The sequence below is a fragment of the Pinus tabuliformis genome, chromosome 2_2 (genome assembly GCF_031772625.1).
Source record: "Pinus tabuliformis cultivar Carrire ecotype Pingquan chromosome 2_2, CPIR1, whole genome shotgun sequence".
Classification (NCBI taxonomy): domain Eukaryota; kingdom Viridiplantae; phylum Streptophyta; class Pinopsida; order Pinales; family Pinaceae; genus Pinus; species Pinus tabuliformis.
The window spans coordinates 11,437,060-11,509,148 of record NC_142300.1 but is presented as its reverse complement, the minus strand read 5'-3'; the positions used below and the strand labels follow the sequence as shown (position 1 = coordinate 11,509,148).

General features: G+C 38.7%; 1 protein-coding gene across 1 annotated transcript; it reads right to left on the bottom strand.

Moving 5' to 3' along the window:
* Positions 1 to 46,913: 46,913 nt before the first annotated feature.
* LOC149191295 (uncharacterized) lies at positions 46,914 to 48,330 on the bottom strand. Its single transcript, XM_089404153.1, has one exon. It carries the CDS (start codon positions 48,177 to 48,179, stop codon positions 47,112 to 47,114), a length of 1,068 nt encoding a protein of 355 aa, XP_089260279.1. The 5' UTR covers positions 48,180 to 48,330; the 3' UTR covers positions 46,914 to 47,111.
* Positions 48,331 to 72,089: the final 23,759 nt, after the last annotated feature.

Sequence of the window (72,089 nt, the reverse complement as noted above, 5' to 3'; positions counted from 1 at the left end):
GGGGATGACAGGAAGGCTAGAATCATTGGTCGTGGAAAAGTAAAGTTGAAGCTGCAAGGTGGAAGGGTTAGAACACTTTCGAGTGTTCTGCATATTCCTGCATTAGCCAGAAATCTGATTTCTGTTAGTAAGTTGGATGATGCAAGTGTAAAAACAGTGTTCAAGAAGGATGCCTGCAAGATGGTTCGGGGAGCATTGGTATTGATGCAGGGAGTTCGGATTGGAACTCTATACAAGCTGCAAGGTAGCACTGTTGTTGATGAGTGCAACAATTCCGTGGTTCCTAAAAGTGAAGTATAAAATCTAGTGGTCTTTGGAGAAAATACCATGCTATGGCATCAAAGGCTTGGACATATTGGAGAGAAGGGCCTTCGAATACTTCATATTAAAGGTATGAGTAATAGCACTCTAGATTTTGATTTCTTTGAAAATTGTGTATACGGGAAGCAGAATTGGGTGAGTTTCCCCTCTGGTGGTAAGAGGGTGAAACATATATTAGAGCTTGTGCACAGTGATGTGTTTGGACCTGTGAAGGTTCCATCACTTGGTAAGTCTGTGTACTATGTATCATATATAGATGACTTCTGAAGGAATACATGGATATATTTCCTTAAGAAAAAATTTAAAGTCTTTGATAGGTTTAAATAATTTAATGCTCTAGCGGAAAACCAGATAGAGAAAAAGATAAAGGTGCTGAGGACAGATAATGGTGGAGAGTTTTGCAGTAAGGAATTTGAATAATTCTGCAAGAAGTGTGGTATATCACGGCAGATGACTACTCCATATACACCTCAGCAAAATGGAGTTGCAAAAAGAATGAACAAGACGTTGATGGAAAGGGCGAGAAGCATGCTCAGTGGTGCCGGGTTAGGATAGGAATTCCAAGCAGAGGTGGTGGATACTGCATGTTACGTGGTCAATAGGTCGCCTTCATCAGTGTTGGAGGATAATACTCCACAAGAGGTATGGATTGGTAAGAAACCCTCTCTTTCACATCTAAGGGTATTTGGATGTGATGCATATGTACATGTTCCAAAGGAGAAAAGAACAAAGATGGATAGTAAATATGAAAAGTGCATCTTTATTAGGTATAAGGATGGTTTAAAGGGTTATAAGCTTTGGAACCCAGTAACAAGGAAGACCAAGATTGGATAGAGTGTTGCATATTCATGGCTTTGTTGATGCAGACTGGGCTGGAGATCTAGATCAGAGAAGATCTACAAGTGGGTATGTGTTTAACCTATTTGGAGGTGCAGTCAGTTGGATGAGTAAGAAACAATCTATAGTGGCACTGTCAACTACAGAGGTAGAATACATGGCAACCACTCATGCAAGCAAGGAATCAGTTTGGTTGTAGAGATTGTGTTCAAGTATGGGGTTAGTATAGGAAGCTATAAGGATAGACTGTGACAGCCAAAGTGCAATTTTCTTGGCAAAGAACCCCACATATCATTCAAAGACAAAGCATATTGATGTTCAGTATCACTTTGTGAGGGATATGATAGAAGACAAAAAGGTGTTGCTGGTAAAGGTGGACAATTTAAAGAATACTGCAGATGCATTAACAAAATCTGTGAGCTCTGAGAAGTTCTCTTGGTGTAGAGAGACAATGGGCATTTCAGGGCTGGAAAAATTATTAAGGTCTCTTGTGGCCCATTATGGAAAGAAAACAACAAGTGGGAGAATGTTGGGTTGTGTTATATTCTTTCCACGTAGTTAACAAGGGGTTTGAGGGGCACCCGTAACCCCATTTTATGGGGTCCGGGGCAGTGCCCCAGAAAATTTTGGTTTTGGACGCGATGGTTTTTGGTCTATGGTATTAGATGATTTGGCATGTAAAAATATGTATTACAACATTGAAAGGAACATAATGAAAAATCAAGTTGGTAGTCCCGGTTTTGGGATCCAGTGGGAAAATCTTTGTGTATATGTGTTTTATGTGCTATGCTCTCGCATTGTTTATTTTTATGTGTTTTAAAATTTGTATGCAGGTAATTTCTGTACGGGGTTAAAACCTACAATCCCTCCAACTGTTCTCAAATTGTGTAGAGGTTAGCAGCACATTGAGCTGTTGTTTGTTGGATCTATTGCATACGTTGTTCCGAGACCTCTGTGTCTGAGGTGCTCCTCTACATCAATGTGTGCATCCCCTATATGTGCACGATCTTGCCTTCGATGTCTACTGTGATGGTGAAGGCCTCGTCAATCCAAGGCTAGAGGCACTCTTTGAGAACTGCCTCCTTATGTTGTGCCGTGTCCACTTGCTCCTTCGGTGCTTTAGCTTACTGCATCCTCACAAGCCACTGGGTGAGGACCATTTTCTGCACAGTTCCTCGGACACTGTCATACTGCTATTGGAGTTCTCATGCCTCTGTCTCTAAGCGCTGGAGGTTGGGGTCCTCCTGAAGAGTTGTGAGGACCTCAAGTGATTCTTCCAACATACTGGTGAAGTCTCACACTGCACCTTCGATTTCCTCCAATATCGCAGTGATAGTGCTAGTTTGCTATTCTCTGACTTCTAGCGGAGTGGATGGTTGTGCCTTTAACTACAGCTCGACGATTTGAAGATTCAGCTCCAGCTAAACCTTGGTCATTTCCTCCCTGGCCTCGTGGACTCCTGCTGCTAACCTGTGGATCCACACCTCTGTTGGTAGATCTACTAGGATGGCCAGCTCCGGGATGCTTCGGAAACCGTCACCTATCATCTGCACCAGCTGTTGATTTTGCGACACCAATTTGTCGCACTACAAGCTAAGTTGTTCCATATTTATCTTCTGCTCACTGAGGACTTGGAGCACGTGGCTCTCCCTAGCGCACATCTCTACTGTTATCCCATCCTATAATAGATATAATGTCTCACGCAGAAGCGCAGCTAGATTAACACTGAGACCTTTCATTGTGCTAACTGAAAACTTGTCGGCCTCATTCAATGTCACCAGAGCCCCTTCTGGCAAGACTATTGTGTTCGTCATCTGCACCTACAACATTTGCTCTACTGTTGTGGATCCAACTGCGAGGTTGGTTGAAAGGGTAACAACCTGAGGGGGGGCATGCTTGTAAATCATACAACTACGCTCTGAGGGCCCCCAACACAATCTGGTTCTCCTGAATGAGATCTTGGAGAGCCTCATTTGTGACATAGTGCACTGTCTCACCGATGTCATGCAGATCACCCTCAGTTAGGGTGATGAGATCAATGCACAATTTCAAAGCGTTGACCTTCTTCCGCGATCCTGCCTGTTCTGCTAGGTGTTGGTGCTTCAGCTGTGTGGACGCGGTTTGTGGGTCCGTGCCTCGTCCTTCTGTTTTTTCTTTCTCTGTTGCTTACCATTGCGAAGGCATTGTTTGGCCCTTGGTTGCCTTCACAGCTATTTCCTGTGCTGCTACTGCTACTACGGCCTTTTCCTACTCGGCTGCTTTTTGTGCCACATCTCGTGCTACCCGCACTTCTACTGTTACTATTTCCTTTCTTCGTTTTTCAGCCAACTAGGCAATGCGCAGCTTGACATCATCTTTCTTCTTTTGCGTTACCGACTTCTTGAGTTTTGCAATGCTGGGGCATGCCATTCCAGCGGCCATGCCTCCAAGACATTGAAAATTGTGTCGTAAGTGGCTACAAAAGGTAGCTTTGTCCACTACTTCGTCGGATCCTTGCACGCCTTGATATATATGTTGTGCATGTCTGCCTTAAATTCTGCAAAACTCGGTGGACTATTGTAAACCATGGATGAAAACCGTGGCTTACGGTTGATCCACATTCAGATGTTCATCTCCATGAGTACGCAGAAGATCTTACTATCGCATATCCTTGTAGCATCCTTCATGGCCCAAAGCGAAGCATACTTCGTGGCCTCCCGTAAATCTCTGTCAATTATGGGGAATTGACTGTCCTTCAGCAATTCTCCTGCTACAAGCACTATGGACAACAACAACCATGCATAGTGGAAGGTTTTACCCTACTCCCGGGCTTCGCAAAAATTCTCTAAAAATTCCGTGCAAAGGAATTCGAACCAGTTAAACTAGACCCCCTCTGTGCACTGCTCAACCAATGCAACCACCGGTGCAGGTACCTCGTCTGCGCGGCACTTGCGCATAACTTTTCCTGTGAGGATTTGGGTTGCCATGCGTACTACTTTGTCCTTGATGTTGGAGATGGCATAACCCCTCTTCTTATTTTCCAACTTGTACTTCTTCTTCATGGCCTCCGCAATGGAAAAATCACTGCCCTTTCCTTCTGATATCGTCACAAGGTCCTCTCCTTTGTATGGAAGCCGGGAGACCCAATGAATTAAGTCCATCGTGATGGGGATGGGCTCCTCCAACCATAAACACTCATCATGCACTAGGCAGAGCATTTTTCTGATGACGAAAATGGTTATTGGGGCGCGGTGGAAATGCGACACCCAGAGTAGGTTTAGCAGCCCGACCTTTTCTACTTCGCGCAACCACTTTCGCAGCTCTAATGTTGTCACCACCCTCACGGTGTTCTACTTCATGAGGTTTCTGGTATCTAGGTGAGGGAACTTCTCGTGGTCAGCGAGGTCCCAATCTTTGAATTTCATGCTCGGCACTCGGCCTAGGTGTGTGCCTTCAAACATAATGCCATTTCGGAGGAGTGGGGTTTGGAGTGAGTTCTTGTTCTCGTCCAGGTCCTTGGGAACTTTGGCCTTCCCTTTTCACAGGGGGACATAGGCAGATAGTTTTGTCACAGAGTGCCTAGGCTAAGTATCCACCTCCATGCCTCCATCTTCTTCTTCTATGATGGTAAGATCATGCAAATCTTCCTCTTCTTCATATATTTCTATAGTGACAGCTTTCCCTTTCTCCTCCATCGACAATTTGCTGCACAGCGGGTTCCGCAGGGACATGTGTACGGGAGCCATTGCTTGTTTATCCTTCTTAGGTCTTTGCATGCGTGGTGATTTTGGGATCTCTTCCACAATCTCGACACCTTTTGGAACATCCCCCACAGTTAGGGCCTGCACAGCCTCGCCGATGGTTACTTTTGCTATCCCCATACCATCCTTAGTTTCCGTCATTGTATTTGTGTTGTAATCGATCACTCGCAAACTCAGGGGCTCAATAAATTCTTGGCTCACAACACTCATCGTCCTGCTCAATCGCTCAATTTACAAATGACCAAGTGTTGTTTGCTAGGTAGCCCTTTGTATTTTATAGCACTTTTTGAATTTGAATTCGACCGTTCCCCCCAAATCCGGTTCATTAATTCTCCCTTGGTGGCATATTTTCCCAAATCTTGCCCATAAATCACGTCTTAAATGCCTGGCGCCCACTCCATTTGGCCTCAAGCTAAGCATCCCATCATCAATAGTGACTTCAATGATCACTTTTTGGCCAACCCGCGCCGCAACGCAACCCCTCATGCGTGGTCCCAGACCTTGTGACTCTTTGCTTCCACACACATCTCTAAAATCGCACAACTCTTGGGCAGAATAGTTTATAGTCCCGTGCTCCCTTCCAACTTCTTGGAGCACTAAGATTGTTCTTCCCTCAGCTGGTCAGGTGGTCACACCACCCGTATAGAGTTCCATCTTGTCCTCTATCATGGCTCCTAGAGAATCCCCACCTTTTATTGTTATTGTCTGCATCTTGCACTTCACCATTTGCAACGAGCTACCCTGGTCACTATGCTTAGCAATATGCGGTCCAAGCCAAGGCATCATACTGATCAATTCACAATAATAGGCCTTAACCCTGTCATCATGATCGCATGCCTCCTGCCTTACCACTCTGGTCTTTTTCTCGAGAGAATGTTTCTTTATTTCGTCCTCCATCATCTTGACTTTCGTGTCCATCAAAGCACTTTTCTTCCTTCACCGTACCCTTTCCTCTTCAAGTTTGTGGAGTCTAAGGTTTCCCTGTTGGATTTCTTCCTCAAGTCCCATGCGTTTTGTTTCTTGCGGTTGTGTGATCCCTCCTTTTAGGACTTTGCAAGCCATTGTATCTACGAGTACTACTCTGTGCGGACTAGGCTTTGCATGCTCCATAGGGATTACAGCATCTGTGTCATACTTCAACTTTGGAAGTGCCCACACAGTCAAGGTTTTTCACATGGCCCTATAAGCCCTTAGAACTGCTGGTACGCACAGGTCCCAGTCAGTGTGTTTCACAAGGTGGACCACATTCAGTAGATCACATACTTTGTCAAAGGCTTCCATGCATATAATATTTGGCATGCTTGGTCTTATCATACTTCTTGGTCGTCATTTGCGCCATTGTCTTTCCCACTCCTGTTTGTCATTCGTGTTTCCTATCATGAGGATGGTGTGCGTTCGTGCAAGTTGCACACCATATGCCTATACCCATCTGGACAGGTGGGAACGTGGGCTATTTCATTCATCATATCTGGCTTTCATCCACATCTGAGGTTTTCCAAACTATATGCACATCATCCTTTTGCATTTGCACCAGTCCTCAAAATTCTACTAGTGCGTACCCCACCACCTTGTAGGCATAGCACACAGTACCCATTTCAAAGCATCAAACCGTTGTTTTTCTAGAAATTATTTTTCAAATTTGTTCAGGAAATCATCCACCTCGCTCAACCCATCATACATAGGCAGATCTCTTACCTCTATTTCCATGCAGTGCAGTGACCTTGTCATCGTGTTATAGTTGAGCGTGGTTACCTCGTGTAACAAGTTCTACCATCACTCTATTTCCTCATGTGAATTTGAAGTGTAGGAGCTTTCACACTCCCACGAGATTCTGTCATCCACTGTTGGATTTACCCAGTCCTGCTCCTGCATAGTTATATTGTAGATACAGTCTAGATCATCATCACTATTGTAGTCGCACATCAACTCTGTGTAACGCAATCCTTCTGTAGGGTCTAAAGGTACCACTATGCACAATGACTTTTTCTCAAAAATCATCTTGCTCTTATTTAGATTTATCACTCCATTCATGTCAGTGGCCCAATCTATTCCCAGTAGCGCGAGATAGGGATTGCTGTCATCAACAATCTCTATCACTTCAAAATCTGCAAGTGCGCTCGCACCTTCGATATCTACCGTTATTCCCTGCAACCTTCCGATAGGTGGGATCTTTTACTGGTTCACCATTCACAATTGAATAGGAGACCATTGTAGCATAGGCCTACCCATGTGCTCCCATGTCTGCTTTGGCAGGACGTTCACATCCGATCTTAGATCCAAAATCACTTGATCCATTTCATATTCCCCGATCTGTGCGGTCAATCTCATCTCTCTTCATATTCGCATTGTGTGCTTCCCAAGCTTCCAGACTACCCACGATTCTCCTGACATGGTCCCAGCACATCTAGTGATGAGTTCTTGCAGTCCCTTTATAGCTTTGCTATTGCGCAGCAGCTTCATGCATGTCTCCAAAAGGGTAGTGAGCATTGATGGGTCCATTTCCAGTTCCAATTTGTCTTTACTACCTGAAGTGGATGCCTTCGCGAAGCTCTTCTTAGCTTCCATGAATGTTTCCTTAGCGCGCTCTAAATCAAATTCTGGTTCCTTTGTTGGAGCCTTACAAACCTAGGCACTCTCTTCGGGATGCTTGCCTTTGTCATCTGCTATCGTAATACCATTTTGAAGCATGATATTTACATTTGGGTCTTCCTCTCATGGCTAAGACCTTATCATTTGCAGGTTATGAGCTGGGGGAGGTTGGAGTGCTCCTTTATCGCACAAGCTTGCTATCAGCATAGGACAGTCCTCTGTCTCATGATCAAATTGGGAACAATATAAGCATGATGGTCTCATCAGATTTGTACAATCGCGGGCATAATACCCCAGTCCTCCGCAATTGTAGCATATCAGTTGTCCGCGGCCTCTTCCTGGTCCCATTCCACCTTGACCTCGTCTGCACCCCTGAAATCTAGTGCGCGCTATCCCTGCATTTTGATAGAGGGCTTGTGTTTTGGTCTAAACTCTATAGGTAGGAGTATGATCCATCATCAGTTCATAACTTCTACAAGTGTGCTCATCGTGGCCTACTGACCTACAAAAATTATAGAACAACTGTTGGGAAGTCTACGTATACTTCTGTAATAGATGGCAGTTATTTGTAGCATGCTTTCCTCTTATCTAACAAATCATGCACCATAATGTAGGCACCACGCTTAGTCGTTCTTGTGCCTCCAGTCTTAATGGAATTGGTCCTCCTCTCACCAGGTAGTTCGTGAATACTAGACAATGGTCCTTGTCATGTCCCTGGCCTTTGTACTTTACACACCATACCTCCTCGCACGCTTCTAGATGAGCTGTCCTCTCTTGTTTCAAACTCTGCATCTCAAGGCACAAGTTTTCCAACTGTCCGTGGATCTATTGGACTCCCAAGTTAGGATCTTGTATCAAGTTCTCATGCAGTCTCATTGTGACATGCAAGGCCTCGGCCTGAGTGGATAGCTTTTGTTGTGATAGTGCATTCCTTAGATGCGGTGCTAGCGATGCTACAAACCATGTGCGGTGTTGCCCATTTGTCAAGATCATGTTGGCTTCACGAATCATACACTTCAGTATCTGATCCAACTCCCATGGGGTCTTGCCTGGAAGCATCATGCTTTCCTTAAATCTGATGATCGACTATGTCTCTGATTTTGGCCTACTAAATTCCTTGTTTAGCGCAGCTTGGATATCCGTGATACCTGCATTCGGATTACCATTGGAGTGCTTAATGTACCACGTTAGTGCATGATCTTGCAGAGTGCTCACCAACATTGCTTTCTTTATATTGTCATCCGTGACTCCCTGTGCTTCCCATACAGCCTTTACCACGAACCAAAACTTGTCTGAATCTTCATTCCCTACTCCTTTGAAAACTGACAATTTTATCACGCTTGCCATTTTGAATTGTGGTGGTGGTGGAGGTGGGGTGGGAAAAAACGAGGGTGAAGATGGTGAAATTGGCGGTGGTGTAGGTGGAAGTGGTATGCGCAGAATTCGTTGCTTTATCAAACTGATTGCACTTCTTGGTGACACTTTCACGAGATCTTCCTCGCTTTCTCGCGGAGGTGAAATCAAAGGGCTAGTTTCTAGTTCTGCGCTACCTTCGTTTCTGTAGATCCTCCCACTTCGCGTAGCCCCAAACATCAATTTATTCTCATAACCCACTTTTCACACAATAGCATTTTAATCCAAGTGTTCAAAGATTTAACATAATTACCTTGCGGTCCTTTGAGGAAGCGTCATTTTGCCTTGCTATAGCTGACTAAAGTATCTACCACAAACTCGGTGATAAATCCTCCTATAATTCGATCAAGCCAGTGATCCACAGTGCATGCGACCTTATCTTCTGATGCTTCCAGTCTACGCACCAACTCTAGAGTCCACATAATAGGTTTGTCGAGCCTACACCTTCCTTGACTATCTGCTAGCTTCGCGATCCACTCATACAACTCAGAGGGGAAGGATGCAAAGAAAATTTCATGGATTTCCGTATATAAGTAGCAATCTAACCACTCTTCCTTTGATAATCACAGATTCATGTTTTCCTGCACTGCAAACTTGTGAATCTTTCTTTCCAACCACTCTTCAATTCCTTTCTTTTTCAGATTCCAGTGATATGACATCAAACATATCTATGCAGATCCTAGTCCCGGTAAAGGAAACATTTGTTGGCTTATTGGGGCCTGACCCAGGTTCAAAGTTAATTTAGCCAAACAAATCTCGGTACTACTGGCCCTTTCAGAAACAGTCCATGGAGCACAGACTGAGGTCTCACCTAAAGTAGTATGGGAGGGTGGTAGAACAAGGTTTCCGCACCTTGGAGATGTCTGATGAGTTCAAGTGGTCCGCAGTTTGACCTTGCGCGTAGGTTGCTTCACGCACTTTCCCGTCCTTCGCCACCTGATATATTGCCTTCACGCAGCCCTACTCAGGGGCTGAGCATTGAACTCTGGATTATTACCCAAGATCTTACTGGTATTCCAATGTTAGTTGATTATTTTTGCCTACTTGTGTGTTTAAATTACACTTAACAACATAAATCATTCATACAGATGCACACAGTAAATAAATAGTATATTTGCAAATTATATCAATCATTCATTAACTCGAGAATAGATACACAAAATAATAACAAACTTCTTTTTATTAATTCCTTCCTTGGTTACAAACTCGACTCTGCCCTGCGCACTCAGCTGTAGGGGTCTTTGCACTTAGCTGCGGACTACTAGGCCTCTGCACACTCAGTTGCAGAGCCTTCTCCTACTCTACGACTCAAAGACACACTTCACTTAGTTACTTAGAATACTTCCTCTCTCTCTCCCTTTTTTCCACTATCTACTTAGAGCCTCACTCTATTTATACAATTCCATGGTTTACGAACCATGGGTAGGTCTATCAGCCAACAATACATTACAAAACTAGAGTGGACAACCCTGTGACTCTATCATACCTTCATGCTTCACACCTGAAATTCGCGAAGCTTTACAACAATATTGGGTCAAAAATTGGGCTTTGAGCCCCAAAACATGCCTTGGGGGGGATTCTATGCCCAACAACGACTGTAGAAATTATGATGTAGATTTACAACTTCTTGTGAAGTTTTAATCAAAATCACAATGCGCAAACCTACTCTAATACTTTGCGGACATTAATTCAAAATTTAGAAAAAATATATCAAACATGTAATAAGAAATCACACACATTCAAATAGTATTTTTCTTGAGGAAAGAAAACTGCTGGAAACCCCAATACCTACTTGCATTAATATGATGAATAGAGATGTATTGCAATTTCTTTTCTCAACTGAGCACAACCTACAAGTGCATAACCTATACCTCTGCTCACTGGGAAGCTCTAAACCATACTAAGTCAATTTCTACCTCTGCTTAAGCCCTATTTCCTTAAGCAATTCCTTGAGGAATTAGGCCCATATTATGTAGGAATTTCTCCAAAATGGATTTCACAATTCCTCAGGTTGATCACCAGGTTGCATGTAACTCTTGTACACTTTGGAATAGTCTACAATTGATGTTACATTTCCTTGGAATATCGACCTCAATTGGGTAACTCTAATTCTATACATTAACTAGATAGTTTGGGCTGATTGATCAATTAAATGGATGACCACTGAGTTTGACAAAAGTCCCACGACACAACTAACCTTCCACTAGTTACTCCAACAATTGGAACTAGTCTAACTGAAAACAACTTGAGATAATTGAATTTGATTGCTACAAATTAGAAATTAAACATGCTTAACTGAACTCTAACTCCTCCAACTCGAATTTACTAAGTAAACTAGGTGACACAAAGCATGTCACACAAGTTACCTGCATCCATGGTGTTTGTTGATGTGGACATTCAAATTTTCTCAATTTAATCAAGGGAAAATCAAATTAATAATTTTTTGCTGCATTTTTCAACACTCCCTCTCAGCAAGAAAGGGATTATCAATAACCCTTATCTTGCACCTATGGAAATCAAACTTCCCTCTTTACAAGGACTTTTTCAAAATGTCAGCATCTTTTTCCTTTGTTTGAATGTATTGCATCAACATTATCTGCCTCTACAAAGTCATTTAAATGGTGATAACATATATCTATATGCTTGGATCGGTTGTGAAAAATAAGATTCTTAGAGATCTTGATGCAACTCTGATTATCACAATAGATCACATTTGGATCCATCATCTCACCAAACAATCCAACAAGTATCTTTCTCATCGAGATCACCTCACATGTTGCTTGAAATACAACCATGTATTCTACTTATGCTGAGTTGAGCACCACATATATTTACTTCCTACTGTACCAGGAAAAAGATGTAGACCCAACAATAAAAATTCCACCTGATGTACTCTTTCAATCTGATGGACTCCCTGCTCAATCTGCATTTGTGAAGGCACACAAATTCAATCCCTTTTTCTGTCTGTACCATAGTACAAACTGGATAGTGCCTCTGAGGTATCATAAAACATGCTTAGCTGTCTTCCATAGCTTGCCTCAGCTAGTTTACTGCTTAGCTCATATCTGGTCATGTGTTCACAAGATACATGAGTGAACCCACTAGCTTCCGATAAATGGTAGCATCCACTTCTTCACCTAAAGTAGTATCCTCCTTCCTCCATTTGGTCACTAGAGGTGTCTCCATGTGTTTGCAAATCTCCATGAGGAAACTATGTAGTATCTTATTTGCATACTTTCCTTAAGAGACAAATAGTTCTACATTGCCTTTCCATACTTCCAACCTGAGGAGGTAGTCCATGAGACCTATGTTCTTCATTTCAAACTCCCTTGAAAGGTCCTCCTTGCAAGATCTGATCAGCTACTCATCACCATTCAAAATCAAATCATCAAAATATAAGACAATATTCAACAATTTACCTTCTACCAAGATATGATAGAGGTTTGCATCCACTTCATTCTTTGTGAAGCTCAAACTGGTGAGATAGCTATCGATTCTCATGTACCAAGCACGAGGTGCTTGTTTGAGACGGTACAATGCTTGCTTAAGTCTGCACACATGAGACTCCCAATTAACTATCTCAAAGCCTTCTGGTTGCTAGACGTAGACCTCCACCTCAATAACTCCATTGAGAAATGTTTTTTTTACATCCATCTGGTGGATCTTCCACCCCATCTATGCACCCAGATAAAGAATTGATCTAATGGATGAGTACATTGCTACAAGAGAAAAGGTCTACTCATAGTCAATCCCATAAAATTGAGAGTACATTTTGGACACAAATTTGGCCTTATAATTCTATATGCTTTTGTTTGCTTCCTCCTTCACCTTGAGGATCCATCTCGAACTCACAATTGATTTATCTGTTGGTCTTAAGACCACTTCCCAAACAATGTTATTTATAATGGATTCATATTCCTCCATGTTATAGACATTTTTGTGCCTAACAGCATGAAGCATGAAATGTCAATAATCTAAGGGATCCAAAGTCCCTAAACATGTTGTTCCTACCCCTAGAGGAACAAGGTCAGCAAACCACAGCACTGAAAATCAGTTCTCCACCTAAAAACACTCAAAAACAAGCTATTTCTGGATCATGTCAGCTGCTCCACTGAGCATCTGCGCTGAATGTCAACTGCTCCACTCTGTACCTGCGCTGAATGTCAAAAGAAATGAAGGCTACCTGCGCTGGGCGAGATTGGCCAAGTGGCACAGTCATTCTGCAAGGTGTCAAATGCCCAGGAAGCTTCCAAAATGACACTTGGATCAGGGAATTCGCCTTGTGATGAGTAAGAGGATCTAGATCTCCAAGTGGAAGCAAGAAACTCCAAGTGGACTCAAGAACTGAAGTATAACTGAAGTGGGAGAGGACACTAGTCAGCTTCATGCCAGCCTCAAGCTGACTCATCCTTTCTCCAAATCTCCTATATATAGAGCTCTCTCATGAGGTCTAGGGAGGCTGGAATCTTGTGAATGTAAGGAAGTGCTGTTGGTTTGTGGATAAAACTATTGGGTGATTGCTTTGAAGGAGGTGAAGAGGAGATTTCTTTCTGCTGGGAGGTGTTGCTGGATTGGGCCTATTATGGTTGTAACACTCTCAGAACTTTACTTCTTCTATTAATAAAGTATTTGAGGTTCTTCTATATGCATGTGTCTCTATGGTGAATTGATGCTTGTATATTTGATTTATTCTAATCCTTGAATCAGTTATGGATGTATGCTTCTTGTAGTTTCCTTTCTTTGTGCTTTTACAGGATCTTTGTGTAGCTGGGCCGGTGAAAGAGCAAGGAGCTAGGAGCAAGCAGCAAAGAGGGAAGATTGGATCAACCATTAGCGGAAGATAACGGTTAGTGGATCCCTTTTCTCTTCTCTCTCTCATCTCATAAAGAAGTAATCTTGAATAGCTTTGCTTTGATTGTTGCTGAGGTACTATCACCCTTAGAGTGGGATAGGGTCATTCCGTATTGGATACTTTTCCCAACAACAAATTGGCGACTCCACTGGGGATCGTATCTTGTTGGTTGTTTGTGTTTTTGCTATTCATTTCATAAACAAAGGGAGTACCGAATCGAACTGTGTTTGAATCATTCAAATGCAAAGTAGAGGGCAGCTACTCTAGCTCAGTTTCTGGGCAAGTTTATGATTTGAAGAGCTGATCCACAAGGACTCTAATAAGCTCTTAGTGATAGCTTTTCATCCTCCTTGTCATCCCTTAGTGTGTCCTTGACTGATAGCTTCTGATTTGAGCAAAAACTGTGAATTTTTGAGCAATCTGTGACCCGGAAACCACCAGAAACGAAAGTTTCGTTCTTCAGTGCAGGCTGTACAAAGGCTGTTTGCATTTCAGCGCAGTTCCCGAAGGGGCTACCTACGCTAAAGGTCAAACAGGCAGTGTCCCACCTGCGCTGGACCAGTCTTGCCTTGTGCTACTGGGGTTTCCTGCTGTTTCTTGCCTTGTTTTTGCTGTTTGTTACCAGTCAGTGGGCCTATCTGAAACCAACTTTCCTTGTCACTATTCCGCCTCAGTTGTATAAAGAAACTGTGTTTGTTCTTTGTGTATTTCTTGTACATTTACAGTTTCCCATAACGAAAGTGAACTAGTCTTGCTGTGGCCTCTTAGATCTAGACCTGTGATAAAGTGTCGTTTTGATCTTAAGAGTTAGTTTGTTTGCTGTTCATAGCTGATTGGGCTTTTGCTTTCGTCATTTGGTTTGAATTTATATATTTCTAGTGTCGAAACAAGTAAATCTTAAGGTGTCTTTTGATTTTGGACAAGCTTGTTTGCTTTCACTTGAAATTGAATTCAAAATTATACAACAGCTTTCTTTTTGCATTACACCAACATTAAGAAAGAGAAAAGAAATACTTGCATTTTTTGCATTTTGCATATAAGTTTGTATGTTGATTTAAGGAAAAAGTGCATTAGCGAGTGCTCTTTGATCTGTGTGAAAAGATTTTGTCTCTCTTTTCCCTCAGTAGTTAAGATTTTCATAAGTCGAAAAGATTGAAAAAGCTTGCTTCTCATCTTAGACTGCATTTAGGAATTTGTATCAATACATCTCGTGGTGAACCTTGAAAGGCAAACTTTAAAAAGATCAACTTAAAATATATTGAATGAACCTAACAACGCTTTGAAACATAACGCAAACATCTAGAGGTCTAAGCTAGAGACGTGTTCCGGCGTCGTTAAACGTAGTGACTGTCGATCTCGACGAAGGTGGGTGATTCCTCCTGAGAGTCGGTGGCACTAATACGGACTTGTGCTCCCACGTACCGTCGCGTATATATTGGGAGACCCCTATAGGAATAAAGCCTTTATCCATAGGAAACCATGTCGGCCGCTCTACTGATCGCAATGCAGTGAACACAGCATTCACGAAGATCGACCACTCGTACCGTAAAACGTATTCTGTGGTTTTGCGAAAGGTTTGGCACACCCTCTGCCTAGATCTCCAGAGCAGTTTCTTTTGGCCTTTTTCAAACTCTATAACTGAAAAAGTCCAACCGAGCATTTGTCACTTCGGGCTCGTTAATACATCGAAGGAGACTAGAGTCATCTTTAGCTTTTTCTCGACTCTTAAAAAGTGAAAAAGAAAGTTGTGTCTAAAAGCGTCTAATAAAATTCATTCAATTCGGAAACACGAATTTCCCCTTTTAATATTTTAGTTAATCGAGTAATCCGCAATCGTGGAAGAAAGTCAATTGAAACCCTGTCGTTCGCGGAGGCTTACGAGTCAACCGTCTTTGTCCCCGGAATCGAAAACAGTACGGGCAAAGCGAACTCGTTTAACCGGTTCAAAATCTCCTTTGAAAGTTAGAACAAGTGTTCCAACTACATCTGAGGTTCCGGTTACTCCTAAAATTTCTGGAAACCCTGCCTCTATAGAAGAAGTTCAACAGCCACAGAAGGACAGTAATAGTGATCCTAGTCTGGGGGCAAATACTTGTTTAACTGAACCAGTTCCATCTGTAACCGGTCCAGAAAGTTTTGTTCCCCAAACAACTGTCGCTGTCGAAACAACCACTTCTTCGGCACCAGAAATATTTTACGGACCTGACGGTCTTCCTCTTCCACCGGGTTTGATTGCGATAGAGGAAATTACAGAGGATCCGCAAGCTAGTACTCCAACTCATTTTGGAGTAGGGGTCACTCTCTTTCCTTCATCAGAGGTAAATTCACCACAAGTGGAAGTCCCTGTAGAATCGCTAGGCAATCTATTGGATAGACTTAAAATGTCTGAACAACCGTCATCATCTAGGACTGTGTCAAATGACACAGCGACAGCAGAAGCCCCTGCCGTCACTCCAACGATGTTTGCCGGCATACCAGCTGTCCCAACTAGCTCTCAACGGCTAGAAGGAGTCCACCAAGGGACTATTTCGACAGTATGGTCTGTTCCAGTTTGTTCATCCGGAGTAATACCCGGTAATTCTTATGTTGAAACTCGACAGATTGACCCTCATGGAGGTCAATTTGGGCCATCTAGTCCTCAAGGACTAACAATCCCTCTGAGTTCCGGATTGCTACCATATGGGGGGCAGTATGCCTTTTCATTACCTCCTCCGGGAGGATATCCATATGGCAGTTCTCAACAATATTCTGGTTATACTGGAATTGCATCAAGTAGTTGGGTACCTATGCTACCTCAACAACCAAGGATTGTATATTCTATGCAACAGTGTGTACCTGTGACGAACATCCCAACCACCCCGGCTATTGTAACCGTGTCGCAAGTTCAAGCGATACCTGTTACATGTCAACCTCAGATTTCTCAGGTTGTAATGCAATAGTCGCTTGACCATGGGTCACAACCACAATCGCCAACTGGTGGGACGACACAAGTACAAACGGGTACAATTACCCCACACCTTGGTCCAATGGTTAGCATGGCGCAACAGAACATGGCGTCACAACCATGGCTTGTACAATACCAACAACCGCAGTTCCAGCAAGTGTACCAAGGTTCTGAGCAACAGATCTTTGCGAACAGTGGACAACCGTATATCCAAAACGGTCAAAACCAACCACTTTACAGTGGTCAAGTCCACCAGCCGTATCAGTCATACCAACATCATTTACATTATGCTGGTATGCAAAGACCCACTGCTCAGGCGATTCCATCGTACCCTGGTTACGCTTCGCCTAACCTGAATCAACAGTTACCATTCGTGGCAACTTTAGAGTTACCCGATTTACACCGTTTAACCAACGATATGATTGCTTATGCCCCTTGGTGGCCAGTGATTCCTCATAAACTTCCATCTGACATTCCTAAATTCAATGGAAATCCAGGTGAAGACCCGTCGAATCACGTGATGACTTTTCATCTGTGGTGTTCGTCGAACACCCTTAACGACGATTCGATAAGACTTCGCCTTTTTCAGAGGACATTGACAGGTCCAGCGGCTAAATGGTATATTGAATTGCCAAGAGCCTCTTTCGACAATTTTAGTTCCCTAGCCACGACTTTCTTAACCCACTTTCAATTACCGATAAGGTATGAAACGGGAACAGAAATATTAACCAACTTCAAACAGAAAACTGCTACCCATATATCGGATCATATACATGAGTGGCGTCGTCGTCGTAGGATGGTGAAAACATATGTTCCCGATCAACTATTAGCTGAATGGTTTATAAAGTCGTTACTTCCGGCTATTACGGAAGATGTGGCCAAGGGGGGAGTCGTAACAGAGGAGCAAGTTATTGCTCGTGCACAATATTTGGACTTAGTTTATACTCAGTCCGGCACACTATATGACAAAATACCTGACGCCCCTAGACCAGATTTTTCAATTCCTCCCCCTCCTAAATCAAATAGTGACTCTCATGCCGGTGACGGCGTGATTGGCACGGCAAACGCGAAATCGATAAAGGCTTCGTCAAAGAAAGCCCGTAAGAATTCGGATCAAAATGCAAAAGAAGAAATTCTTGCTTCGGAAGTAAATGCCGTATCGGAAGATAAGGGCAAAGAAACCAATCAACCAGGAAGCAAGAAGAAACAAAACAAAGGGAAGAAGAAGAAACAGGGTGAGTCATCCCCTGGAAAAGATTCTTCAAACCCTCCTGGCAAAGGGAAACAAAATTATCCATGTCTAATATGCGATGATAAGGATCATACCACAAAGAATTGCCCATTCAAAGCTGAGTTAAAGAGGTTCTTTAAAAGTTCCCAAACCTCAGCTGTGTTAACTGATCCATTTCCCAACCCAGGTCAAAATCTGGTTGATAGTGGAAATGCTTCCCCATCACAAGTCCTAATGTTGTCGGTTTCGAAACAGCAGAATGATGCTTTGATTTCGACAAGGAACAAAGATTATGGGAATCCTCAGGTGTCGAACGAAAAAGGTAAAGATCAACCAAATAGTTCGACAACAACTTCGACAGAAGTTGTAACACCCACCATCCCTGAATTAACAATAAAACCGCCGAAGGGTGTAGTACACAAGTCGACATTTAATCCTCGTGCCAGAGCGGCGCAGCATTATAATATAGTGGAAGATTTGGCCCAATCGCCATCCGCTATGTCGACTCTTGAAGTGCTACAAAATTGTCCAACCCAAAGGCAGGCATTGTTATCGGCAATTGGTGGGGTTGATCCTAAGGATTCCAATCTAGTATCCTTTGATCACAAGGGATATGATCCTCAGTTACCAGCTCAGCTAGCTTTCCTTATTCAAGTGAAAGCACTCAACAAAACAGTTCACAGAACGATAATTGATGAGGGAGCCTCGACATGTATTATGTCAATGAGTTGCTGGAAAACTTTAGGATCTCCAACCTTGTCGCGATCTTCGACGACATTAAAAGCCTTCGACGGAAGGACTTATACCCCTTACGGTATCCTTAATAACTTGAAAGTCGAACTAGGAGGAAAGACAGTAGAAATTGATGTAGAAGTCATCGATGGAAATCTTGACTATAACATCCTACTGGGTAGACCATGGATTTATGCCATGGCAGCTGTCGTGTTGACTTATTTTAGGAAGATCGCATTCCCGTTTGAAGGAGGGATTACGATCGTCGACCAACAGAATTTCCTCCCTAATGGTTCACAAGTTACAGGAAGCATTCCCATGATCCATGAGAGCAACCATTCAATTCAAGATATCGGAGTAGGATTATTGAAAGACCCCATATTGATGGGAACTTTCGCGCTACCACCTCCTATTTATATAGGAAATGTACCGTTAGTAGCAACCTGCAACATGATATCTTCCACGAAGGTCAACATGGATCATTCAATGGTTTTGCCCCCAAGCCCTTTAGAAATATTGTAGCAATCAATGTTTCAAGCATCGGAGGCGAGCCCAAATCAACACTTGTCAAGCGTTTGGGTAGATAGATCCAGAGAATATGGAACCCCATTAGATCCTTGGTCGAAAGTACATGGGACTGACGAAGGAATCTTACAATCAATGATGATTGAGGGGGCACCATGGAATGATCACCACCATCGTTCCCTTCTTCCGGAATATGAAGAAGATACTCAAAGTGACCTTTATCACCCTTCAGTATTTGAGTTCCTAACGAATACTGTAAATACGGTGGATTCTGAGCGAAACCTATCCAATATTGAAGAGACTATAGCCATAAATATCTCGACCAAAACAGATGTTGTAGAGAATATTTATGTCGGCAAAGTTTGTTCCCCTTTAGAACTGGAAATATATAACGCTCTTTTTCACGAATTTAGAGATGTCTTTGCGTGGTCATATGATTAAATGCCATGCATTGACTCGAGTATCGTTGAACATGAAATTAAAATGTATCCTGATGTCAAACCAGTAAGGCAACGGCTTCGGCAGGTGCACCCGAAGAAAGCCGCTGCCATTAAGGCGGAAGTTGAAAAACTCCTCCATGCTGGGTTCATCTACCCGGTTCCTCTAACCGATTGGGTATCGAATATTGTCCCTGTTATGAAAAAACAAGGGACGATTAGAGTGTGTGTTGATTATAGGGATGTAAACCAAGCTTGTCCGAAGGACAACTACCCTACACCCTTCATCGACCAGATAATTGATGAATGCGCCGGATGTGAAATCTTTTCATTTATGGATGGATTTTCCGGGCATAATCAAATAAATATCCACCCACAGGACCAGTCAAAGACTGCATTTATTTGTCCGTGGGGCACATTCGCTTATCGAAAATTACCCTTTGGTTTAAAGAACGCAGGGGCGACGTTTCAGAGGGCGATGAATTATGCCTTCCATGACATCAAGAACATTGTTCAACCTTATCTCGATGATCTTCCGGCTCATTCGCGAAAGCGGACTGATCATCCGCAACATTTAAGAGCAATATTTCTACGTTGCCGACACTACAAGATAAGACTCAATCCGCACAAATGTGTGTTTTGCGTCGGTTCTGGTCGTTTACTTGGCTTTGTAGTCTCTAAGGATGGGATTCGTCTTGACCCCTGCAAGGTTCAGGCAATCATTAATTTGCCTCCACCTTCAAATTTGCTTCAGATTCAGAAAGTCCAAGGGAAAGCAAACTTTCTGAGGAGGTTCATTCCAAATTACGCAGAACTTGCTAAGGGTTATACTCGTCTATTGAAAAAGGATGTACCTTTTGTCTGGGACCAGGTGGCGCAAGCTTCTTTTGATGCTCTGAAAGATTGTCTAGTAAAAACATCATTAATGTACGCCCCGGACTATCAAAGAGATTTTAACCTGTATCTAGCTGCAGCGGATACGACCATTGCGATGGTTTTAGTTCAAGAAGTCGATGGAATAGAACATCCTATCTATTATTTAAGTAAAAACTTAAACGATACAGAAAGTAAATATTCTTATGTTGAAAAACTAGCGCTTGCAGCTGTTCAAGCGATTCAAAGGTTTCGACATTATGTCCTCTTTCAGAAAACTACCATCCTGTCAGATTGCAACCCCATGACTTATATACTGTCGCGACAGTTGCTGGGGGGGAAAATACTCAAAATGGATAGCGATCCTTCAAGAGTTTGATCTGGAATTTGTAAAATCCAAATCAAAGAAGGCCCTAGTTTTCGCAGAATTATTGTGCGATCTCCCATCATTGTCCAACGATGAAACATCGAAAGAGTCAATCGTGGAAGAAAGTTTGTTTCTGATATCTGTAAGCGATGAGTGGTATGGGGATATCATAGTTTATCTCCAAACCCAAAAGTTCAGGCCTAACACCTATCACTCCGAACAAAAACGTATAAGATACCAAGCAAAAGACTACATGATCGTCGGTGATACACTTTACCGTCGTGGTGTTGATACAGTTCTGAGGAGGTGCCTTACCCATGAGGAGGCTGAAAAAGCCCTGAATGATTGTCATTCAGGCGCGTGTGGGGGGCATCAGTGTGGATATGCAACAGCACAAAGAATCTTATGAGCAGGATACTTCTGGCCAACCATGTTCAAAGATTGCATAACCGCAGTCAGAAGTTGCCATGCTTGTCAAATCTTTGATAGCAAAACAAGACGACCACCCGCACCTTTACAGCCAATAGTTGCTGTTGGGCCCTTCGCCAAGTGGGGCATCGATTTCATGCAATGTAACCCCACCTCGACCGGGGGGCATGGGTATATTATAGTCGATGTTGAGTATTTTACCAAATGGGCCGAGGCGATGCCTACATTGGATAACACTGGTGAAACAGCCGCCCTTTTCTTTTTTAATCATGTAGTCGCCAGGTTCGGCGTACCACAGGCTATAGTTACAGATCATGGGTCGCATTTTCGCAATCACATGATGGTCGAATTAGCTGCCAAGCTAGGGCTATCTCACGACAGCTCTACCCCATATTATCCGCAAGCCAACGGACAAGTTGAGGCAATCAACAAGGTCCTGAAGCGTATGTTGCAAAGGATGATCGGGGTTCACAAAAGAAGGTGGCACCTAATCCTGTACTCAGCCTTGTGGGCCTACCGAACGTCGGTAAAGAACGCAACCGGGTTCACACCTTTTCAATTGGTGTATGACCTGGAAGCAGTCTTACCGATCTAGTGCGAAATTTCGTCGCTTAAACTCGCAATTGATCTTCTCCCCGGAACCTCAGAAGAAGAGGCTCGTTTCTTGGAATTAATCCAATTGGATGAAACCCGTCGTGACGCCGCTTTGGCTAACGAAGCTCATAAGAAATGAGTCAAGGCTCAGTTTGACAAAAATGTCAAACGCCGTGTCTTCTCAGAAGGTGATTTGGTCTTGCTTTATGACCAAGAATCCGATAAATTGGGAGCAGGTAAATTCAAGTCCTTATGGATGGGCCCCTATATTGTTAAAAGGGTGTTAGCAAAAGGAGCCTACAAGTTAATGGATTACGATGGAATTCCACTGGCGCAGCCCCGCAACGGGTTGTACCTCAAGCGTTACTATGCTTAAATAGTAACCTGCATGATTTTGTTGTATTTTGTTTTCGCTAAAGTGTTTGTTCTGGTCGAGTGATCCACCTTTTTTCCGTTGCAGATGTCGAACCTTTTGGAGACATGTGTTGGATATGCCGACGGAGCGAGTCGTAGTTCGCGGAACCTGTCCTCCGCAGCCTGGGCCATTTTTGATCCAAGCGGCGAGTTAGTAAGTTTCATAGGTGTATGTATTGGGCAATCAACGAATAACATCGTTGAGTATAGCGCGTTGATAGAACTACTCTCTGATGCCATCACACGTGGCATACGCCGACTAATTGTCAGGCTAGACTCACAGCTCGTAATACTGCAACTCAATGGTATATATTCTATTCGCAATCCAGCTATTTATCGCATGTTCCTAAGGGTTAAGACCTTGGAAAGACGATTTGATTCAATTCAATATCAACATATTTCAAGAAACTTAAACACATTAACTGACTCATTAGCGAGCTATGCGTTAGATAGACATTTGCAACATTTATAAAAAAAAGGGACACATCACCAAAAATTGTACATATGGATCACGTAAATCAACCAGAATAAAACCCGAAAATCAAAATATATAAGCTGTTTATATAAGTTCATACATAATGTTCTGTAACCAAGACAAAATTGGTCATATGACCTAAGAACTCAAAAAGATGCTAGGGGGCACCCTAGCCTAGTGGTGCTCATGATAGTACGTCACGGCCTGTGCAATCATGCGCAAGAGACGAGTCCATCGTCTAGGCACACCAATGGTATGTCGCTGCATCTGTAAAGGTAACTCGTCAATCTGTACATCCGGAAGGCCATGAGTAAGGCTCTCAACCTGCTCCTGCACAGTTGTAAGGGTCTCGGTGTCGTCAAGATCGCGAATAACAACTCTCCTAGCAGGCTCCCCTGCCGGGGCAGCAGCTGGCGATCTCGGACGAACTGCTGGACGAACAGGACCAATATCTGCATGCACCCAAGAGTACAATTAAAAGTCTTGATAGAATAAAGCACAGCAACATTATGAGTAAGAACAATAAACAGTAATATGGTCAAAGAGTTTACCAATGGCACCCCACTGCTCGCCATCCGGTAGCACCAAATCTGGATCACCTCGGAAATCCATACCCACATATGGATACTCAGAAAACGCCATCTCCTGACGCTCGAACCACCTAAAGAAGGCCTCAGTAAAAGTAATCTGAGGTTGACCTGCATGCCTAGACATGTGGTCAACCCACCTCTGCATGCGTGGCTCGGTCGGAGAAGGCAAGTCAAGTATGATGTACTGAGGCTACATCAGTGGGATTTTCTCCAAGGCAAAGGCAGTCAGAATAGAACCAAATCCAAAGTTCTTCAGCTTCCCGTCCTTTACCTTGGTCAATTGACTTTTTATCTGAACAAGTACCGCATCACACCAGTTGAATACTTTCGGTTGGAGACACTCCAAGGCGTGCTGCATATAAGACCTGTTGGATACATGTAAAGCTGCGCTGCTGGCCATCCTACCAATAGTGAACAGAATGGACCTGAGAGCCCGATCAGTAATCTCACGGATAACAATCTTGCCGTCTCTGCTCGGCTGAGAACCTTCCCTGCAATACTGGCGGAAATAATCTCTGGTGGAATCAGTCCCCCGGGCCGTACCTGATAAGGAAATGAGGGCACCTCGTCTTGACAACCCAGTCAAGAAGTACATGTCCTCTATAGTCAAGGGGATGGTCTTCCCCCTAATCTGGAACACTTGGTTAACAGGATCCCAAGCATCAAGCATATACTGCAGTAAAGAAATCTGTGCTCTCATGCTAGAGATACGGAAGAACTTCAGCAGGCCACAGTTCCGCAGCGCGTTCACCGTGACCGGGTCATGGAGGGCAATCATGTCCTCCTCTTCATGTTCTCGTTCTCACCATGTAAGGGACATTTTGTTCAAGGTTCCCTGCAAAGCAAACAAGAGAAAGAGTGAATTCCTGATTTGATGAAAAACTGGCGAAAAATTCATCAAAAATAACCTTAAAGCTCAGTCTTTTTGAGCCCAGCGCAGGCAGGAAGTCTCCCACTTGCGCTGAGGGTCAGGCTGCCTTAAGGCAGCTTGACCTTCAGCGCAGGTTTTGAAAGGGAAACCTGCGCTGATCCTATGGCGCCCTGGCAAAACCCCAGGGGCTCAGAAAGACCGGAAAACAGGCAAAAAACAGGAAAAGAAAACCATGAAAAGAAAGAGCTAGGGTTTAGCTCCTACCTGGTCCAGACGGCACCGAAAATCGTCCGCAGAATCTCTCGGAATCAGCTGGTGAAAATCAAGGGGGAAGAGGCACCTCCAGAGCTCCAACAAACCAAATGAAAATGAAATGGTAAATGAGAGGTAAAAACACCTTTTAATGGCTTTTTACACAGTTTAAAGTGAAATATTAGGGTTATAATCTCATTTTCATGCAAATATTATTCATTTCTAACAAAGTTTGTTGCAGCAATTGAAAATCAGTACTATATTTGAAAAGAGAAAAGCTAGTAATGGTAAAAAATCGAAATTTGACCATACAATCGAGCAGTTTTACCGCGGAATTTATGCTCGTTAAAAAATAGAAAAGCGAGATCCGAGCAGTTTTAGCGTCATAGTTCATGCTCGTTAAAAAATAAACATAAGCTTTTGAGCAGTGTTTTGGCGCATTCAAGCTCTTTAAAAAATGAACCCAGTACCGGTAAATAACCATTGTGATCGTAAATTTATTAGCCATAAAAGCCTTGGTCGTGTTTGCACCCGCCACCTCCATTTCATTTGGCCAATCGTTCACCTCCATATGATTGTTTACCCATTTTGAGGAACAACTGCGAAGAGTGATTTCACTTAGCCATCCTTGTGACACTGCCGTGACTGGAAAATTCCAACCTGTACCTGGAATCTGCTGCTATCCCTGTTTATCACTCGTTCCTCAAAAGACGAGTCTTCTTTGAGCTCTTTTCTCTTGACTCGTAAAATATGAAAAGTTTGCCGAGTTTTGGCCTTCCAGCTCGTTAAAATGACCAGAAGAGCTATCCCTCCTCTAGATTTTAATCTTTTTGGACCTGAGGGATTATTACACAAAAAGGTCGAGCGCTTGTTTTATTCGGCTCGTTAAAATTATCGAAAACTCATCCCTTCTGTATTGTTTTATACTTTTTCGGACTTAAGGGATTAGATGACGAAAAAGGAATTTTGGAGTTAACTTTCTGTACCTTTTCAGACTCTCTAAAATTGAAAAGGATAGAGTTTTCCTTGTCATTAGACTCGTTAAAATGATTAAATAGCGACAAACTTGTCTTTAGACGAGAACGAGTTTCCCTATCGCTAAGCTCGTTAAAACATAGCGATGGGCTTGCCCGAAGGGCAGGTTATAGAACAAGCATATGTTATCCTCCTCAAGCTTGACAAAAATAAAGAGGTACTGGTCAGAAATGACTGGGGAAAAAATTGGGAGAACCTCAAAGCTTTAATGGTAGCAAGTCGCTCTTGAACATGACACTTTGTCCTCCGTATCACATCGGGTTGGGTTGTTTCATTCACCGGTCTCATCACCATGGTCCTCGCCAAACCATCCACATTTGGGGTAATGCTACCGATCCATCACATCAGTGTCGTTATATGTTCAAGAGATGTGTTCAGAAAGAGTCAACCGTGTCCCATCCACTGCCATACATTATCCTTCATCCACCCATGATCGCCACCCTGAATCATATTTCACAGATTGTTTTCACCTCCACTAAAATCATTAGCTCCGTTCCATGTCACTGATGTGGGATTCATTAAGGCCCTCCTTTGACGGATCGCTTCTTGTCGACTTCAGCTCATTATCCAAGAAGTTGATCTAGGAATACCCCCCCCAGTACTTTGAAGCTTGCATGCCTCAATGGCAAGTTTCTCACTTCCGGTGACAGGTATACATCAATGACCTTCGACCGGAAGATTTTGCGTGGTGTTCGACGCCAAGTCCTTTATTCACACCACGTGGATTGTACTGCAGTACCTTGAGGGTCATTATCATTATCGGTGATTCCTCTCGCGCTTGTTAATGGTTTACATTATTGACCGGTAATCAAGCGATGTCTTTCCATGTTCGACTTCAGCGCAATTCTCACATGGATCGACTCGTACTTAGAGTGAAGATCGAACGAGTTTGAAGACCCCGGATCTAGTTTCATCCATCCGGGCTGCGATATATATATTCAGGATATAAAGACATTTGTTATGTACATCATTGCAGCAGATGATCATCCTACTCAAAGGATGATAATTTCAGCAGAGAATTATCAGTCTACCACCAGACGATCGTCTGTTCTATGTACCAAAATGAATTTATAAAGCTGAGCATGGGAATGCCCGCCTCAGCTAGATCATGAAAGCAGAATGAAAAATAATGTATTGTATTGTATTTTATTACAGGGCACCTCTCAGCGATTGAATGAACTTCAGATCCTCCTGATAAAGCATTTCACCCGATAAACGACCTCATACTTTAGGGGGCAACTGTTATAGACATTTTTGTGCCTAACAGCATGAAGCATGAAATGTCAATAATCTAAGGGATCCAAAGTCCCTAAACATGTTGTTCCTACCCCTAGAGGAACAAGGTCAGCAAACCACAGCACTGAAAATCAGTTCTCCACCTGAAAACACTCAAAAACAAGCTATTTCTGGATCATGTCAGCTGCTCCACTGAGCATCTGCGCTGAATGTCAACTGCTCCACTCTGTACCTGCGCTGAATGTCAAAAGCAATGAAGGATACCTGTGTTGGGCGAGATTGGCCAAGTGGCACAGTCATTCTGCAAGGTGTCAAATGCCCAGGAAGCTTCCAAAATGACACTTGGATCAGGGAATTCGCCTTGTGATGAGTAAGAGGATCTAGATCTCCAAGTGGACTCAAGAACTGAAGTATAACTGAAGTGGGAGAGGACACTAGTCAGCTTCATGCCAGCCTCAAGCTGACTCATCCTTTCTCCAAATCTCCTATATATAGAGCTCTCTCATGAGGTCTAGGGAGGCTGGAATCTTGTGAATGTAAGGAAGTGCTGTTGGTTTGTGCATAAAACTATTGGGTGATTGCTTTGAAGGAGGTGAAGAGGAGATTTCTTTCTGCTGGGAGGTGTTGCTGGATTGGGCCTATTATGGTTGTAACACTCTCAGAACTTTACTTCTTCTATTAATAAAGTATTTGAGGTTCTTCTATATGCATGTGTCTCTATGGTGAATTGATGCTTGTATATTTGATTTATTCTAATCCTTGAATCAGTTATGGATGTATGCTTCTTGTAGTTTCCTTTCTTTGTGCTTTTATAGGATCTTTGTGTAGCTGGGCCGGTGAAAGAGCAAGGAGCTAGGAGCAAGCAGCAAAGAGGGAAGATTGGATCAACCATTAGCGGAAGATAACGGTTAGTGGATCCCTTTTCTCTTCTCTCTCTCATCTCATAAAGAAGTAATCTTGAATAGCTTTGCTTTGATTGTTGCTGAGGTACTATCACCCTTAGAGTGGGATAGGGTCATTCCGTATTGGATACTTTTCCCAACAACACTCCACCATTGCATCAACCCATACAAGTTTCTCTACTACTTCCTAGAAATAGAATGGCTCAGTCTCTACAAGCTCAATCATTAGATCCATGTATCCAATGTACCAATCAGGAGACCTTCTCTACCTGCACTGATTTGAAGGAGCACCCACATTCTCCCTCGCATCCTGCATAAGTATCTCAGCTTCCCTAGTTATTTTTCTACCTTCTTTAAATAGTTCTTCTAGAGTGGCCATCTTCACTCTCTGATACTTAATTTTTTTCTACTCCACAACTTATTGAGGTTCCTCCTTTGGAGCTAAAATCTCCTCTTCTAGTGGTATATGGATCTCCCTCTCTAGTGAGCACTGCATCACTTTCTCCTAGTCAAATTTTACATCACTTCACACAACTGTCATCCTGAGGGATAACAAGTACACATGGTAGTTATGTGGAGTTTCTGTGTAACCCAAAAAATACCCCCAATTACGCTATCATCTCTAGCTTCTTCCTTGATTATTTGGAGACATGGAAGTAAACAAAGGCTCCAAAATCCCTGAAGTGTGACACACCTAACTTCCTCCTCGAGAAAGCCTCCTCTAGTGTAATCATGCCCAATATCCAATGAGGACTCCAGTTCTACAAATAGAATATTATGTTGCATTCCTTATCCCACAAATGCATAGGTATCCTTTAGTCATGCAACATCCCCCTCGTTGTTCCAACAATGCTACGGTTCTTTCTCACATACACCCCATTATGTTGTGGGTTGTGGGGCGCTGTCAACTCTCGTCAAATGCCTTCTTTTGCACATAAATTTTTAAATTGATTCGACATGTACTCACCCCCATTATCACTCCTGAGAGCCTTCACCTTTGTTGATTTCTTTCTCAACTAGTGCCTTGAATTCTACAAACTTGGAGAATGTCTCATCTTTCTTCCGCATGAAGAAGATCCAACACTTCTATGAGAAGTCATCAATAAAAATGACAAAATATTTGTGTCTGGCATTGGAGACTATCAAGAGAGGTCCATAGACATCAAAGTGGATCCTTTCAAGGACTGCATGTGCTTTGCTATCCTGATCATGGAAAGTGGATTTTATGTACTTCCCCAAAGTACATCCTTTGTATACATCTAGCTACTCAAGTTCTCTTTTGGGGAGGCATGTGGTTATTTGTTGCATAATCTTCAAGGCACCATGATGCAAATGTCCAAGTCTTCTATGCAAAATATCATCAACATCACAGATCTAAACCTTCTCTTCCTTTGTGCTCAATGTAACAGAATATCCCACATATAGCTTATATAGGTTCTTCACACAAACCTTGATTTGCTTCACTTGTCCTGTGGCTATGTTTCTCAAGAATGCCTTTCCTTTGTAAAAGATCGCATCATAACAACGGTCTTCCAAAACTGTGACAGACACGAGATTTTGTTTAGGCCTAGAACGAACATGACATCCTTGAGCCTGAATCCATCTAAAAGGTGACTATACCAATATTGGTCATGCTATACCTTCCTTCGTCCTCCATCTTGATGTGCATCTACAAATATTTCTCCTCTAGGTCATTGACAAAATTCTTTATACCTTATCATGTGGAACAATGCACCTAAGTCCAAGTACCACATGCTCCCCATTGCTATGCTAGATATGCATGTGATAAGGGTAAAGTGAAGCTTGAACTATGAATCCAAGGCTTCACTTGTTGCTCCTCCTAAGGTCTTCTAGCTTGCCTTTTTGTGTGGACACTTTATGTCCTAGACAAATATTTCTTCTAATTTTCCCCTTGACTGGATTCTGGTTTGGATTGAGATTTCTTCACATTTCCCTTATTTTCCTTTCTAGCCAATGCAAAGTTTCTTCATCCTCGCCCTTGGATGAAGTCCCATCTCTCGTATACTGTCTTATTTCCTCCTAGACCAAATTGGAGCATAAGCACTCCAAATTTGGTAGTTTCTCACTCCCATTCACCGAATCTTGATAAATATGCTAGCTCTTGGGAAGGGCCAGAAGGGCTAGGCTTACTTGGTCTTCTTAAGGAACATTAACACCGACCCCGCCAAGTTCATTAGGACATTGTGTGAACTTGCTTAGATATTGCAGAATAGTGTGATTCTTCTACATCTTGATACTTTGAGTTTTATCCTTGTGCGCCAGCTTCATGTGGTCACTATTATTCTCGAACAATTTATTCTTTGGTTTCCACATTAGAAACAAAGTTTTTTTTCCATGGAGATTTGATACAATGTGATGTTGTACTCCCTCCAAGATTATTCTCCTTTCCTTGGCTACATATTTCTTCAACTTAGCAAGGTTCTGGGCATCATAATCTGGTGGTTTTGCAACATTTTTCTTGTTGTATTCTAGCAATCCATTTTCATCCAATACCACCTCCATGCGATCCTTCCATGCAACAAAATTAGAGGTGCCTTCCAAGGCATAATCTAGCCTTAGTCCATTGAAGGCCATCTTCTCAACTTTAAATAGATCCCGTTGCATTGAACTACAAATTCGAACATCTTGAGAAACAACTTTGTAATCCTGCTCTAATGTGAATCGAGCTCTAAAACCATGTATAAATTACAATGTATATTTTCAAATACTTATGAAGTTAATCAAAATCACAAGACACAATCCTACTCTACTGCTCCACAGACATTAATTCACAATTTAGAACAAAAATATCAGACATGTAATAAGAAATCACACATGCAAATAGTATTTTTCTTGGGGAAAGAAAAATGCTAAAATCCCCAATGCCTACTTGCATTAATCTGATGAATAAAGATTTATTACAATTTATTTTCTCAACTGAGCATAACCTGCAAGTGCATAACCTATATCTCCACTCATAAAGAAGCTCTGACCTAAACTTAGTCAATATCTGCCTCTGCATGAGACCTTATTTCCTCGCGTAATTCCTTGAGAAATTATGCCCCTATTATTTAGGAATTTCTCCAAAATTATTTGTGCAATTCATTAGATTGCATGCAACACTTGTACACTCTGAAATAGTCTACAACTAATGTTACACTACCTTGGAATCTCCACCTCAACTGGGTAACTCGAATTCTCTACATGCACTAGCTATTTTGGGTTGATTGATCAGTTAACTAGATGATCACTAAGTTTGAATGAAGTCCCACAGCATAACTGACCTTCCACTAGTTTTCCACTAGTTCCTCCAACAATTGGAACTACTTTAACTCAAAAAACTTGAGATAACTGACTTATATTGCTACAAATTAGCAATCAAACATGCTTAACTTAATTCTAAGTCCTCAAACTCAAATTTACTAAGTAAACTAGGTGACACAAGCCATGTCATGCAAGTTAACTGTATCCAAGTTGTCTGTTGATGTGGAAATTCAAATTTTCTCAATTTAAACAAGACAAAATCAAAGTGAGAAGTTCTTGCTGCATTTTTCAATAACAGCTAGCTCGAGAGGGCATTGAGCCTTCTTGATGATTCTTTGATGAAGTTAAGGATATCATGATCATATATGTATTCATGACCTGTAGCTTCTATGTTTACCATATGTTTGACATAATGTCTATAATGTATTAGGTATGTCTTGTACATGATCTAGCCCTATTATTTATTGTTTAGACTTGTTATTATGTCAGACTTGATTCTGGAAAGTTCTAGGAAATTGTAGGCAGTGGCCTATAGGGCAGCCCTGAAAAAGTGGCATAGATCTCATGACAGTATTCAAAAAATAGAGAAATTTTAGTTATAACCACATGGAGGCAGGCTTATGCATGAAATCGGATCCTTTCAACCACATTCACACCTTGGAAAGGGTGTGGTTGGGGTGTTAATCCTATGAAAATAAGTTCTAGCTCAGGATCTGATGAGCAATGGTTGTTGGATGACTTTTGGGTGATTTGGTGTTTTTGAGAAGTGTCATTAAGATTCCGGTTTGTAGGCCACACTTCCATAACCGGAACTTGGAGGTCAGGTCATCTCATACTAACATTCAGCCTAGAGAGATTGTAAAAGAAGGTAAATGTGGGAGGAGGTGTTACACTTTACTTCTCGAACTACTTGATTGGGAGAAAATTCAATTGTTTTCCCATCACCAGAATGAAAAATATGACGGATAATAAGTTTGCAGAGATCTCAAGGAAAAGAAGTATATTGTTAGCTGAGTACATTCTCCAACTACAATTTAAGAATGTTGGTACGTGATGTAGAAGAAATAAAATCTTGAATTCATATGAAGTGAGACTCCTGAATCAACTATACAATGATCTGTAGATCTACCTCGAGCTTGGAAAAATAAATCATGTCCTTTACTTATTGAAATGTTGCGCTTCTTCATGGTATCATCTAATACTTTTGTTTTTTCTCAACATTTTTCTTTAGTATGTCCAGATTTACCACAAAAGGAGCATGTTTCATCTATTTTCTTCCTCTTCTTTTCCCTTGTCTTGGAGAAAGATCCATCGATCTCAGAAGTTGGAGGTGAAGACTTAGTGTTTTGCTAAGACTTGGAGGGAGACTCATGGGCTTGAGCAAAATTGTTCTTCTATTGGAACTAGGATTTGTGCTAGCCTTTGAAGGTATGAGCTATAAGATCCTAATTTGAATAACTAGAGAGAACATCTGCCTACTTAAGCTTAGATTGTTCTCACATGAGATGATCAAAAAATGTCTCCACGGGAATCTATACAATTGAATACAATGTAGATGAAAACACCTCAAAATAACCCTTTATCTTTGATAAGACAAAAAAAATACATTCCAGTTCTATTTTCTTCTTGCCACATTCTTTTAACTCAGCCACCTAAAGCCTGAATTTTGCAATGTGCTCCTCAATAAAGGCATGCTTGTTAGGTATCAAGGTTAATAGTTTTTCTTCTAATTCTAAAGCATGAAATTCATTGAACTTTCCAGATAGAGAGGCCAACTTATCTCAACAATAGATTATCTAATACATACAACCATCTCAAACCCATGGATTCATATTTCTTATTCCAATAAGCAATTTTTTTGACTTCATTTGTAAAAATCAATTGATTACCACTTAGCATTTGTCACAATCCTTTGGATTGCAAAAGTTGTTTCATTTTTATTTTCGAAGTATGATAAATATAGGGAGTAAGGAGTGTTGTGGTCCTTGACTCCATCATAGTTTAACAATCTTTATTACTTTTAACAACTATAATTTATCCAATAATTTTTTTGAATGACTTCAAAAATTGCCCCATGACTTGATATAATAAAAAAAAATATTTCTTTCTTAAACATTTTTCTCCCGACAAAAAAAAATCTCTTTTACCCCTGTGAAATATTGTTACCAATAGTTTGGAAGACTTTTTTTTTTGTAATTTGAAAAATTCCTCCCAAAAGAATATCTTTGTGGTTAAACTTTATCCTCAATGTTTAAAAAAATACCCTTGCCACTAAACTTTAATAGAAAAAAAATATCATTATGTGGAAAATTTTAGAAATGATAATCACACCTTCATTCACTACAAAGAAACTCTTTACTTCTATTTTTCCCGAGACAACAGAGAAACAAACTCTACAAATAACTCTAGACATAACCCTTTAAAAAGAAATGCAAATCTATCTTCCTTGAAACTCTATCTGTGGAACTGTGAACTAGAAGAACCCAAGATATGTGAGTTATAGAATCAATCTACACATGAAAATGATGGATTAGCACATATTAATACTCATCTGCGCCCCACACAATTCTACTTGCAAGAGATAGGTAGACAACGTGGTTCCTTGGATAGTCGTGCTTTTGGCAATGGGTATGTTCATGTGATTGGTGGCCATAGTTGCACGTTTTCCCTTTCCCGTCTTCCTTAATTTTTGGCAACCAAATCCATCCTTGTCAAATAAAACAATTTGATCATGGCAATAAAAAAAATATAGTTATGGGACAACATCTTATCTAGAACACTCTCATGTCCTCCTCCTCTACCGCGAAAAGGAAACTAAATACAAAAGAAGGAAATGGATCTAATATTTAATAACAACACATAGGAAGACCTCTTCCACCACAACCCCAAGGAAGTTGAATCCATACACAACACATTGGAAGCCTTAGTAGTCCACCTCATTTGTTTAGTTTGTAACATTTGGGCCTCTTTGCAAATCTAGATATGACTAAAGGATCACAAAGAAACCTCATCAAAAAATCAGATCTATTAAGGAAATGTGGTCTCCTACCTAGATCAAAAGTAAGTTGATCTTATCTTACAATAGATCTATCAAAACAAATGAGAAGGAGCTTGCAGCCAATGTTCTAGTACCATGTAAGTGTGCAAAAGCACCTAAGGACCAGATTGCAAAACCTAAAAGATCTTCTACGAAAAGAGAACAATAATTGAAGAATGAAGGAGAAGTCACTTAGTTGTTGGAGTAAAAAGGTTTACAACAATATAATTTAATTATAGATTAAAGATAAGACTTATAATTCAACAAATAAAAATGTTATGTAAACTTATGGATTCCAAAGCTTTTTTTGTTGAGACTAACAATTTTAAATTTAAAAATAAAAATAAAAAAATATTAATGATAATAATGCTGTGTAATTTAAAAATTGAATTACCACAATTTTTTCGAAATTAAATATTTTTAAAACTACAAATAAAAAATTATAATATTTAATTACACTGTTTAACTAATAGCCAAATACATTTTCCACCTCAATTTGATACAATTTCTTAAGAAATTATGTTTTTGTTATTTTAAATGTGCATTGAATGCAAAATTACTTCAGAAATTTGAATTATATTGATGAGAAAATACATCAAAAAACTTTAAATATATTAATTAAACTTTACTGTATTAAATTAGAAAACATCACTTTTTTTATTTTTAATTTTTAATTAAATCTTTTAAAGTCACGATTGGACTAATATTGTGAAACCTTCCCCATGGAGTGCTCGAACCGTCTTGAGGAGATGCAATTGTAGGAATTATACCGGCAACGCAATCTCTTTTATGAGTTTACATTTTTAATAATTTGATATATTTAGAATAATTAAATTAAGTTTAACAATATAATAATTTAAAATTTTAAAAATAATTTAAACTGATAAAAATATTGTAAAGTCACTACTATACATAATTATTTTACACGATAAATAATGGTAACTATATTAAACGTAAACTAAAATCAATATAATCTATCTGACTAAAACTAATAACAAATTGTACTTGACAACTCAATAAATGGCACCGCAATCTCTCGAAGAAATTTACCATGACTCTGTAATATCCTCAATTCCGGAACCATCATGCATTGACTGAAATGCGTCGCAATAAATTCAATCACACTGCAATTCCCATAAATCGAAGCAATAAATTCAATCACACTGCAAATCCCATGGTTTAAACTATCTTGGCTACCATGGGCTTATAGATTGCAGGACCCTGTAGCAACACATGGGCCAGTTCACTCATGACGTCTCACAATGGCAATTAGGAGGACTCAGACGATTTCACACAGGATCCGACTAAGTACAGGAATGCATATCTCATTAAATAATATATATCTTCTTTTTCCTACAATCAGTGACATATTTTTCCATTCAGACCATCCTCAAAATATAAACTTCAAAAGCTGTCACAACGCAGAACAGATCACACAGCTCATTATATTTATTCTGCTATAGTGACTGTAAATTTTTATGACTTTCTTGATTGATCTCTTGTTCCATGCAAGCATGTTCATGGTCTGGAAACTGCCAAGGGCAAATATCCGAAAACCACCCCATGTAAACTTCAGTGCCTCTTCTAACCCAAGAATAGTATCTTGACAAACTGATAGATTTTTTAGTTCCTCTACACTGCATCTTCTTTCCAAAGCTTATTCATAACACCAAACACAAAATGTTTAACAAAAAATATTCCATAAACCACTTGACTCTTGCTTTAATCACAACTTTACCTTGAAAAAATAGCAGGAGTTTCTCTTTGCTTTCAAGATATTATAAAGAATATATTCCAAATGACCTTAAAATTCCATTCTCACCCAGCCATCTCAAAGACCCTGGACACCTGTGGGGACATGAAAGACCCTAGACACCAGTGGGGACGTTAAAGGACAACGTCATGAAACATCGATCCAGGGGACAAATACAGAAATCTGTATAATAATCCTTTTCTTGCACTCTGGGTTTCCTTCCGCACATTATCTAATTCTTATCCTATGCTCTACGTTTCCATCCGCAAATTTGTAGGTCACTAAGAAGACACGCTGATTTATTCGAACTTTTAACTGATTGTATAGTGAAATCACAGACTGATTTAATTGATTGAAATGAACACGGGAAGGATTTGAAAATGACAATATATATTTCGTCGGTTGTTCGTGATGTCAAAAAATATTCAACTAGCAAGGACATATTTTATATAGAGATAGACGTTGTTTTCTCTGGTTTAAGAGGTGTTATAGTGATGTATTTTGATAGTTAGTAGTTAGTCTCAAATTTTTGAAAAGAACTTAGTCTCCAATTTAATAGTATGAGGTTAGTAATATTTTTTATTTATTAGTATGAAGGATGATTAATGTTTTTTTTAGTTTAATAGGGTAATAAAATTATCACAAGACTTTTCTTAGATAGTGAAGAAGGAGAAAAACTAGCAAAATGAATCAAGCTAAAAATAGAAATTATGTTAAGATTTTTTTGTGAGTAGAATCGTTGCTACTATTAGTAATAAGAAACCCAAATTCCACATGGTGAGTTGAGGAAATTGAAAGTGTCATCAATGTTAAAGAAATAATTGTTTGCCAAAATGGATCCATAAGCAACGTACAACACAATGTTACAACTTTGATTTTAGTCAATAACATCCTCCACAACTCACACATCAAACATCATTGAATAAGAGGTCTTAAACTCACCACAAATGTATGGAAATACTAATTGGTTGAAAGAGTATTTATGTTGTTAAGAAAAAAATGTTTTAATCACTTGGTTAATTAATTTATGATTTTTCGATTATGTAATTTTTTTAAAGAAAATATAGTAGTATGATGTTTTGTTGTTATCAAGAAAAAACTAAAATTGACTTTGAAAATGTTATGTGATGTAGGATTCAAAGGATTTTATTTTTATTTAAAATTATGTTTTATTAATCTCTTTTATGCATTAATGTAAAGAAAAAAATGGTTTTATTCTTATTTTAATGAACAAAAAAAGTGTGATTATGAGAATATTAGAGAAATAAAAATTTGGTGTTGCGTTTTTTTGTTTATGAGAATGAAGAACATCCTATAGGTATAGTAAGGTTGGGAGCGACTAGAAAATATGTTCTTAGAGTATGATCAAGCAACTCTATGGGCCATGACTAATGCCCACAAAAATAAACTAATAGAAATAAGGAAAAAGGAAAACAAGGCCAACTTTTAAATCCATAATTCAATAGATGACTCAATTTTTCCCAATATAAAACTCTATGGGCCATGACTAATGCCCACAAAAATAAACTAATAGAAATAAGGAAAAAGGAAAACAATGCCAACTTTTAAATCCATAATTCAATAGATGACTCAATTTTTCCCAATATAATGGGAGCATCGAGTGCAAAACAATTTTGAAATATTCTAGAGACAAAGTGAAAATTGTGAAGCTTCAAACACCTAGGAGAGAGTTTGAAACATTGAAGATGAGGGAGTCATAAAACATTGACTAGTTCATGACCAAAGTGATGAGAGTTGTGAATTTGCTCAAAACTCATTGAGAGAAGGTTGAAAATAAAAAAATTGTGGAAAAAGTTCTCATAAACTTACCTAAGAAGTTTGAGATGGTTATCATTTCCATATAGGGGTCCAAAGATCCATTCAAACCAACAATAGAAGAATGGATGGGATATCTTTCATCCCATGAATATAAAATTAGCATGGAAGAGGATTCCATAGAACATTCCTTCAAAACCTAGGCATCCATTGGTAGAGGTAGAGTTAGAGGAAGTAGAGGTCAAGATAATTATCAAGTGGAAGGAAGAACTAGTATATAACAATTAGGAAAATAAAATCATCCTAATCAATATCAAAATAAGAGGGGTAATGGAAAAATATGAATAGACAAGTCCATGGCACAACGTTACTACTATAAAAATTACGGACACTATGAAAATGAATGGAAAAAGAGATAATTAGATCTGAAAAAGCACGGAGATATTGTCACCAAAATTAAAGGAGGAACAACTGAGTTAATTTCCATCTCAAGCCAAATCCGTGAAGAATATCATAACAAGGATTTTTGGTTCTTAGAAAATGGTTGCAAAAAGCACATGTTATGTAACAAGAAGTTGGTTTCTAGTATTGATAGCTATGTTCAATCTAAGATTACTTTAAAAGATGATTATCATGTCAAGGCCATAGGAAAAAGTGTTGTTCTTATTCAGACTAAGAACAATAAGAAAAAATGTATTCGTGATGTCTTTTATGCTCAAAATCTTAGACATAATATGTTAATTATTAGATAGTCAGTGAAAATGGTTATGATTTTAGATTTAAAGACTCCACATGCATAAATTATGTTAGATAGTTACCTTGTAGAAGACTTGTTCCAAAGGTCCAAATGGCCAAGAATAGAATGTTTGCATTCAATTTTAAGAAGTCTAAATATGTTGTAGTCATTGCAAAAAAATGTCTCAAGCATAGATGAGATTTGGTTGTGGAATTTTAGGTATGGTCCCCTACCTTTTATAAGTATTAGTCTCTTGCAAAAACAACCAATTGTTAAGGGACTTCACATATTGAATGAGAAAACCATCACTTTTGAAAGTTACATTCTTGGAAAACTTCAAAAGGAAAAGTTTCTAGAAGCTTCCTTCAAAGCCAAGGAACATCTAAAATTTTTCCATAAAGATCTATGTGGACTCATGCAAACTTAGTCCATTGATGGAAGGTTTTATTTTTTGATATTTATTGATTATTTTAGCACAATATTTTGGGTGCATTTCCTAAAAAACAAATAAAATACATTTACAAAGTTCCAAAAATTTAAGGATATAACAAAAAAATGAAGTGCCAAATATGTCGAAGTGTTAAGATGAGACGGAGGAGGAGAGTATGAATCAAAAGGGTTCACAATTTTTTTGTAGAAAATAGAAAAATTATAAGGTAGCTCACCACCATATATACTCCACAACAAAGTGCAATGGTTGAACAGAAAAATCAAACCATTATGAATATGGCAAGGAGTATGCTCAAAGATAAAAAGATTCAAATGATTTTTAGATTGAGGTTGTTGCTTATCCAATGTATATATTGAACATATCTCCAAAAAAAGAGTGTGAAGGATAAGTGTCTCAAGAAGCATGGATTAGCATAAAAAAGTTGAGTGTTTCTCATTTTAGTTTTTTTGGTTGTATTTCCTATGCACATGGTCTTAGAAGAACTAGGGAGGAAATTTGACAACAAGAGGGAAATTTTGATTTTTATTATGTACAATGAATAGCACAAACCCTAGAGATTGTGTAATCTAATCACTAAGAAATTTGTAGTGATCAAAGATGTAAAAATATTTGAGTGATCAAGAAAATGAAACAATATATACTAGAAATCCATCTCTCCTATTAGATGAACAAGCACTTGTTCAAGAGCGGAAGTACCTCTATCAAGATTGGTAAAGTCACATGTGCAAAAGGCAACAAGATAGTTCTTATTCTAGTAGAGAATCAACAAACTCAGTGAGAAAATAGAGAATAATTCCTTCTTCCATCAAGTAGTCAATAACTTCAGTAAAAAATCATAAACAAGAATCTTGAAAGAAATATATGAATAGTGAAATGGCATGGATTAACAAGCTCATTTTTCCTTATTATCCTATCAACCTACTTGTTTTGAAGAGGTAGGGAAAGGAGAGCATTGGTGAAGGTCATAAATGAAGAGAAGGGATCTATTGAAAGGAATAAGACATGAGCTCTTTTGGTCTCCCAACAAATAAAACTAGCATTGGTGTTGAGTGGGTGTACAAGACGAAATTGGATGAGAAAAGAAAGATAGATAAATACAAGGAAAGCCTCATATTTTTTCAACGGTGGGTTCAACGGGAGTAGTGATAAACCTATCTTATATACCAAAATTTTATCATTGATGGTTTGTATTTATGTTGGTGACATAATATATGTACTAAAAATTTGATATTATATGATTTCAAAGCTACTATGAAAATAAAAATTGTGATGACAAACCTTGGCCTTATGAAGTATTTTTTCTAAGAATTGAATTCAATCAATTTTCTCAAGGGATTTTCATAAGTCAACAAAATTATGTTACACATATACTAAAGAGGTTCAAGATAGACAAATGCAAACCAACATAGACACCTATTGCAACATAAAAAATTGAGCAAGGAAGATGATGGACCGACTATCGATTCAACATTGTATATGAGGCCTCTGGGAAACCTCATGTACACTACTACAACTGGACCCAATGATGTATGAAATTAGTTACATTTCCAGATTTATGGAGTCTTCGAAGGACTCTCACTAGAAAATTGAAAAAAGAATTTTAAGGTATATTAAAAGTATAATTGATTACGGATTGTGGCACACAAGTTCTAAGCATGACATGGTTATAATATACACTTATAATGGCTTTGGTAGTAATATTGACTATAGGGAAAACACATCATGATATGTTTTTCATATGAGCAAAAATTAGATTTCATGGACTTCAAAGGAACACTTCATTCACTCAATATCTTCCGTAGAAGCATAATATGTAGTCGCAACTAAAACATTATGCCGTGCAATATGGTTAAGAAAAATGTTTAAAGATCTTGCACATGTGGAGGAGTCAATTTTATTTTTTTTGTGAAAAAAACATATAATTGCATTGTCCAAAAAAAATGTGTTTCATAGGGAAAGCAAGCATGTTGATATTTGTTATTGCTTCATTCACTTTTGTCAACAATGGTGACATATCTCTTTAATTTTGTGGATTTACATGTCAACAATGGTGACATAACTCTTCAATTTTGTGGATTTACACATCAACTAACAAATATCTTTACCAAAGCATTGGAAAGAATTGTTTTCTACTTTCAAAGAAAATATTAAAGGATTTTCACTATTGATAAATGTAACAATTGAGAGGGAGACTATTCTGTTGACACCTAATCCTCGTGATTGGGTGAATATAATGTAAATAGATAAATAAATAATATGAACAGTCATCGGGAGATGAACTGAACAGTCTCTCCCTCATGTATTTAATGCTGACCTACCTGAAGGAATAAACACGAATCATTTTTGCCTTGAGGGCCTGACATATTCCAATATAGTCTCTCCTATTAATTAATTTGGTGTGGCAGTAGTTAGATATTTCTAAAAAATTGTTAGTCTAAATATTTCAAAAAAATAGTCCAAAATTTTTCTATAAGGTTATTTATATTAAGATCTTCTATTTAATTCTGTTTATTGTAAGATCTTCTATTTAATTGTGAGAAGGGAATATTTCTAGAAAGTTGTTAGCTTAAATATTTCAAAAAAATAGTTCAAAAGTTTTTTATAAAGTTATTTATTGTAAAATCTTCTACTTAATTGTGAGAAGGAAAAACAACGCACAATGAATTTCCAATTTTTTGGTTTAGTCTCTACTTGTGCTCAGCTCCACATTTGTCCTCCAAACCTTTGGATCATCTTGCTCATTTTAGAACTCAACTCCACATTTGTCCTCCAAACATCTAAATCTCCAAACCTTTGTATCATCTTGTTCATTTTAGAACTCAGCTCCACATTTGTCCTCCAAACATCTGAATCTCGTTCTCGTTCATTTTAAAGCTCAGCTCCACATTTTCCTTCAAAATATCTGAATCTGGTTATTTTAGAAAAATAAAAATAAAATAAAAAATAATAGTCCGATACATTTGACATCCACTTTATCAATGGATTTGGACTTTTTTTATACTACATGCTCTCTAAAATCGTGTCCGATCATTATGTATATAAGATACATAAACCCATTTTAGCTAAAATAACATTCTTAGCATACAGTAAGTCACACTCATCCCATTATAAAATAAAAAGTATTCTGAACCCCTTTACTTTCTATTTCCGTTATATATTTTTTTGAAATCCAAACCATATATACTCCAAAGAAGTTAAGAACTAGTTACACATACCAACCTAAAGTATGCAATCTCATTTCAATTATAACGAAAACAATTTCATTTCAATTATAACTGATATGAAAAAGAAAATAAATCATTTTAAGATTTTCTATTATATCAAAATTAAAGGTACAACTATTAGTCCCAACACCCATCTCACTTAATTCTGGGCAAATCTCTCTATTATAAAATGTTAGTTTTATATATATATATATCAGTGGAATTCTATTATATCAAAATTAAAGGTACAACTATTAGTCCCAACACCCATCTCACTTAATTCTGGGCAAATCTCTCTATTATAAAATGTTAGTTTTATATATATATATATATATCAGTGGAAACTAATTTACTGCATCGGAAACACATACATGCGTGTATAAGAAAAATAACACCAGCAAACACTTTGTAAATATGGAGCTGAAGAGAAATGGGATTTATTAAAACAACTGGTTACCAATATAATGTTATTGTAGCTCTGGTTATACAGAAAAATGGAGAGCGAAAGCATTTAGCATTTTCGTAATTGTGTGCACTGGAAGTGAAGTGAGATTTATGAAAACAGGCAGTTACCATAGGCAACGTGATGCGTACATGCGCTCCTACTGAACATGAATCTGTATAAACCGATGAAAATTACCGTTTGATGATTCAGGTTTCGGGGGTACTAATAATTAATTGGATTGATATTCAGATTTTGGAGATGTGATGGATATAAATGAAATTAATAATTATTTGGATTGGTATGCAGGTTTTGGAAATTTGATGGATATAAATGAAATTAATAATAAGATGAAAATTAACGTTTGATGATTCAGGTTTTGGTTTAAATCTATTGGGTACTGTCGCGGCTGATTGGGAGAACATCCGCATTCAAATGAGACTGGTTGGAATTGTAATATGACTGAAGATAATATTGAGGTCTCAGATACTCACTACAGACATTGTTGTTTGCAAACAAATGGCTTGGGGATGGCTGGTTTGCTAAATTTTGGAGCGGGCACTTCCCTATAAAAATTTTCATTTTTCTATGGTTTGTATGGAAGAACAAGAACTTGACCGGGGAGAATCTTCAAAAGAGGAATCGATTGGTCCGGCCCTGGTTACTGTGTTTTATGTGGGAATGCTGCAGAAGACAATCTCCACCTCTTTATAACATGCTCAGAGTTCTACATACTCTGGCAACACTTGGAAAAAAATTGTTTTTTTGATACTGAACTTTGGAGAACTTTGGAGATATGGAAAACTGGTTGATATGGTGGAGCAACCAAAATAACCTAATACATCTCATCCCTGCTATTTTCATATGGGAAATATGGAAGTGGCGAAACAACATTATTTTCAATAGATGTCTGATAAAAATTCTAAACAAGATTGAGGCTATCTTACAGAATGTTACAAAACAAAAGCCCTTCCCACTAGAAAAAGTATTGGAGTTTGAATATACAGCAGGCTATTTCGATGGAGCTACTCAGGATCTAAAATGTGAATGGGGAATCAACACAAAAGCAAAGGTTATGACACTGTGGGGGCTACTGTGGTTCATCAAATTTCTGGACATACAAAACATTCATGTATTGGGTGACTCCAAAGTTTACAAAACATTCATGTATTGGGTGACTCCAAAGTTGTGTAGGAGCACATGTCAATATCCCCAAACCCTTATTACAGTGATAGCTAAAAAGATCAAGTTGATATGGAGCTCCCTTAATCAACCCTCCATTCCGCCCATATACAAGAATCAAAGCTTGCCCTCATTACAGTGTTAGCTAAAAAGATCAAGTTGATATGGAGCTCCCTTAATCAACCCTCCATTTAGCCCATATACAAGAATCAAAGCTTGGAGTGCAGGAAGAGCTAGATGGTTTTCATGTCAACATTAAAATGTAGGAAAATGGCATAATGCTGGGGTGTATCCAATTCATGTGGCATAATACTGGGGTGTATCCAATTCCCGGATAACATGTTAACATGTTTTTTTCATGTTGCACTTAATATTTTTCTTTTTTTTCTTTTTTGAATCTATGTATATCTTTTTTGAATCTATGTAAAATGATAGAGGTCTATATTAAATGAGCGATCTAAAAAAATCAACTGAACTATAAGTATTTTTTTTTAAAAGGCCGAACTATAAGTATTTTTTGAAAAGGTCTGTAAAAAATCATCTGCACTGCTCAGTTGCTGATAGACATCTCTTCTATTTGATCTATGTAGCTACTGTTTCTGAAGAAATGTAATGTCATAACTTTTATGAATGAATATAATGTTTTTTTCATCTGAAAAAAAAAGATGATTCAGGTTTTGGAAATTGGATATTGGATGGATATACAAGAAATTAATAATAATTATGATTTAGGTCTTGGAAATTGGATGGATATATATGAAATTAGTAATAACTAATTGAATTTATAGGAATAGTCGATCAAATTTGAAAGATATAAATTTCATGGATATAAATGAAATTAATTATAATTATTTGAATTGATGGGAATAGTCGATCAAATTTGAAAGATATAAATAAAAATAATAATAATGGACTGAATTGATAGTCGATCAAATTTGAAGGATATAAATAATAATGATTAACTGAATTGATAGGAATAGTCGATCAAATGAAATTAATTTCATTTAATAATTAATTGAATTTAATAATTAATTGAATTCATAAGAATAAAATTGTCAGCTCGATTTTTCAAATATTTTGGAATTTATTTTCCCATCCAATGAAAATATTAGTTTAAATTTGGAAAATAATGATAATTAACTGAATTGATAGGAATAGTCGATCAAATTTGAATAGTCAATCAAATTTGAGGGATATAAATGAAAATAATAATAATTAACTGAATTGAGAGGAATAGTCGATGAAATGAAATCAATTTCATTTAATAGTTAATTGAATTCATAAGAATAAAATTGTCAATTCGATTTTTCAAATATTTTGGAATTTATTTTACCATCCAATGAAATTATTAGTTTAAAATATTTTGGAGTTTATTTTACCATCCAATGAAATTATTAGTTTAAAATATTTTGGAGTTTATTTTACCATCCAATGAAATTATTAGTTTAAAGTTACAATTTTTTTCTAAAATATTCTGGAATTTAAATCAATGTTATCTAAATTAACTATTTATGTTGTCTAAATTAACTATTTATTCAGATTTCTGAAATATGTGACATAATAATTATTAATTTATTCAGATTTATGAAATATGTGACAAAATAATTATCAATTCATCGACTGTTCAGATTTCTATAATATTTTGAATAAGATATTATCTAAATTAACTTATTCAGATTTTCGAAATATGTGACATAATAATTAACTGTTCAGATTTCTAAAATATTTTGAATCAGATATCGACATTGATTTGAGTTCATAGAGTTGAGTTATGTTACGATGAGGTCAGATTATTCGTTAGGCTCGGGTAATTTTAACCCGGAAGATGAATTTGTATGAATCCTTAACATCGTCCGACCTTGATGAATCATATTTCAGGCAACAAACGCAACATAGTTATGAATCTGAGCAACTCAATAATAATTTTATTCAGAACGCTTGAACCATTGACCTATTCCAAATAAGCTTACAGAGAATTTTTAAACGGCTGACCTACTTTGGATACATGGGTTTGTTTTCCTTTTGCAACGACGGTGAAAATCCAGCTGAGAGATTACATTATGAATTTACCCAGAAATAACACAACCTACTCCGGGTAGAAAAGTCAAATTGCCTACCCTGGATTATGAATGATGGTGGCAAACTTGTCATATTTATATGTTAAAATTAATATAATATACAGAATCTACATAATCAAATAAATAAATTATCTTATTAACGCAACATAGTTATGAATCTGAGAACCATTGACCTATTCCAAATAAGCTTACACAGAATTTTTAAACGGCTGACCTACTTTGGATACATGGGTTTGTTTTCCTTTTGCAACGACGGTGAAAATCCAGCTGAGAGATTACATTATGAATTTACCCAGAAATAACACAACCTACTCCTGGTAGGAAAGTCAAATTGCCTACCCTTGATTATGAATGATGGTGGCAAACTTGTCATATTTATATGTTAAAATTAATATAATATATAGAATCTACATAATCAAATAAATAAATTATCTTATTAATGCAAATTGTGATGGGAATGCTGATGGCTATCTCATGTCAAATTTATCTCTCAAATTGAATATAATATATAAAACGAACATACAAACAAATAAAAAAAATATTTGACCTCTGATTTTTTTTCCTTTTCGGACTGAGAATAATTCCTCACATTTATGAAATAATTCATTACAATCCCATGAAGACTAAGACTGCATAGTAGGTTTACTCAGAAATAATATTGCTGCAATCAATGAATTATCCTAGGTTTGCTCATGAAGACTAAGACTGCATAGTAGGTTTACTCAGAAATAATATTGCTGCAATCAATGAATTATCCTAGGCTTGCTCATGAAGACTAAGACTGCATAGTAGGTTTACTCAGAAATAATATTGCTGCAATCAATCAATTATTCTAGGTTTACTCAGAAATAATATTGCTGCAACCAATGAATTATCCTAGGTTTGCTCAGAAATAATATTGCTGCAACCAATGAATTATCCTAGGTTTTCTCAGAAATAATATTGCTGCAACCACTGAATTATCCTAAGCCTGATAATGAATAAAGGTAGTTATGTCATGTCACATTTATCTCTTAAAATTAAGATATAATATATGAGATCTATATAATAAAAATTTTATTTAAGATATAGTATATGAGATCTATATCATAAAAAGTTAATTTTATAAATGTACAATTAAATTAGATTCACTTTAAATTTATCTGGAAACTCTCATTTGGATGATGAGACCAGAAGGAAGAAACAACTCAGAGAACTCAGACAGAAACGCATTCACATCCCCCATCCCATCCAAATGGGAGTGTAAACCACATTCCCTTTACATAGACAAGGATGCTGTACCAGCCAAGTTCTCAGTACACAAGGACATCTACATCAACTGTCACAATCAAATTCAAAGTGGGGTTGGGGATCGTCTGAATATGATCATAAACAACTCAGAGCAGCTCAGGGTTGCCAGGTCGCAGATATATAATAATATGTATATAGATATCAATTATGGTAACAAATAAAAATGAAAAAGAATCAGAATACGTTTGCACGATATGAACAGACCACGTTGTTGAATCCATTGTGTTGTGCTAGTGATACTCAAACTGTTGAAATCCAGGACAGCTGAAACGGATCATAGCCTTCCGAATGACAGTAGCTTAGACCGTTATCCACTTGAAACTCCATGAAAGCATTCAAATCTTGTGTAATTTCTGTTGCAGGTGCGAGTTGATCTGGTTCATGAGTTTGGAAGTTCAAATCCTCAAGAGAAGAAAGCTCCATAGCTGAAGGCTGCATCAAGGAATAATCGATCAATTCCAAATCCGTGCAGGATGCAGCAGCTGCCAGGTGGCCCGATATCGGATCCCTAGTGATAGGAGAGGCCACGTCGGAGAGGCTCTCCCAGAGTCCAGATGATCCGGTCGTCGGGCTTGGATCTGTGTACAGCAAATCAAAGGGCTTGAACATTTCCCCAAATGTCTCTGCGTCTTCAATCGAGGGTTTGGCATCTGGTAGGGCTTTTTTAGCATCAGTTAGGGTTTTTTTGGCATCGGGTAGGGTTTTTGCTTCCGAGTCGTTTGATTTAGCCTTGTAGGGTTTGGGAGTTGCAGCCTCTGCTGTGGAACAAGAAGATGGGGAATCTTCTTGATCGTACGGGTTGCTGAGCGAATTTTTATTGGGTTTCAAAAAATGAGCAGTGCGGCGTCTGGTGATGGAAGAAGTTAGGTTGACCTGAAACGTCGCTGTCGCAGAGGCGGAGGAAGCGGAGGCGGAGGCGGAGGTGGAGGAGGAAGAGTCGGGTAGGTTGAGGCGAGCGTAGGATCCGTAAAGCGTCCGGGCTGCTCCGTCGTAGGCAAGCGCGGCTTCCTCAGCGGTGGCAAAAGTCCCGAGCCAGAGACGGGCGCCCCGGTTAGGTTCCCTAATTTCGGCAACCCATTTGCCCCACGTGCGCTGCCGCACACCCCTGTAACTACACAGCGCATTCTCGGGGCCGCCCTTGCCCTTCATGCACCCTTTCTTGGATCCCTTGGCCGGGATCTTCCTCTGCTTCAACTTGCTGTTGTTGTTGCTGCCCTGCGCCATTGATGCACCCGACCGGTTTCGATCTGCCCACCTCGCCAGAACCGATGATGATGTACTTGCGGAATTTCTTGTTCCCGACTTCATATCCTGCGCTAGCCAATAAGCAAATCCAATACAGGCTCCAAGCGAATAGATCTACAGATTCTACACCGCTCCCTGCTTGCCCGTTGGTTATAAGAGGCGACCGGAGGGACTGGACAATTAGGTCTTTGGCCCCCCTCGGGATCCGGGAGGCCCAGCTCTTGGAGACATGTCCCCTCCTTTTCCACCCACAGCTGTCGAAGCCATGGCTCTTGCCTCCCCACGCGTCCATTTTGTTTTACACTCATCCGCCTCCCATTGGATCGCAGTAACGTCCTGAAACGTGGCACCAAAAAAGTGTGAACGCGTCTTTTAATAAATGTCAGAGATTGTCATCATACTTGCTCGTCTTTTCCACTCACTACGTGCTGCATGTGGAAGCGTTTCCACACTGGAAGGGAAACGGTTAGCATTACCTGTCCTGCCGGGGCAATGGCGCCTTGACGGATCTCAGCCGCAATCTGCATTCATTCCACTTGCCTGTTAGTGAACACACGGTGGCTTCTGCAAAAGAAAGATTATATCTCTCATCTCTAACGCGCACACATCATTTCTTTCCGTTAATTTCTGTGGATGTCCATTCTGTTTTTCTCATTTTGTGGCTCGAAATTTAGTAGAGTTTTGTGATTCCGTAGAGATGTGTTACAATCATAAGTTATTTAGAATTGTGTGGCTTGGAATTTAGGATTTAGTAGAGATTTGTGATTTAATAGAGATTTCTTAGAATCACAATTTATTTAGAATTTTGTGACTTTGAAATTTAATAAAAATTTGTTAAACTCACACATTATTTAGAATGGTATAATTTGTAAAAAGTTAATGTTACAAATCACCAAATATTTAAAACAGTGTAATTTGTTAAAGGCAGATATTACCAATTTTTTCAATGTCCATATCAAAAAAAAATTTCAACCACCACAATTACAAAAAAATTTCACCCCAAAAAATTCACAACTTCTCTCACAATTATATCATCAAACAACTAAAAATCACAACCCGGTCACAAGTGTATCCAGCAATTTCAACCCAAAAACCAAAACATAGAATAATTAAACCGCGACTCAAATTTATTGTCGTAATCTGTCATGAGTTGCCTGCGTTACAAATTACATTCTCGCTTACCTCCGCTCCGGACATCGCTGAAGACAATACTTAAAAGCAGACCAAGTGTCGCCGTTCGCCATTTCCACGCTATAAAAAATTATTGTCGAAATCTGTAATCGAAAAGCTATCGATTTTCAGGTGAGTTGCGTGCGTTACAAATTACATTCTGGCTTACCATCGGTTCAGGACGTAGTTAAAAGCAGGGCAAGTGTCTTTGTTGACTCCTTCCACGTTATAAACTTTGTATCGCTTAGGACATGGTTAACAGCCAGGCAACTTGTCGTTGTTTAGCACTTCCACGATATAAAGTACAGTGACAGAAGCTCCGAAGTAAAGTCGCAGATAAGCCCCGGACTTGAGTAGTCGATACACCATCATGGGACCAAGTGAGTCGTCTCAGAAAAGCCAATCACAATTTGACAACGGAGTAAGGCAAAGTGTACAATTCAAACCCTTTTTCTTTTAGATGTAACAAGTGTACTATTCAAAACTGTTTCTCAACGGTTCATCAAATTTTTTTTATCAATGTAATGATGGAATTTTAATCTAAAAGTTTTAATTTATCCTAGGAAATCTTGAAATTTCGAAAAATAAATGATTTGAAAGGAAACGTGGTCAATTTTGATGTTGTAGTTTCATAAATTTTGTTTTGTGGATGTACTGCTGGTTGAAACTTTGGTGTTCGATCATGAGAATTATGATCTGATACCAAATTGATGTACAATTTGGAAAAGAAGTGTTTATTCAAATGTGAAACTACATATATATAATTTATTTTTATTTTGCGGCTGTACTGCTGGTTGAAACTTTGGTGTTCGATCATGAGAATTATGATATAAAACCAAATTGATGTACAATTTGGGAAAGAAGAAGTGTTTATTTAAATGTAAAATTAGTTATATATATAAGAGTTAATTGTATTGATGAAATTTATGTACTCATTCAAATAAAAAATAAATTAGAACTTTAAGGTATGTTTTCAACGATAACGCGGCATTGTTTATACTAATGTATAAGAGTTTTGTACAATGCGGGGTTTTTTGACAATATTCTCTTTGGAGTGTTATATGGTTTATGTTTTATATAATAATAGCACAATTTAATTATAAGAATAAGAATGTTTGTTTAGTGGTTAAAGATGGTTTAGCTATGTTATCAATGTTTATAAATTACTTTTAGGTATAGCAATTGAGCTTTTGGGATAGAAATGGGGTTACGCATACTTACAATTGAGGTTTTAGGATAGAAATGGGGTTATGTATACTTACAATTGAGTTTTTAGGATAGAATTGCCGTTATGTATTTAATAGTGAAGTAGAGTTGAAGTATGTGTATAGTGATAGAAGTGTATAGATGATTATATAAAAGGGCGTTTTTTATAATTCAAGATAATAAGAGAAATGCATAATTTTTTCCATACTAAATATGAAATTAACATTTAAAGTTTAAAATTAATATTAACTCATATAGATTTATATAGATCTTTCTCAACTCCTTAGCTGCTAAATCTGATTAAGGATTAAATTTCTCAAGATGTAAATCTCAAAACTTGGGGAAATACTTGCACCTCTAGAAATTTGATCCCAATATCTCATTCAGATGAATCTATGCTAGTTCTTCATAATATTATATATTTATATAAATTTAACATATCTGTGTATAAAAATATTCTTATTTTTAATAATATTATTTATATTTATATAGATTTCACACTTTTTTATACAAATAAAATTTTAAATTTTATTTGAATCATAATAATACAAATAACATGTTTTATATTTTTTAATGTAATACACATAGCATTGATGATATAAATTAATTTATATTTTTTTATTGTAATTTTTTTAATATATTTATTAATTAAATTTAAATATGAAGCTATTAAATATAATGGTTATTAACATATTTGAATTTATAGCTACTCTTTATATCATTTATATATTTTAATTTATATATTTAAAAATATTTTTTAATTATATATATTTTAATTAATTTTATTAATTTTTATATTTTTATTAATTATATATTATTAAAATCATAGTTATGAATATTGTTTTTATTTCTATTTAAATTTATTTTAATGTCATAGGTATATTATAATTTTTTTTTAATTTGTTTATAATTTTATTAATAAAAAAATTATAATTAAATAAATAGAATTGAATTATTTATTTTCTTACTTTGTAAAAAAAAATGATTGATTTATTTTTTATTAATCTATTATTATTTTCAAAGAGACATTTAAATATGTATCTTCATTTACAACTACTGTAACATTAACTAAACATTGTAGAGTGCCACTCTTAACAACAACAAAAAAAAACTATTTTAATATTGACTATAAATAAAATATTTCAATATTAAACATCACTATAATATTTTAGGATTCAATTTTAAGTAAATATTTCATATAAACACTCTCTTATATACATACATATATAAAATTGAGAGTAGAAGTGTACTATTTAGTATTTAAAAACATGTAATTATTTTTATGTTTACCGTGTAGTTTAATGGGGTTTATGGTTGCACATACATAACCCATGAGGTGTAGACCATTTGGTAAGTGTGAGATTTAAGTCTTCCCAAGTCATTTATGAGATGACTTAACTCAATTCATATATATATATATATTTGTTGATATTAATTTTGAACTGTTTCATTAAATTTGGAAAAATCCTAATAATAATATTCTATTAATGGAACAGATCGTTTTTACATAAAACAAGAACCAACTTTATATATAAATAATTTCCATTCACAATATTCATTTTTACATTATTGACATTTCGGGTCTAGAACAAAACTCATCATTTCCAAATCATTAATAAAATAATTTATCAATATTAATTTTAAAAAAACTATCATATATAAAATAATTTGTTGATATAAATTATGAACAAAATGTTAAGTTATTTTTTTAAGAGCATCTTTTTTTTTATAAAAACTTCGAGCAGCCACGATGGAAGCACCGAGGACAGATACAGCATCATAGGTCCATAAAGAAGACAGACCTTTGAACATCACAAGCCATATCATGACATATTGAACTGAGAAACTTTACAAGTCCATAAAGAAGACAGACCTCTGAACATCACAAGCCATATCATGACATATTGAACTGAGAAACTTTACAAGTCAGCCAAAAGGCATGTCAAATGCATCAGCAAAAGGTTTAAACCAAAAACCATTTCAGAAGAAAAACAAAGAAGCATCAAAATTTAATAACCATCGATAAAGAAATCCTGCACAAAACAGGAATTCTCTTCCTCTTTCACTTCCATAGACCATGACCCAGAGTCTAAGAGCAGAGCTTCCTTGGATAGGCAATCAGTTTGGAGATTCTATTCATGACCAATGAGTTGAATGGAACAATCTCTCGTGAGTCCCCATAAGAACATTATCTTGTCCATCCAGCCTGCCAAGTGAAGGCTCCTTATGTGACAAACACCATTTACATGATCCATCATCTACTTAAAATCATCGTAAATTGAAATACCCTGTACATCAAAGAAAACACAAAAAGCAAGAAAACCCGCTAAAGCATCTTTGTGCTTTATGAGACTCACTTTCACCATATATTTTTATCTATTGAATAGAGAGATTGCGATTAATGGTTAATACGTATATAAGCAATATAACCATTTTTCTTTTTTATTCTACGTGCACATGATCCTATCAAGGTTGTCCCACCGAAAAAATATTTGTTTGGTGTTTTTTACGATTACGTGTAACCCTAAGCGCAATGGTAGGTCTAAAATATATGCGGTGTGCACTCAATATGGAGTTAATAAGCATAATTTATAAAATATTAACGATTAAAAAAATTAATATGAAATATATTTATAAAATAATTTCATATTGCTTTTATAAAATATATTTAAAATAATTTGATATAAAATATTAAGAGGTCAATAATAATATATTATAAAATAATTTAATATATTAGCTTAATTTTATATTAAAAATAATTTAATACATTAATTTAATTTTACATTAAAAATAACTCAATATATTAAATTTGTTGATAATACACTTCTAAATAAATTATTTTATTTTAAATAATTATTTACTAAAATTGGGAGAGAGCCAGGAGCACGATAGGTTAAGGTTTCGGGGTTTCACCGCCTTGCTTTGACAAACCTGCTACAGTAATACCAAAAAAGACCTGTATTTGAATTGCGACCTGTGACTAAGATAGCGATGAATGGTATGGCGGGGGAGAAATCCTGTCACACCCCCAATTCTTTTTTCCTTAAATTGGCCGGGTGCGGCACCGCCTAAGTTAATAACTTGTTCCGTCGTTAATTAACTTTACGAACTACGCCTTAACAATTCATAATAAACATGAATTACATATTATTAATGTGCGGAAACCATCAACAATATAAAGATAATACAACTCGACAATAATATAAAAGAATGATCTTTTATTATATAAGAGAGTTTTACATGACCGGGAGCCGCGCTCGACCGGCGTTCAATAAACAGGAGGGCGCCCGCCCGTGCTAGGACGCATGGCGGTCTGCCAAAACTCCACAGAATATACAACAATACAATAATACAATGTGTGCACAAACTTGGCGTTGGGCAGGCAGGCGCACCCGTGCACGACCCGTGCCCAAACCACAACCCAAAACTAAGTGCAACGATGTGGGCGCCCGTGCACACCACCGAAACCTCACACGACCCTCGCCCGGCTCGGCGGGCTCATCCTACCGAGTTGCAGTAAAACTGCGCTATCCCAAGTGCGCACACACCTTTGTGCGTTTGAGATGCCACGAGAGATCGATGAAGATCCGTTGATGAAATGAACGCTCGCTTCACTCCATTTATATGCGTGGAAGGTCGCTCGTCCAACACTTGGCCGACCTTCAAAACTTCAATACAAACGCCCACCTAACGCTCGCCCTCAACGTCGGCTCGCCCGATGTGTGGGTGCGCCCATGGTTGGCTCACACGCTATCCGCTCACCATATATATAACGCAAACCTCTTAACACTTGCGCGCACATATGATGAAGGACCCTTCGCACTTTTACTTCGTCGATTTTTGAGACGGAGGGAGCGCGCGCCCGTGCCCAAGAACGCAGGGCATTACATTCTCCCCCACTGGAAATCGTTGTCCTCCTCGACAACATACCATCCTCCAAGCATCACTATCCATGATGTCGACTCCCCTCACATATGGCAAACATCCCGGCAACATATGTAGGACTCCATCTCCACCATGTCATCGTCACCATGTGCAAAACTGCCCATGATATGTCAACAAGTGCTAACACCCCTCAAACATGTGTCAACATCTCATCTCAACAATATGTCATATATCGGAACATCTCAATCCATGATGATCAACCACCATGTCACAATCTCCACATGCTACTCTATCGTGGAAGGCTGGTCCCTCCATCCAAGCTGCCTGCTCACTGCAACATATCGTGTCGACCTCATCATGTGTCGTCCTCATGTGAATTGCTGCCATGATACTCCAACACAATGCTAGCACATCTTTGCACACTGCTAGCCCCCATGTCTGAACTAGTTGGGTAGCTAATCCAACCATCACGCTCAAACCATGAGAATGCACATCCTCATGCCATCATTAGTTGTTTCTCAAAACATCCTGTCACATCCTCAACTCGATCAAGAATCCATCTCCATATAAGTGTAAGCCATGCACAGGTCCATGAAGTAGTCCTCATCTCAACTGCAACATGTCATCCATGATGTTTGGTGTCAATGTGCTACACGAAGTCAGCCACATCTACTCCAACATCATCCATATGTGTGCCTCCTCCATATGAAGAGACCATCTCATCAAACTCCAACTCTCGGTATGCCACATCCAAGTCCATGAAGCTACCTCCATCATATCTGAAATGTGTCAACCCTCAAGTCTCCATAGAAACAAGTATACATCTGCCTCATCTATCTATGTGCTGCCCATGACCATAAATCAATCAGCTCCCATGTGTGTAAAAGATAGTTGAGTCTCGGCTCAACTCATGCCCCAAGTGTTGCCACCAAGGCATCATCATCGTTGTAACTCCATCACTCCAAAGTGTCTCATATCGATCCTCCACATCAAGTCACTCTTTCAAGTCACACCCATGCATGTGCTTGAAAGTATGCACCTGCATCAAAGTCCTCGACCTCAGCTCCTCAATGCATCAAATCCTCTAAGTCCACCATGTATGAAGTCCCTAAAAGTCACAACAATCTCATGTTATCATTAGCTCCATGAGTCATCTCCAACCAACATCTCCATGTAGTAGGAATGCTCCATAATCTGCTCACAAATCTATCCAAGTCCATGGTCTTGTTGTACATGAGTGCACAACCTCTCCATCGGCTCATAAGTAATAAGTCTCCATGTCACACTAGCAAATCCATCTGCACAACATTCCTACCTTGGCACTCCTCTCTACAAGTGCTCCACATAATGTCCCTGCATAAGACTGCCATGCTCCATGTATTCAAGTCTCAACCTGATGTCCATGACTAAGTTGTCCATGTAGTCCAACCAAGTAGACCCATCACAACAATCGGTCATCCTCATCCAAGCTGCAATCTTCGGTCTAGTGAACTCGGTCACCCAACCATATCATCATGTCATGAGTCCCTTCATCATAGCTCCTCCACCAAAGTGTCCACCACGACTAGCTCTTGGTCTCGGCCATGAGAAGTCCACCCAAGCAACCCAAGTGTGTGCCCTCCAATCTGTCCATGAGTCATGCCGGGCACTTAGCCAAAGTGGCTAAAGCATGACCCAATCATCCACAACGATCATCAAGTTCCACCCTTGTCACGGGCCTTTGTACCTTCTACCATAAGGTCACAAACAACCCCAACAAGTCCTGCAACAATCGACAATCCTTGCTTCTCCATACAAGGTCTCATCATAAACATCCATGGTAAGATCCTCCCTAGCATCGGCAAACTGGCTTTGCCCTTCCCTGCATACGGTCCACCTACCAAATGCTCAAATGAAACACAAGTATCAACACTTACTTCATCATCATGAGGCTCCTCCTCATTCATCCATGTCTGCAAACTGCACGATCCTGGTCCAACTTGATCAATCTCAAGTTCATCCTTCATCATGGTCATGTCTGCAACATCTTCAATCATCATCACTTCCTCTTCCTTGATAGCACAATCTGCAACTTCACCTTGCTCCATTGTCCAACCAAGTTGAAGAAGCTCTCCTTCAACATTCTTCTCCAAGACTTCAAGTTCTTTTCGGATCCGGGCTTCTCTTCCTTCAACCTTTTCAACCTGTATAAGGTAAGCAAGAGCTTCCCTTCACCTTCTCCCAAACTTGCCATGCCTTGTACTTCGTCTTCCCCGGTTCGTACTTTGTTTGGTCCACAGATGCCCAAACCGTGTATACCTGCCCACACGCAGTCCCACTTGCCCACCTGACAAGTGCCCAAATCGTATGATCAGCACGTAGTACCGCCTGCCCAACTCTACGATACCCGGTTCCAACCTTTACCAGCTTCACCAAGTTCCCTGCAACCATGAACCAGCCCTTGTTCCACTTCGTGTGAAACGGCTTCCTTCACCTGCAAGTACCCTTGTCACTGTCACGAGCAACCCTGCTCAAACCGAGTCTTGAAACTACCTTCAAATGCTTCAACACCTGAACCTTGTTCAAGCCTCAATATCACCTGTCAAATTTCCAAGTGTACCCACACCTGCACTTCGTCACGAGCAACCCTGCTCACCAGCTCCAAACCGAGCTCCGATACCACCTGTCACGCCCCCAATTCTTTTTTCCTTAAATTGGCCAGGTGCGGCACCGCCTAAGTTAATAACTTGTTCCGTCGTTAATTAACTTTACGAACTACGCCTTAAAATTCATAATAAACATGAATTACATATTATTAATGTGCGGAAACCATCAACAATATAAAGATAATACAACTCGACAATAATATAAAAGAATGATCTTTTATTATATAAGAGAGTTTTACATGACCGGGAGCCGCGCTCGACCAACGTTCAATAAACAGGAGGGCGCCCACCCGTGCTAGGACACACGACGGTCTGCCAAAACTCCACCGAATATACAACAATACAATAATACAATGTGTGCACAAACTTGGCGTTGGGCGGGCGGGCGCACCCGTGCACGACCCGTGCCCAAACCACAACCCAAAACTAAGTGCAACGATGTGGGCGCCCGTGCGCACCACCGAAACCTCACACGACCCTCGCCCGGCTCAGCGGGCTCATCCTACCGAGCTGCGGTAAAACTACGCTATCCCAAGTGCGCACACACCTTTGTGCGTTTGAGATGCCACGAGAGATCGATGAAGATCCGTTGATGAAATGAACGCTCGCTTCGCTCCATTTATATGCGTGGAAGGTCGCTCGTCCAACACTTGGCCGACCTTCAAAACTTCAATACAAACGCCCACCTAACGCTCGCCCTCAACGTCGGCTCGCCCGATTTGTGGGTGCGCCCATGGTTGGCTCGCACGCTGTCCGCTCACCATATATATAACGCAAACCTCTTAACACTTGCGCGCACATATGATGAAGGACCCTTCGCACTTTTACTTAGTCGATTTTTGAGACGGAGGGAGCGCGCACCCGTGCCCAAGAACGCAGGGCGTTACAAATCCCCTCCTATACGAATGTTGCAGCAGGAGAATTGAGCCAGCAAGATGTTGCTAGTAGTAATGGGGAAAAGGTAAAGGAATACTGGTTTTGGGAGCCAAATGGAAAGCGGGCTTGGGAGGAAAATGTCTACCAAGAGCTACATAAAAACAAAGATTCGTTATCCCTAACGATAAGATGGAAGAGTATTGAAAGTCCATGAAGGACCATGCCCTCATCTGTAAGTTCATAGGGGCATGGCTGACAGAGAAAGAGTTGATTAAATGGATCCAACAAAGATGGCAACCAAAAGGCCACACTGATCTCAAGCTTGGGGCGAAGGGTTTCTTCACAGTGATCTTCTCAAATCTGGAAGACAAAGAAAGGATTTTTGAAGACGGACCATACTTCTTCAACAATGTCGGACTCTTCATCAGGCACTGGGAAGAGTGCTACAACCTTGATCAAGGGAAAATATTGGCTACCCCAATATGGGTTCGACTATTTGGTTTACCAATAGACTTCTGGGATCTAGAGATACTAGAAGACATCGAGAATTCTATTGGCACCTTCGTTAAAGTGACAGATTCGACAAGGAAAGGAAGATATACCTCCTATGTGAGAATCTGTGTCTATATGAGTATAACGGAGCCGGTCCTAGATTACATAGAGCTGGAATACCATGATGAGGTATGGCCACAACTAATTGATTATGAGCACATACCATTCTGTTACTGCATATGCCATGAATATGGCCACTTGTTCTTGGCATGCCCCCTCAACCAGAAAGAAAACCCCCCGGCGGATAGGAGGACAGGGGAATCGATGGCAAAAGAGGATGGAGAAGGGTTTAAGGAGGTGCAACAGAGGAAAATAACCCTGAGACAGCCAGGGAATCATAAAGAAAATCAAGCAGAGAAGGAACAAAGGCCTCAGAACCGCTTTTCAGTATTATAGGAAGAAGACATGGGTGCGGATATGGGAGACATTTCACCAGAAATGGAAAGCCAAAAAGGCAAAGAAATAGAAGGAAATAAAATGAAGAAAATGGTGGCTGAGATAGAGCAAGGACCAGAGGATAACATGCAAATGGTGGAACAAACCCTAATGGAGATCGACAACCAGAAAGAAGAGCTAAGTGCAGAAGAACAAGCCATGACGCAGCTACTGTAGGAATGGAGACATTTGGATGAAATATTCAGCGTGGAAGATCAAGAGCAACTCTATAAGGAGGCTTTTCAATAATATAGAGACAAGTGGGGCTCAACGATAATAAGCCAACCTGAACATTTAGGGGCCCAAGCCAACCAAGGGCAAGAAGCGGGAACACAAGGAAAAGGAGGTAAAAAAAGAGGTAGGAGAATGATGAATGAATCCATACAAATGGTTGGGGAACTATTGGTGAATTTGGGAAGAGTAGTGCCATTTTCAGAGGTCTTCCACCAACTGCTAAAATTGTTAAAATGATTATTACAACCTGGAACATTAGAGGCCTAAACAACAGATGCAAACATAGGTACCTTAAGGAGAGGTTGAGAAAAAATAAGCCAAACATTATGATAATACAAGAAACCAAAATCAACGAAAGAAAGCTGAAAGAAATAATGGAACACTTCAAGCCAGAATACCAAGTCATGGATTATGATACTAATGGAAATGCAGGGGGACTAGCGATTCTCTGGAATCTGATGGAAGTTTGGTTTGAAGACTGGGTAAACCTACCAAGAATTCTTATAGGAAAATTTCAGAATATTGGATCCAGTGAATGGGTTCTATTTTCAGGGGTTTATGAACCTCATATTCCGAGAGAAAGAGGAGCCTTCCTATAAAATTTGGTAAACCTGAGAAATTTATACCTAGAAGACCTATGGGTAGTGGGGGGGGGGAACTTTAACAAGATCACAACCCTAGGGGAAAAAAAGGGAGGAATGAGAAGAACGGATGCAGATATGGAAGCCTTCAACGAAACCATCACAAATTTATGCCTAGTTGATATACCCACAATCAATGGGATTCATACCTGGAATAACAGATGAGGAGGGGTTCATCAAATAACATGCCACCACTCTCAGAACAACTAATAAGCAGAGATATCTTCATAGAAGCATCAATACTTCCATGCATGGGGTCAAACCATTGGCCAGTCTGCTTGGAAGTGGATCTAAAAGAAAGACCCAAGAACTGACCCTTCAGGTTTGAAGCTTTCTGGCTCAGAGACCCTGGTCTCCTAAAAAAAATTGAAGAATGGTGGACACAAAGTGTACAACAGGGCAGGAACAGGATGCACACCTTCCAATTGAAGCTAAAATAATTAAAGAAGAAGCTCAGGAAGTGGAATAAGGAGGAGTTTGGGCACATTATCAAGGATCATACTGAACTCAGCAAGCATATGGCGGAGGTTCAACAAAAAATTATACAGGAGGGAAGGTCAGAGGATCTGGTACGAGAGGAAGGATTATTGATAAACAAGATAGAGGAAAGAAGACAACAGGAGGAGATCCTCTGGAAACAAAAATCTCGGGTCCAGTGGCTGAGGGAAGGAGAACGAAACACGAGATTTTTCCATAAAGCCATGGTGCACCACCGGCAACATAACCGAATTTACTCCCTAAAATATGAGGAAGGACAACGCAAAGTTCAACATGAAGAAATGGAAGCCATTATGGTTAATCACTTCAAATATATGCTCATAGAAAGTCCTGACAATAGAAAGGAAGCCACCCAAAGCATCATGCAATACATTCCCAAACTGATAACTAATGACTAGAATATGGCCTTGATGCGAGTTGTCTCCAAAGAAGAAGTAGAAGATATAGTAAAAGGAATGCAAAAGAACAAAGCCCCTGGTCTGGACAGATTCACTGCAGAGTTCTATCAAGCCACCTGGCCATTCATGGGGTAAGACATCCTCGAGGTTGTGGAGGAATCGAGATGTAACCAAAAGGTATGCCCAAGACTCAACTCTACTTTTATTGCTTTGATTCCTAAAACTTCTAAGTCTAATGTCCCTCGAGGATTTAGGCCCATTGCCCTATGTAATGTCATCTACGAGATTATAGCCACTCTTGTTGTCAAACACCTGAAGCCCCTTCTTCCCAACCTCATTTCTCCTAAACAAACCAGATTTGTAGAGGGCTGACAAATCCTTGATGGCTTCATTACATCCCAAGAGGTAGTCCACTCTCTTAAGACCTAGGAGATCCTCACCATGATGATAAAGCTGGATCTATCCAAGGTGTGTGACAGAATCAACTGGGGATACCTATCGAGCATTCTCAAAGCTTACAACTTTGCCCAAAGATGGATCAGCTGGATCCTTGCCATGATATCCTCCCCAGTTTTCTCAATATTGCTGAATGGAACCCCCAACTCGACATTCAACCCAACCCGGGGGCTGAGACAGGGGGACCCTATCTCGCCCTTCTTGTTCATCTTAGCAATGGATGGGCTAGGCCGGTATATAAAATAGAAGGCATGCAATTCCTAGCTCCAAGGGTTAAGGATATGGGGTAATGACATGCCTATCACTCATCAGTAATTCGTGGACGACATTATGCTTTTTTGTCAAGCCACCCTGAAGGAAGCCCGAAGCATTAGAGACATCCTTAACACCTTTATGGAAGCCTCAGGGACCAAGATTAATAATGACAAATCCTGCATTTTCTTCTTCAATACCCAAGGGAATGTTAAGAACTACCTAGCCAAAATCCTAGGGTTCAGTACTGGTATCCTGCCATCCAAATACCTGGGTATGCTTCTCTCTGATAACCCTCTAAGAAATGATTGTTGGCAAAACATTCTCCAAAAGCTACAAGGAAATCTCAATTGCTGGACCTTTAGATATCTAAACATCACCGGCATAATAGTGCTACTCAAAGCAGTGCTTCAGTCGATACCTGTATACCAACTATCTGGAATGGCAGCCCCAAAAGGAGCATGCTCCAAAATGGTAGACATTTTCAAAAAATTCCTGTGGGGAGGAGCCCAACAGATTAGGAAATGGGCATTGGTGTCATGGCAAGGCCTAATCAATAAGAAAGAGGATGGCGGACTAGGCCTCAGAGACCCATACATCCTGAACCAAACCATGGGAGCAAAACTTTGGTGGCGATGGATGGGTGGGGGAGTAGATCTTTGGAAACAAATCTGGACTCGGAAGTACAACATGTCGGTGAGAACTGAGGATATCCTAAGATATCAAGACCCTCCCAAGGGATCGACGATGTGGAATTTGGCAACCCGCAATAATCACCTCATCCAGCAGCATGCCTTTTGGGAGGTTCGCAATGGCAAAACAACTCGATTCTAGACAGAATCTTGGCAACAAAGAGTAAAAATAGTAGAAAGATAGGAACTCAAGGAAATATATCAGCACACCAGGGACAGTAATATGCATGTGGTGAAACAATACTGGAATGAAGAGCAGGGAGTGGAAAGTTGGAGGAGATGGAAGACAAAAGATGGCTGGGATGAGGCGACAGAAACAAAACAATGGGCAAACCTAGACAGAACTAAGGACAAGGCAAATAATGTTTCGTTAAGACCCGAACATCTTGAGATGGGGTTACACCACCAAAGGTACCTTCACCATAAGCGAAGCCTACGATATGCAAGTTTGACAAGAGCAGGAAGGGCAAGATATCATATGGAAAAAGATTTGGAAAGGTGGGTGGTGGCCAAAGGTAACCCACTTCCTCTGGATGGTTTGTAAAGGACACATGTTGACCTGGGATCAGTTATAGAAACGAGGCTTTCAGGGGCCCTCCTTCTGCTGGCTATGCCACCAACACCGAGAAGATATGGAACATATCCTCAACACTTGCCAGTTCGTGGAACAAAAGTGGAGGCAAATAAAAGGAGTTTTTGAAAGCATGGACAGAGACCAAAACAACATTAAAGGAACAATTCTCCCATGGCGGAACCATATCTATTCTAGCCCTGTAGTAAACAGGGCTTGGAGTCTAGGCCTAGGATTCACCCTCTGGGCCATCTGGAAGGAGCAAAACCATAGAATCTTCAAGAACAAAGCAACTCCGCACGAAAAAGTATGGGAAGGCATTGCCCAGAATATAAGGGAAACAATCTTGGTAGAAACATGGCACAAAGAGGACAGGTAAGTGCCACCTCAAGAAGCCTGGATCTGACAAAAACTCAATCCAACCCCAGGGATGATTGACACCAAAGCATGGAAAACAAGCAACATGGGCATGACCTCCGGGTCCCATTTTAGCCCCCCAGAAGAAGGGTTCATAAAACTTAACTTTGATGGGGCCTCCAAAGGAAATGTGGGAGAGGTAGGTCTAGGTGGCCTCTTCCGAGACCCCCAGGCTAACACCCGTCTCATCTATGCAGACAGCTATAGGATTTCCAGTAATAACGAGGTGACGTTTGCTGTAGTATGATAGGGCCTCCTAATAGTTGTCAGAATGGGATACAAAAACGTGGAAGTGGAAGGGAATTCAAGCCTGGTTATAAATACAGTGGAAAAATTAAACAATGGCACTAAGTGGGATAAACTTAGCCAGAGTGGGAGGACTACAAGACTTATCCAGGAGATAGGTGAAATCATCCCCAAATTTGATTATATACAAGTCAAACATGTTAGGAGAGATGGAAACAAAGGGGCCGACTTCCTGGCTAACTAGGGGTGCAACCATCAACAGGACAGGATGGAAAAGTAATGGCCGATCTGACCTTGGGATATGACATTTGGACCCCTGGAGGAAATTTTGGCCCATGACCTTAGACAGAGCCAAGAAAGCTAAAGTTAGGAAACTCAAGCTCCCGATCGGGATGCAGGTCGATGTCAGAGAGGCCAAGTTGGGAATTGATATGTGTAGTACGAAGGCCATAATGACCGTCACCCCCCACATGCTCAAGGCATGGGGTGCGGTGTCCTTTGGAATGAATGCATGGATGCTAAGTGGGCAAGGTGGCAGAGAAGGGAATAAGTTAGGGTGGTGGAGAAGGCTAAGTGATTCGATGTGCAGGGCAAGAGAGAACAAATGTGGAGATGGTAGGCGATTTAGAGCTAGGGAAGGGCGAAGGCACGACTAGAACCTTGGTCGCAAACGAAAGCCAGAATCCAAGGCTGTACTGCACAAGTTATGGCCCAAGCAATGAGAGGATGCGGGCGCGGTAGGGGAGTCCCAACCCCCCAGACAGACAAGGGGCTGAGCACGTCGGAAGCTCGCAGGGGTCATAAACCTGTAGAGCACCTCATTGTAGAGGCGACATTAGCATACCGAGATGGAACAAATGCGGGAATTCGGAAGTTGATGGAAGACTGTGAAGCAGAGATTAAGCAAGAAAGCGAATCAAAGGATGAGCTTGACAATTGGAGGATGCTGGTCCCAGATCCAGGGAATTCTCGTGGGAGAATTACTCAGTTTAAACATACTCTCTATTTGTACTACTTAATGAAGAGTCTTCTTGGAAAGGCGATGCAACAAATCTCTGTGGGGATGGCGATTACAATCTAGGGCCTGCCAAATTACAAAAAAGCTATGGAGAAAATTCTCTTCCAGTTGCACAAACAGGACATCAAGATGGATAGGATTGACCGCCACATCCCTTGCATTCTGGAGCTGTATGGAATGCTAGGGACTACTGTTGAAGATCCTACTCCTGTTGCATCTGCCTTTGATGAGCAGAAAGACTAGATTCCCCCATGCATAATTTTTGTTTATGCGGTTAGCTTTTAATTGTCATGTTGTATATGTTAGTTTTTACAGTTACGTAGTATCTAGACATGAGACCAAGACTTATCTAGCTTGGCTAGAAAGACTCAAACAATTATGTTTTTGGATGGCTTATAATGCTGACCGGTGGCCAACAGACTTGGTTTCCCCTCAGGGCAAATTGAGGCCACTTAGTTAATATGTGTGGTATAAATTTCCTAATATATAATAGAAAATAGAATGGATGTGTCAAACTTAATAAAAAAAATTCTCCATAAATATCAAAAAATAAAATACTAGTCTAGTAAATGGTTATATATAAACAAATAATATTGAAAAACTATATATAACAAAGACATATATTATATTATAATTAAATTATATTACATATTATTATACATAAATAAATTACATAATTAAAAATATATTAACATATTATTATAATCAGTATATATTTATCTTTATTTTTAATTTATCATATAAAAATTATCTTTTCAATAATATTATTTTATTATAATTAATATAAATTTATCTTAATTTTAATTTATCATTTAAAATTATCAAATACCTAAAAAGCCATTTAAAATATCACGAGTCCAACATTAAAATAATTTAATTGATGCACATATATCGCTCCTAAATATATAAATAATCAACCCAAAAATAATGTTTACAAATGACATGCAATGATCGATTATCACTAGCCGGGTATAAGCTATAAGTAGGTAGATGAGGCATCATATCTAGTCTATATTGTTTGAAGCCTATGCAACAAAAATAAAGTTGTACTTTGAAGTCTGTGCAACAACAAAAAAAAGTTGTTCTCGCTATCATTGTTGATGATGGTGTTAGAAGTCAACGATGGACTTGTGTGTCAAAGAAATCTCTTCCACTCGATATCCATATTTGTAAAATGTGTAAGGAAGATACGTATAACTAAAAACTTAGGAACTAGCGTGTATTTCCACATCGGTTGTTTTTGAAGGCATATGTGCTACAATGATGGTCATGCGCGTTCCACAATTCTTATGATCATCCCAGGATGCGCGGTAGTCATGCGATTTCCCAACATTAGGCATTTCCTCCGAGTTGAGTTTCTAATTGGGTGGCACATTCTTCTTCTCATGTCCTGATCGGTAAAGCGAATTGCTTTATGACATTGGAATCATTTTTTATTTCACACAATGGCCCGCTTTTTATTCTATTAAAACTTTTCCTTTTGTTTTTTTAAGAAAAGGTAAAGCAATATGCATTTATAACAGTGCTAAAATTGAAGCAGTCCATCTTTAGTTGGTGATAGTGATTACAATTGAGTATGTACTTCAATATATCGTATTTCTCGTGCATAGCTTTTCCACAGGTTGATATAATTGATTGGTACAACTTTTCACAATCCAGTCTTTTGCATTGGTGTAAGTATTACCATCATATGTATAATTGGTTATCATGCTTGGAAGGATATAAAGCCTTTTTAGTCGGTGATAGTGGTTACAATTGAGTATGTAATTCAATATATTGTATTTCTAGTGCATAGCTTTTCCACAAGTTGATATAATTGATTGGTACAAATTTTCACAATCTAGTCTTTGCATTGGTGTAGGTATTACCATCATCTGTATAATTGGTCTAATGCTTGGGAGGATAGAAAGTCTCTTTCACTAGTGAAAAGTTCATTTCATGTAATGGAGATTTTCTTAATTGTAAGGTGTTAGTGGTCGAGGTTATTCCATAACGATATATCAGGATTATAAACATTTTTAAACAACTTTCATTTTGTCTTTATTTATAAAATCATTTATTATATTGTTGGATAGGATATGAATCGTTGAATTTAGAGCTTTATTATTTGGATGTAATCCTTTCCTTTTTGCTAAGGATATCTATATTTATTTGTATATTTAAAAACATGACAGTTTCATAAGGTACTTTAGAATTATTAGTAACACAAAATTCATCTATAATTATTGTCTTTTTAAAGAAATTAGAAACACATACATGGTATATTTTCTATATTAGTTATAGGTATCTTCAAAAATTTGTTTTATTGAAGAGACTCTGAGAGTGTCCTTTGATGCAATGATGGTGGTGTTTCACAACTACTTCGTGGATCAAAAACAAATGAGGATTTTAGAATCCAGAGATGATATTCAAAATTATCTATGTTAATGACATATATTTGAGGAATGCATGAATATACTCATTTTGTGGCTTCTAATGTTTTTCTCTCAAACCAATGGTTTGAACTAAGATAAAAATTAGAAAACAACTTTAAATAAATTAAATTGTTTAGGTTATATGAACCCAAGAAAATAATGATGTGCACAATTTTTTATAGTCTAAGGGTGTTTTTATTATTATGAAATATTATGGAAGAAGATTTGTTAAAAACAACTTGTCTTTGTTATTTCAATGAAGTGACTATTTATTTTCTTGATTTTAAGTCCATTAATTCCTCTTCTATAATGGTCTTATGTGTGAGAACAAATGCTAAAGTATATACACATGTTCAATCATGTACACACAAATAAGTTGTGTGGATGGAGCTATAGTGTAAGTAGGGCTAGAGTGTATGCACAAGGGACTAGGTGTGTGTGCATGTTGTCTAGTAAAATATCATGCCTAATGTTCTCAATGAGAAATAGAATTTGATATAAACACTCCACCTTCTAATTCGATGATTTTTTTTTCCTTTTTATGATATAAATTAGAAACTAAAAATTACCTAATAAAATAAAAAAAACAACATGAAATATACACAGTTTCTAAATATGTAAGATTGTCTTTACTTGTAAAATTAATGTGTGTGTGTATATATATATATATATATAAATAAAATATGTAATATTAAAACCTCATTTTTAATGAAATCATACTTAAAGTTACATATATTGAATTTTAAATATAAAAGACAACATTTTATGATTATGTTAATTTTTTTTTAAATCAAAGTGTATAATTAAATATTTTAATTTGGTTTTATATTAATTTGTTGGGAAAAACTATTAAGTTACATTTTTAACTTATAAATTATAAATTAAATTTGTGCTATAGGATACATTTATGAATTGGAGATGGGTAGATGTTTTATGTAGTTAAAATGAGAGTATAGTAAGAATTTCCAATTCTTGAAGGTATGCAAGTTATCTTTTAATTGGTTTCAAAATTATATATTTAAAGAAACGTGTTAGTAATGTATTTTAAGTAGAATTATTGATTTTGCTTTATTAATTATATTTTTAATTTTTTATAAATGAATATATTAATTATCATTTAAATAGCATAAAATTATTATAATTAAGGAATAGAAATTAAATATAAAAATATTTCTATATTTAAGCTTGTGATTCTGATGATCAACCATACTTGTTGGTTGGAGACTGGCCAAAATTTTTCCTTATGTGATTTCTATCGAAATATTTTTCTATAAAAATATTGTTTATATAACTTTTCTTAATTTATTTAAATAACTCTAAATAAAATATTTTTTTCGAGTTTTAATAAAATAATTATAAATATTAAATATTATAATATTTTCTTATACAAAATTTAATCTTCAAAAATTAAAATATTTTATTTTGAAAAAATAATTAATGCAATCCATGTAATGATACAGTATTACAATTATGACATAATTGTAAATATTAAATATTATAATATTTTATTATACAAAATTTAATCTTCAAAATTAAAAATATTTTTAACCTAAATTATCATATATATTTTCAAAAAATAATTAATGCAATAATGATACCGTATTATAATTTCTAATTAAAAGTGCAAAGTGTTTCTTCTTTATTGAATGAATAGTTAGGATTTTTCTTTCTTTATCAAATTAATATGTAAATTAATCGTGTTTAAATAAAACTCACTTTTAAAATTAATGGAAATTTCAATTTTATATTAATATAGATTAAAATAGTTTATATAAAATTATATTTTAAAAATTCAATTTTTAATAATATTAATCGTAATCTAATTTGTGATTTAAAATCACAAACGAGATAAAAATTAAAAAGTGGTGTATAAAAACTCATTGTTTATAAAATAAAGGAACAACTTTTGTATAATGATTAGACTATTAAAGTGTATAACAATATACATATTCTACTTTATTTTAGATTAACATGTAATCTTTTAAAAGGAAATTGGAGTTCTTAACTATTATTTACACTGAAGTTGTACAATATAATGGATGATATTGTATGATATTGTAGTACCTTGTGATCCATACAAGATGGAGAAATTGTAGTATCTCATATTTATAATAAACCATAATAGATTTATCCCGGGAGGCAACATCTCTAATGGTATCATGAACCTGATAATTATTGGTGACTCTATGATGATAATCCAAAAATGCTTGAGGCTCACCAAGAATGAAAACCTCCTTGAAACTAAAACATCCCCAATCATTATAAGGAAGATTTATCTTTTAAAAAAAATGAAAATTATAAAATGTTTCACGTTTTGCATGCCAACAACCAAGCGACGGACGTGCAAACCAATGCCACAAGTGGTATTAGAGAAAGGTTCTTTAAGTATTAACAACTCACTTGAAATATGTCATATCCATTGATACGGTATGAAATTATAAGATCGGTGTAGTACAACTGGCTACGAGTATGCAGAACCTCAATCAGGAAGTTATTATGGACAACATCCCGATGGCTTTCTACAATGCATTGGGAGCAGGGGTGGCTGGTAGGAGGTTATTGAACATGTGTGATAGAGGGAGTTTGGAGGCCATGAACCGTGATATGTGGGATTTCAATCATTGGTTATTTACGTGGATATTTATTACAGTTCCATTCGTGGGCAGGGCACATACCATCACTATTTGTTCCGGGCTTGTTTTGGTGGTGGTGGAGATGGAAGGTAGCTATTTCACCATGATGCAAAATCAATGCTCACTTTTTTTTCCAAGGAAAAAAAACGGTAACTTTTTATTAAAAAGATAATGAAAAGTTACACTAGCAGATGCAATGAAGCAATCCGTATGCTGCCGCAAGGGCCCGAGTGCTTTCACACCCCACGCAACGTTAGAGAACTAACGTGCACAAAGAATAAGAAAAGAGAAGAGAGGAGAGAGAATGTGAGGCAAAAACTGAAATCCGGCAGTGAGTAGAACTCACGCATCAAGTTTTTCGCCCCTTTTTCTTTTCGACCTTACGCCACTCTCCTTGAGAGGGCTCGATCGAAGCAATGACTAACTGTGTCTCTGTATTCTGTGGGCCAGGTTCTTTGTCTGAATCTGAAGTATCTGAGTGGTGGTGCCGTTTTATGCCGCCCGTACTAGGTTGCATGCTTGTCTCCACTGCCTTGTTGTCTGATGAGATTTCTTTCTGATTCTCCATTTCTTGAGCTACCTCAGTTTTCTCTGCTGGGAGTTCTTCCTCTGCTGCTTCTGATTCTTCGTCATCTGAATCTGGAGGAGAAAAGTGCCATCCTTTCCTCTGCTTCCCCTGCTGCTTTTTTTTATTCTTGGCTTCTGGGCATGAACTTTGTAAGTGTCCTGTCTGCCTACAGATCCTACATCTGAAAGCCGTGTTTTCATAATCTAGTACCTGCAACTAGTTCTGTTGTTTGTAGTTCAACCTTATACTTTCAGGCAGCCCTTTACTTAAATCTACTTCCACACAGATTCGTGCGAAGGTGTAGATCCTTTCATCGATCCTTTCCAGATCTGTTTTGATGTATTTCCCTATGCTGTTCCCAATGCCTTCCAGCACTCGTTCATCCCAAAAGTGCAAAGGAAGATTGTGTAGTCTAACCCATACTGGCATTTTGGTTACAGTCATTTTATTTGGGTCGAAATCTGGGAACCATGGGGTCACAAACAGCCCCGATGTTCCCCAAAACCATGGTCCGGCACTGATGACTGTATCTCTGACCTCCTTGGATGTAAATCTTACTATGAAGAAACCCTTTGCACATAAATGAATGTCACATTCCATGGTCCAGTTGTTGAAGATCCAATGGAACAGATCCATAGGTTTAGGCCAAAAGCTGTTGAAACGACAGATTAGGGCTTTCGTTTCATAGGACTTGACGAAATCATCAAGCCCTGAAGAATCTAGGTTTAATGCTGGGGTTTGCTCTGACTGATCTACTATGTATGGCCTGGGCATGTGTCCGCCTTGATCTGGAGAGAAACCTGAATTCCTGCTGCCCTGTAAGATGTTTTTGTATGATCCCTTTGGTTGGTGCTGGGCTGCAGCTTTTTTCCCTTTGTCTCCCCCTGAGGAGCTTGTCTGTCCCTGAGGCAGAGCCCCTCCTCTTAGTCTGAGATTTAAGATAATGATCGATCCTGGTCCGATCTCATAGCTTTCCATCGATCTGCAGTCCTGGAGAGACCGCCTACCACTGACCAGATGTTGGATCTGAACAGGGTATCCCATTTCTGCCCATATTTGATATTTCAGCTGCATGGAGGTGATTCCTGCATGAACCCACACTAGACGAGATTTCCCCTGAGGGGGTTTTATCAGAATCTGAAAACAATTTGTTTTTACCTGTTCTGGTTGCATGCTATACTCCAGATCTGGCCCTGTTTTTGTTCGTTCCTCCTTGTACATGCCCGGATCTGCAGAAACTCTGCACGATCTATGATTGTTGCCCTCGAACTGAGACCTGGGGACAAACTGTACTCGAGAAAAGACTTGATCGAGTAGATCTAAGCCAATACTGCAGTGTCTGGGTCCATGCGATGAAAGAGAGAGCGGATCTGCATCGAGCAGTCCCCCCCTGCCGTTTCTCTGAGCATTCTTGATTTGACAGGGCCTTTCCTCTAAACACCATACGCCACAAGATCTTCTTTGTTCGAATGCGCAGTTCAGGATCTCGTTCTCTCGCGGGAGAAGACCCTCCTCATATATCCACGCAGAGAAAAGGGCTTCCGTTGTTTTCCTCGCCTCATGGTCTCGCTGAAGGCTTTTAACTCGTCCCCGATCCGGAATCGCTTGATTCCTTTTGACTGCAGCCCCCACAGATACATATCCGTGCAAATCTGAGTAGATTTGAGGCGTTTGACTGCGAAAGACAGACCATTTCACTGTAGGCGATCGCGATAAAGGCAGTCTACCAGCAGCGTTCTCTGTTATCCCAGGCCCTGAATCGCCTTCGGCCCCTGCGGCGGGCTTTAGGACCGAAACGGCAGCAACCATAACTCTGCAGGAGCAAACCCTAATCGTTTCCATCGCTCCCGTATCAAATCAATGCTCACTTATGGAAGAAAATATGGGAATTAATGTCGATATGAACCAAGCTATTATTTATAGTAGTTGGTTGTAGCGGGTTAACCATAGGATATTTTCAGTATAGGGAAGAATTGCCAAGAAAATGGCCTCATCTAGCAATGGAAGTGGCGGAGCGGCAGGGTCTAGTCGCAGCGGGAAATTAGGGGACATTGTTGATAGCTCCTACAAGCAAGTGATAAAGGAAATAATGAAAGAAATCAATGAAAACATGGCGATTTTGTATGCCCAATTGTTCGGTCATGGTAAAGACATGGAATTTCTCCA

Coding starts and splice junctions, on each gene's coding strand:
- LOC149191295 (XM_089404153.1), bottom strand. CDS start 48,179: ATGAAGTCGGGAACAAGAAATTCCGCAAGTACATCATCATCGGTTCTG.